This window comes from Dryobates pubescens, chromosome 6 (genome assembly GCF_014839835.1).
Source record: "Dryobates pubescens isolate bDryPub1 chromosome 6, bDryPub1.pri, whole genome shotgun sequence".
Classification (NCBI taxonomy): Eukaryota; Metazoa; Chordata; class Aves; order Piciformes; family Picidae; genus Dryobates; species Dryobates pubescens.
Window position 1 is genome coordinate 24,055,814 of NC_071617.1, and position 72,089 is coordinate 24,127,902.

Consider the following 72,089-nt stretch of genomic DNA (forward strand, 5'->3'; position numbering starts at 1 on the left):
CAATATGACTCACAGACAACTACCTCATGAGTGTATGGGAAGGAGACCTAAAAAAGTAGAAACAAAATGAAACAACAAAGATGGGAAATGTCAAGTTTTGCTACTGTGGTCTTCTAGAGACATGTCTCTGTATATTTCCAAGATTTGTTCTAGATTTTCACATCCTTCAATGTAAATGCAATCAACTCTGTGCCTTTCTGAGAGAAATGGTAAAATGAGAAGACTTCCCAAAATAAAATTGCTAATGTTTCAAATAGTAATTTTACTAATGGTCACTCCTAATTACTTAGTCATGAAGAATCTGGAAATCCCATTTATAATCAGAGATTTTTGCAACCATTGCCCTGGACATGTTGCAGTACCCTCTGCCTCTAGTGCTAATATAATCATACACATTTTTCTACATAATTGAAGCAAAATATACCCAGAAGGTTCTGTATCTATATAATTTGGGTAATAGTGTCTTAAACATAAAAGCTATCTTCTTCCTGAAACAGTTTGCTGAATTCTGTGTGAGTTCTTCTCTTACTTACATGATTAACTCTCCTGTGAGAGTTAATGGGGTGGAATGGGGATAGTTCTGTCCCCTGGAAACCAAATAAACTCTTGTCGTCAGAGCATAGACTTGTAAGAACAGAGAAGTCCAAGCCTGCAGTACTGGTAGTTTTAGGAAGTTCAAGAAAACCACCCAAAAGTCCTATGTGAATATGTATATGCATTATCAGTACCATAAGTCTATTAAAAAGCATGGTAATATTTAAAGACTGGGAAAACAGATTTAAACATGAAAATTAAGAAGTCCTTAAAGGCAGTACTAACAAGGAAGAATGTTCAGCAGTTTGTTTGGTAGGTCATGAGGCCCTGAACTTGTGTAATTGGCAAAAAGTTGTTTCATGTTTGTGGATAAACTAGAAGGACATAAAGTAACATTATAAAACTCTGGGTGGGGTTTGCAAAAATACTCAAACTGGGTCTAACAGAGTTCCTTCTTGTATTGCATTGCACCTTAATGCAGGACAAGTCAGAGCCAAACCTTTGGTAAAGCTCTTCGTCTTTTCTCCAACATTCCATTTCAGTGCTCCCACATAGGAAAATAATACACTTTTGTACCTTCAGACTATAAAATTATGTATTTCAATCATGATGACTGAAAACAAATCTAGTTAGTCTGACAATAAAGGCTGACATGCAACTCCTGCCACAAAAACATATGGCATCTGCATGGAAAAGACTCTCAAACAGGAAGAAAATTACTCAATATTTCACTCCAAACCTTTAGCACAATTTCTGAGACATAGCTTGGTCCCACCCACACTGCAAGACCATGCTGAGTTCACAGTTGCGCTCCTTCAACATCTGCTTGTGGTACTTCAAAGGAACAGAATATCTCTAGTCTTAATAAAGGCTTTTGTCACAAGGTTGTTCAAGGTGCACTGTTGAAAGGGTGTAAATGAGAGGAACTGGGTAAGGTTGACAAAGGAGCTTGACTTGGGGAAAAAAAAGTAAAGATGAGGCATATTCCAAAAGAACAAAAAGTCTGAACATTTTGCCCTCTTCTAAATTAGGTACACCAACCTTCCACTTAATTTGTGTGCTGCAGATCAAGATAATTAATGTGTGGATGGGTGATAGTGCCAATGAAACCTGATTTACTTCAGACTGCTAAGGCTGAACCTTGGAGTTTCCCTGCTCTGATCTCTAGCAAGGGAAAGGCTGAATTCTTTCCTTCATTGGTGGCAGCTCAGCAGCTTCTGTACAGCCATCCTTTTCCCTGAAACATGGAGCATTTTAATAACTTCATGTCTGGCCCTCTGCCCTGTCAAATCTGAAGAATACTGTCTAGATTATTTGTAAGTCATTTGGGATATATATGCTAAGAAGGACACCTATACACTATAACTGCAGAAACCTCAGTTCATTAGGTTAAAGGTATGGCAAATTAGGCTGAAAGTAGAGATGGGTGAAGAATTCTTCAAGAATTTAGTTATTTCTAAAGCTATTATGATTTTATTATGTGCATAAATATTAGCCAAATATTACCTCTTTTTTTTTTCTTCTTTTTTAACAATATTTACTGCAAGGCAGTGGTGAATAATCATGTAAATACGTTATCATCAACGAGCACTGTGCTACAGCTTGCTCCTGTACACACTGGGAAGTGGCTGAAAAAAGACATGTAATACCATAGGACTTTGGCTAACTAATCATGTAGCTCCAATATTGGGTCTCAGATATGTGAACAAATAGTTGTGGTGAACAGCTTGTGAGCCAGTCACAGACAGATGTTTACTTATGGAAAATATTCAGCAAAAGTATTTGTGGAGAAGTCATAATCTGTTTACAGCAATTTCTGGCATGAAGGGACTACATTCATCAATTAAAATGTTTATTCTGAATTATTTCCAACTCTAATTGAAACTAAATGAAGAACTAATTTATCTGGGTGGGAGCACTTTTCTTTTAAAAAGCTCCAACACATAATTCATGATGTATTGGTAACTATTCATGAGTTTATTCAACTTCATCTTTTCTCAAGGGTGTGGTAAGCATGCTGCTTTTCTTGACCTCCTGTGCTGGTTGACAGCTTCTTGGTGAAGTCTCTCTTAAAAGGTAAGAATGAAGGAGCAATACATTGTAATATGTCAAATATTGCTAATGATATCACATAGGTCTCACGAACCCTGGCAACTCATAGCAAAGTAGGTACTCAGTTTAAGAAGGCACATCTTCACCTTGTGTCTTTCCACAGAAGCTGTGCTCTGACAGGAGCCTGGCTAGTACTTGTCAACAGGATGTACCACTTGCTCTGATGGTAGTAGCAGTCATCCAGCCAGGGGACACTCTATTCTCCCTGGAACACTTTTCCAGTCTCCGTTGCTATGTTATGTTGGGAAGGAGAAACCTCATGACCCACTGCAGCTATGTTACAGTAATAAACTATTGTAGATGGCAGGATGATGGCTGGCTGGCTGCAAAACTACTGTAAGCCCCAAACCATTGCTGACAGGAGCCTTGGGGTATTAGGGCAGGACTCTGTAGTTCATGCACGCTGCCAAAATTCATGGCAATCTGGGAAATGAGAAGCTGTTTGAAAGGTTTGTCCCAAAAGAGAAAAGGTATTTGGGTTATGGGTTAAACCTCAAATTTGGATTAGAAGTGAAAACATCAGTTATTGTTGTTGCAGTTTGGGGTATGCCTTGAAAACAGTGTGCATTGTAAACTCTGCTGATCCTTCCCCAGTGAACCTAGGATCATAACAGCACACAATGAATGCCTCCATGGACCTCAGGGGTCACCCAAAATCTCAAACGACCACATGGTGTTCTCCACTAGGAAAATCCAGAAGCACATCTCAAGGGGAGCTGTCCATAGGCAAATGCCTATGGCTAGAGCAAAATTAATTGGTTCCCATTTGTCTCTGGCCTTGTTTTCAAGAGAAACCCAGGTGAGGTGGGAGATAAACCGTGTGCTCTCAAGAGAGTTTAGGCCACGGCTACTCAGTTCCCTGCTATAGAATAGAATTAACCAGGTTGGAAAAGACCTTCAAGATCATCAAGTCCAACCTATCACCCAACACCATCTAATCAACTAAACCATGGCACCAAGTGCCCCATCCAGTCTCCTCTTAAACACCTCCAGGGACAGTGACTCCACCACTTCCCTGGGCAATGGCAAATCACTCTTTCTGTGAAGAACTTCTTCCTAACATCCAACCTAAATCTCCCCTGGTGCAGCTTGAGACTGTCCTCTTGTTCTGTTGGTGGTTACCTGGGAGAAGAGACCAACCCCCACTTGGCTATAACCTCCCTTCAGGTAGTTGTAGACAGCAATAAGGTCTTCTCTGAGCCTCCTCCTCTCCAGGCTAAGCAACCCCAACTCTCTCAGCCTCTCCTCATAGAACTACCCAAAGTTCATACAGGCTAGTTCTGGTAGCCAAATGTACTAACTGTTGTGGCTGCTCACCCTTGTAATTTTCCAGGCATTTGAGAAGAGCTGGATCTGTCTCTAAGGGAAATGTGACACACTGTCTCTTAGTTTTATTGTTGTTTTAGGCAATGTGGAGTTATCTTCAGTATGTTCCCTTGCCAATACCAGAAGACACACAGCCTTCTCATAGAGAATAGAGTTTCAGCTTCTATCTTAAAGAGGACACAGTCTCAGGCTGCGCCAGGGGAGGTTCAGGCTGGATGTTAGGAAAAAGTTCTATACAGAGAGAGTGATTGCCCATTGGAATGGGCTGCCTGGGGAGGTGGTGGAGTTGCCATCACTGGAGGTTTTCAGGAGGAGACTTGATGGGGTGCTTGGTGCCGTGGGTTAGATGTTTGGGTGGTGTTGGATTGGTTGATGGGTTGGACGCGATGATCTTGAAGGTCTCTTCCAACCTGGTTTATTCTATGTATTCTATGTATTCTATGTAATGAGCAAGTCATGTTTGAAAAATATTACATTTAATGGCAGTTTAAATATATACATATAGAGAGAGAGTCTTTGGAAAGTATCAACAGCTAAAGAGAAAACCAGTATTTGTACTCAAATATCTCTAAACCCACAGAGCCTGTTACAGGAGCCAAGAAATAAGGCCAGTATTCCCACTCTATGAGTATTAAAACAAGACTGATTCGGGAACCAGGGGTGCTGACCAGGCTGCACAAACTGTTGGAACGACAAGATGTGCTGGAATAGTCACAGACAAGCTAATGCCTCATAAAGTGAAAACTAGTTGGTGGCTTTTGGATAGATTTGTTACTGAAATGTTGGAAACATCTTTGTCTTTTGTTTAGTAGAAAAGCCAGAAGCAGTAAATTAGGTAGGCTTTCTGGACACAGATCTCAGAAAAGGGATTTTCCAATTTGTCAACCACTCAGGGTTTCTGCTATGGTAATGATGACAAGTATCAGAGATCTCAGGTGACTAGAAGAGTGTGACTAACCTTTCACAAATGTGTCCCTTGACTCCACAGTGGAAAATGAATGGAGGAAGCAGAAAGAGCAGTCACTACTTTAGTGCAGTATCCAACATAATTTCTTCATTGTTCCATGACAGTGAGGGAATGTTGGTCTTTATTTTAATTTAAAATTGATCCAGAACAACTCAGGCCAGCAAAACAGTGCCTTGAAGTCTCAAAAACCTGGAAGAAAAAAACCCAAACCATCACATGTATTATTCTCAAAATCCTATGACTTCCTGACTTATGATTTCTGGGCACAGGGGCTTGGCTGCACAGCCAACTTGGACAAGCCATGACAGCAGGAGAAAGAGGAGAGGAATGGGTGGCAGCGAGTGGCTCAGTTTTTTCATTGCAGTTGCATTAGTGGTGGCTCTGCTGGTAACACAGAGAGCAAACAACACACTGAGTCTTTGCCGGTAAACGGTGTTGACTTATGACAGTGGGAAGAGTGGTCTTAAGCTCAGTGAGCATTTATGGATGGAGACAAAAGGCAAAAGCTTTCCAGGTAGAACTAGTAAATGAAGGAAAGTCCAAGAGGAAATTCCTGTGAAAGCGCTGTCAACACTGCCATGATGGATGCTGGTTGTGATCCTGGGCGCAGGCCCATGTAGACTGGACTGAAATGTCCTTCATCCAAATACTGTCCAAGCTGCCCTCCACCCCTAGAGAGTCCCTGTGGCTGTCCATACAGGGCTTTGGCTCCATTGATGTCCAGGTCAAACGTCTCCTTATCTATGGGTTTGTGTGGCCACCAAAACACTGATGTAACCCCAAATTGGCCAAGGGTCTGTATAATTTGGAAGCTGGCTTTCAAGGGCTAGAAGAGATGAGAGAAACATCTCTTGGAAATCTGATCAGCACTTTTTAGCAGCTCTTTGAGAAAAACTCTAATTTCAGTCTCCATATCTTCTAAATTATATAAAATAATTGTGAAATTGGATAGCCAGGCTAAAACCATAGCTGCACAGAGGTTTTCTCCCAGACAGTTGGAAATGTGTGTGCATGCATGTTAAAGACTTTCATTCCCTTCACCACCCCACCACATTCTTCCTGCCTGGAGTCAGCAGGAGAAGAGGAGCAGGGCTAAACTCAGCTCAGGTACAGCCTGTCCTTTGAAGATATCTGCACACTGTGCATGTCAGAGGCGTGCTGCAAACCTTGTGCTTCCACTGTGTTTTCATGTCTGGCACGAAACTTCCTCATTAGTTTGAGTGACAGATGCTGTGCTGCCAAAAGGAGATAGTTTAATTACTGTTTTCCTCCCTCCTTCTTACAAAGTAGCTGTAAAACTGCTCACTGCTGAACTTCAGCCATCCCAAGAAATGCAGTAAGTGAAGTATTTAAGAGGGCTATTTATTTAGGCATCAGACCCACAGGCTTCCTTTGTAACTGTCTGTACAACTTTGAAGCCACAAAATATTTCCACAGCAAATACTGAAATGTATTAGGACTGTCCTAGGTTCTTATGCACAAACTCTCTCAACCTTCTCCACAGACAGACAAGCGGTACAACATGGAATCAAGTACCAGAGAAGCTGGTTCAAATCAAGGGACATCAACATGAATCCACAGCAGAGGGGAAGGCCTTCACTCTAGGGTTTCTGGACTACCCCATTCTTGAACACAATTGCTTGTGTGAAATCTTCAAGAGTGGGACTAGACAAGATTAATTTACTAGGGAAAAAAGGAAGTCACCCTGCATGTACTTGCTCAGAGTGCTAGCTTGATCACAGCATCTCTAGAAATTTTTCCTCTCAGCAAAAAGTATGTTTAGGTGTTGCAAGATGCAATTTCTTTGCGCTGCCAGTACACAGTAAATGGAATATATACAGTACATGGTCAGCTCCACAACAAGGAAGTGGGCGATTACAGACAACCAAAGAGGCAGATGGAAAGCTGGTTGTCCAGATAAAAACAAATTCTGAAGCAAGAACATAATGAAAACAAGACTTCAATCTACTTACTGAACTTACTTGGGGGACCTTGTATAGAAAATGGAAGAAAATCACTTTTCTATCTCTTATGTGAGGTGAGTGAGGCAGGGAAGTGAATGAAGCATTGATGCTTGCAGAAATGCTTGAAACACCTTGAAAGAGGAGAGAGAAACTAGACTTGAAACAGAATTCAGAGATGCAATATGAGAATATTCTAAGTAATTTGGGGGGGGTGGAGGGGGAAGACATAAGAAACAGACGGGAATTAAGAGCTCAGAAATCATCATTATACTTTGGCTATCATCTCCATTCATATTTTGAGGTATTAAAGCAGGATCATATATGGGAGTGGGATTCCAAACTCCAAGGTAAAAGAAAATAAAACTAGCCCCACAGACAGGCTACCAAATGCCAAGAAGATTCATAAGAGCAATGGCCATACTGTGCATAAGGCCACAGACTTAACCTGGAGCAACCTAGGAAGCAAGACTAAACTAACAGAGAAGTATGTAGAAGACTTGAGAATTACACAAGATTTTGAGCTGCCAGAATCAATGATATCAGATTGCTGCAGGGGAAACAAAAAAAGGGGGAAAAAAAAAAAGGGCATTTTTCTGGGATGTGTAAGCAGAATTGTTGCAAGGTATGCAAAGTTAGGCAAGGCTGAAAGAAACGTGAGCATTGCCAGAGGATTGAAAGGAGTTGCTCTAGCATTATTTAGATATGTAAAACTTCACAGAGGAAGAGAAATGGCTCTATTCTCTACCCTAAGTACCATAGTACTGGTGGAAACTGAAGGACAGGAGGTTTGAGATTAGTTAGTTAGTGAATATTTTCTAAAAACAAGGCCAGTAGCCACAGAAAGAAGTTCCCTAGCAGAGCTGTAAAATCACCACCCAGACGAAAGGACAGAAAGTTGATCCTGCTTTGAGCAAAGGTGATGGATACAAGGTTTTATGAAAATGCCTTTTAGCTTTATTTTATGTTCTTTTGGGGGCAAATAAACAATGACCCAAACCAATGACAAAATCAATTATCTAAGCTGAAGTGAGGTGCGAGACAATTGCAGGGTCAGGACTGTGAAACTTATGAAACAGTGCCACACAACAGTGATGGCTCACATGCCTGGGAGGGTGAGATTATGGGCGGCACTGGTGGGACTCAAAGGCTTGTGGGCGGTGGTGCAGCACAATGCTCTGGTGCAGCAAGCACACCCTGCCCATCTCCCCTCTTGGCACCCAGTGAGGGTAGGGGTATGCCCTAGTCTTGCCACCCATGGGATGTTTGGAGGAAACCTGGGCCTGCTAGCAGGGGGGCAACTGGTATGTGGGATGGCAGAGGCTTGAAACTGTGGAAAACAGCAGGGAGTAGGGCATGCTCATTCCTTGAGGTGGTGGCAGATCTCTCACTTGCTTTGACAGCTTGGGCTGTCTAAAGAGATTGTGTTTTGTGACCTATATATTTCTCAAGTTATAATCTAAGAGAAAAACATCACAGAGCTCCGATAAGAGGCAATTCTCAATGACTCTAAATATTGAGGAGATGAGAACAAAAAGTATTTTCATTACTATGCAAGTTTAATAGTCTGTTTTGAAGCCATGTCAGTCTGTGAGGCAAGCAATAGTTTTGAAATATCTCAGGAAGACAAGGAATAATAGAGATCCTTGAAATTCTACTGATAAATGATACTTAATTGTCATGCTATGAAGCATGGGGTCACTTAGGATTTTAATAGCATTAAGCTAAAAAAAACAAAACAAAACAAAACAAAAAAACACAACAATTCCAGCACCTTAACAAAACAGCGTTTGTGTACAATTGCTCACATCAGCTCTTGAATGGCTCATTACATTTGCTGTCTTGCCCTCTCCAAGCCTGTCACAGTTGACAGAGTGCTTTTGTTCCTGATGAGGGGTCAGTGACATCACAGTCAAGTCTGTGACTGGGATCAACAGAGATTTGAGGTGGCACTGGGGAGCTACAGGGCTTTAAAAAATAAGCCTAGCACAAGATACCAATTAAGTTCACCAGCAGTGCCTTACTCATTTTACCCTGCCTGTGCTTAAACTATAGGGATGGACTCAAGTTTCCTGTTACTTCAGGTTTAGCTACAATTAATCAGTACATTTGCAAATGCCAGGTTTCCTGAAGCTCCTAAAAACTTTAGAAAGGATTAGCACACACCACCAGGGCTTGCTGTCAGACAGCTCTAAGATCAACTTCGCCAATCCACCGCTGCATATAGAGAAAAGTACCTTCTGGTAAAGCAATTGTTGTAGTAAAGAATCTGAGGAGATTTAGGTCTTTGGTATTTTGTTTTGTAAAAGCAGCACAGCAGGACTCGCAAGGGAGAACTCCCAAGAAAAACTGCTAATTTGTGAAAGAAGATTCAGGGGCTGAGGGGAAGAAAACAGTAAGGAATAGTTGTGCCATACTGATTACTGCAAATAGAAGAGGATAAGCACTTTAATGCTCCACTCTCTTATTTCCTGGCCGGGAAGTTCAGAGCAGTGCTGACATGATCAGTGGAACCAAGTGAAAGACTTGGAAGAGATTGAGGGATGTTGAGCCAGACCATGTATATGTTGCAGTGAGTACCCATGTCACATGGAGTTATTAAAACGAGGAATAAGTACAAGTAATTAACGTGTGTGCAGTTTCTCTGATTTCCTTCACGAGATTCAGGAAGGTTTTGGTCTGCATTTTGAAAATTTCTTTTCACGAGGGTCAGACGTTCTTTTCAATGTCCCTCAGATCAAGAAGTTTCTTATGAAAATGATGGTTTCTGTCTTAGACAACCAGTGAGCTGGACAATTCCCTCCCATACAGGATCATCTGGAACAAGGGCATCCAGGTGCCCCTGCCTGGACACCCTGCCACTTCTGTGTGCTGGCATTGCAGGTGATCCATGGTAGTGCACCTCCATGGCCCCGCATGTGGCCACAAATGCCTACTCAGCATCACTTTCCCTCCATTGTGCCACTGCCTGAAGTGGCACAATGCTGTAAGAACTGTGTACAAAGCACCCCTGAAAGAAGAAGGCAGAAATAGTGCAGGGAGGCACAGAAGCCATCTGAGGACTGGGCAGTGATCCTTGCAGTAGAAGATCAGCATATTCAACCATTCTGAGGGGGCATAACAAGGTCCAATAACTGGCAGTTTTAACCAGATTCATGGCATCATAGAACCATTTAGATTGGAGAATACCTTTAAGATCATTGAGTCCAACTGTAAACCTAGCAGCTGAAGAAAGTCCCTACTTTTCCAAGCAGGGAGAGAGCTACAGTACAGAATCATTACTGCCTGGGCTCTTGAAGGAGAGTCTTGGGTGTCTTTCTAAAAGAGACACATTGATGAGGATGGATTTCTTGCTGCCTGTCTACAGTTCAGTTAAGCCGGATAGCTGCACTGACCATTTTTCTAGTGTTGGCATTTTATGCATTATGCATTTGAAGCCTACAGGACTGCTCTGTTACCTTGCTGGCCATCTCATTCTTCAGATAATTTTTTAACCTGATGATTGGAGTTCAAGCATGTGTTTCGCAAGGTGAGTTGATCCTACATTTTTAGGATTCCTTCCTACATATTTAGGAAGGAATGTTTCACCCTACCACTTCTTTCTGCAAAAGCTGACGAAGAAGGTAGCTGGAGGTGATTATTTAGCAGGACATGGGACACAGAAACCTCAGTAGCCAGCAGCAGTCACTCTTGCTGGCACAACCCCTCCTTAGGAGGGGTGGTCTTCCTTCACCATTACTTGCTGCATTGGCCACTTCTTAACTCACAGACCTTTGTCCAGGACTACCGCTGTAGGGTGAGTGCAGAGGTTATGGAGGTGGGGTGGCATGGCCATCAGCAACCAATAGATGGATATATGGATCCTACATGTCCTTCTTGCTACTGGAGGATATTTCTAACCATCATCTCCTCATCTTTCCAGTTTCCCTTGGAAAACAGATAAAGGAGTGAAAGGCAATAGGGCCATGAAACATTCAGAGACAGAGTATGCCCCATCTTCATTCACTGCACTTTGGAGTGCAGATCTGTGTTGTGGACAAGTCCAACATATGATGAGTGCCATCTGCTGGCAAATGTGAATAGGGTACTGGAGATAATGAGAAAACACTTTGGGGCTATAGCATCCTGCACATATCTGGTGTTTGGTGCTATAAGGCTGTGTTTGCATCCCCTGGCTCTGGCTGCACCATGGCCACAGGTATCAGTGACTCTGCAGATGGGCAGCATGTCGCTCAATGTCATCTTTTGCGTTAATGAGTTGGTGCTCCCTATGGTTGTATGTTGACAGAGGCAGACAGCCATGAGAACAGGGGTCTTCATGCGTGGGACAGGACAAACACAGAGCAAGAGGGAGTTGAGGTGGCCTGGCTGATAGGAAGGTGCGTGGAAAGGTGTGGAGAAGAGTGCTGAGTCACCACAGGAAGAAGCAGTCCTGGGCAAATTTTTCTGCCTACATCTTCATTCAAAACACAATCCTTATTTCTGGATAGGTCTACCTATAACTCGTTTGGTAAGAATGGAAGCATCCCTTATGGTATGAATAAATTTGTGACATTTCTGAGTCATTCTGGGTGTTTCTAACCCTGTGACTGCAGCAGCAGGTGGAAGGTGCACAACACACTGCAGTACACTCTCTAACAGCCCATAACATAGGTGCAGTGGATCAAATCTCATTACTTCTTCACAGTGGTCACTGTTCTCTTTTAAGCCTAAGTGGTAGAGAATTTCTGTGCACGTGTGTGTGTGTAGCTTATATTTACTTTATTATGTAGACAAAACCAAAACCAATGTCAAATTGCAATAAATCCATTATATTTGTCATTGTTGCTGAGAACCTCAAAAGAGAAGAAAATTCATATAGGTCTCCCAGTATCATTTGTTTGTGCAAATACAGAGGTATAATAATGCCCTTTGTCAGGCAGAAGTATTTCTGTGCAGGCACCAAATACTATTTGAACAAGAATCCTGTGGGAAGTTATCACTATTGGATGTGAGGGCTAAACAGCACTGCAGAGAGGTCATTTTAGTTCAACAGAATGGTGTAAATCCCAGTGGAAAATAAGATAGTCATGTGTTATCTACAAGATAGTTATACTCAGTTAAGTAAGACAAAGGTCTGATTATATATACCTTATCAGATGAAAGACCTGAGTGATGTTGACTTGGAGGAGGCTAAATTGCAAAATATTTTTTTTCTGCTATGACATGCACATATTACCCTTTAAATCTGGCAAAATAGTTGTTGTTTTTCCTGCCAGTTTTTCAGGCATACTTCGTCTGCCTAAAGATCCTGGAAACTCCCAAGAGAATAAAAACATGTACAATGCCTATGAAAACTTCTGTTCATAGCTTTCAAGGGAGACTAAGTTAGGTGTTGCTTTCTTTTCTGGACAAAGTAATCCATTGTGATGGTGTGTGAATCCACCAGCACCATACAGCTGATAATGAAGTAGATTTTTCTTACATGAACTCTGCAATGAGATGCAGTTTTTTGTGACCAAAGATGTAGAAGTCTGTCAACTCCAAAGACAGATGTGTGGGTGTGACCATGAAAGTCCTGGAGAATGAAAACTATGAACAGTATTTCTGACTGGAATGGTTGTTTCACATTTTCCAAACCAGAACTAGTGAAGTATATGCTTCCTGAGTTAAGACCTGCAATGGACCTGTGAAGTCATAACACAGGCAAAAAGGGAAAAGAGAAATTTGACTGTCTATCAAATGCTGATTTAGTCATCTGCCATGTGAAGATATTACAGACAGTCCCTATAAAAGCAGTGCTGCCACAGCCATATTTGGGTTCATGCCTTTTACAAGATATTATAAAGACAATAAAAACTTGGAGCGGGAAAAGGCAAGAAAAAATTATTTAAATCAACTTCCTGGGCAGGAAGCTAAGGGAGAAAGGGAAAACACATTCCAAAGAGTTATTTTCCCAGTAAAAGCAACTCAATGCATGCAAGCTGGAAGGTATTTATTTGCATTCTCAGAGGAACAAAGGGCTAATCAAAGCTGAAATATGTAAGACTGTCTGTGACTAAACTAGACAGTAAAGAGGAGAAGTAAGAGAGGTCTTCAGAGAGGTTTTGAGGCTTCATTTTGATAAAATAGTAAGCAGGAAAACTCCAGGTCTAACCAGTGAAATAACTGCGCAAGTTGAATGACAAAGGACATCACTGAAGTGCTGCTGAATTGGTATGCTTAACAGACCTATGCTATTTAATATTTTTATCAACAATACAGACAGTGGGATCCAGTGCACCATCAGGAAGTGTGGGAAGAAGTTGCACATGACACCAAACTGAGTGGTGCTGTCAATATACCAGAGGGACAGGATGTCATCCAAAGAGACCTGGACAAGCTGAAGAGGTGGGCCCAGGTGAACCTCATGAGGTTCAACAAGAGCAAGTGCAGGGCTCTGCACCTGGGCTGGAACAATCCTCAATCAATACAGTCTGGGGGATGAGGTGTTAGAAAGCAGCCCTGTGGAAAAGGACATAGGCATGCTGATGGACAAGAAGCTGGACATGAGCAGGCAGTGTGTGCTTGCAGCCCAGAAGGCAAATCATGTCCTGCGTTACATCAAAAGATGTGTGGCCAGCAGATCCAGAGAGGTGATTCTGCCACTTTGCTCTGGTGAGACCTCATCTGGAGTACTGCATCTAGGTCTGGAGCCCTCAATATAGGAAGCACATGGACCTGATGGTCCAGAGGAGGGCCACAAAAATGATCGGGGGGTTGGAGCACCACCGCTATGAGGATAGGCTGAGGAAGCTGGGGTTGTTCAGCCTGGAGAGGAGGAGGCTCCAGGGAGACCTAATAGCAGCCTTCCAGTACCTGAAGGGGGCCTAAAAGAAGGATGGAGAGGGACTGTTTACAAAGGCCTATGGTGATAGGACAAGGGGCAATGGCTTCAAACTAGAGTAGATTTGGATTGAATGTTAGGAACAGGTTCTTTACCATGAGAGTAGTGGAACACTGGAACAGGTTGCCCAGGGAGGTGGCTGGGGCCTCATCCCTGGAGATATTCCAAGTGAGGCTCAACAGGACTCTGGGCAATCTGGTCCAGTTGAGAATGCCCCTGCTTACTGCAGAGGGGGTTGGAATAGATGACCTTCAGAGGTCACTTCCAACCCAGACCATTAGACGACTCTAAAGATACTGAGGGTATCTCAGATTAAGTCTATTTCTGTACAGACCTCTTGTAATTTGTGTCATTAATTGCAGTGAAGAATTCAGCTATCTGCTTTCCTTACCAAATTTCCGTAGGCTCTGTTTTTGTCCAGTCTCTTCCAACCCTATTGGTTTATACTGGGGGGGGGGAGTTAATGTCTTATATTTACTTTTCATTTTTACAGCAGGTGTTTTTGCAAAAACTAATCAATCTCGAAGTGCATTTCATGATTACTCCATTTATGTTCATATGGTTTATGCACATGCAGAAAAGGCAGATGCATTGTGAAGGGGACTAATTTTTTTAAAGATTGATTTGTAAGCAGCTCAAAGAGAGGAACCCGCAGATTCTTTGAGCTGGGAATAACAGAGAGATCCTGCAGAGTCAATTAAACCTCTGCTAAATGGCTTTAAAATTAGTGGTTTAGAGAGCATATATAAATAGAGAGGCCTTGTTTATAAACAAACCTCTCCATTTCAGAGAAAAACACATCTAGTTGTAGACAATAGTGAGATTTCTGCTGTTACTCTTGTGATCTCATGTACTTGAAGTAACACCCACTTTCCTCTTCTTCCATGCTTAGAATTTTAATAATATATAAAATTTGAAGTTGTTTAGAATAAGAATGAGCAAATTATATTGGACTGGGTTGTTGTAACACATTTCCTCCACTTGGAGTCTGTGATGGTTGAAAACAGACAGACTGAATCCAGTGTAACATGGATCAATGTGTGCAAATTCCACGTGGTTTTAGCTGGGCTCCTAGAGTAGGGTTTGTTCCCTGTATCATTAGATGTCCACAGTGCACTTGCACAGAGTGAATCATGTCTGGTATAGGAGGAGCTAAATTGTGCCATTTCTTACTGTGTAAAGACAGTCTAACCTGTTAGTTTGATGAGGTGGATCCTATCCTTACTTTGTAATGCACCGAAGACCTCACCTTCAGAAGCACCAAGCATCCATGCTTGATTGCAGCTATTGACTTTCATCACTAGGAACTGTCTTCATCTTCCCTTCTCCGTATTCCCATGGAGCCTCTCCCCAGAGTTCAAATGTGCTACAGGGCTCCATTGACATCATAGCTATAGGTTTCTATTGCACACCCACCAATTTTGGGGAGCTCCAAGGTTCCTCACATGAAAATGTATTTTAGCAAAGACATAAGCATACTGCTACCCTCTGTGGGGGTTGAAGCTCTGTCCTACAGTATACTTATGATTTGGACAGCCACACCATTGACACTGAGTTTCCTGTAGGTGCCAGTGCAGCTGGGAAATACAGGTGTGTACGTTTGCATGTTTCCTGGATAGATAGCTTTAGTCCAGCTGACTGAAGGTGGTGGATGAGCTGGGGAACAGTGTATGAGGGGTCCCTTGAGAAGGCACAGAGGATCCCAGCAGGCTTGTAGAGCCTGTGCTAAATCCATGCTGCCCTTACAGTCACCATACACTACTACTCCATCAGACAGCCTGGGGAGATGGGGTGTGGGAAGGCAGTCCAGCCCACACATGGAGAACTGTGCTTTGCACTAGCTTCACACTGCAAAAGATCCTTCACAGATGGGAACATACTGCTAGTCTTGGAAAGGGCTCTTTGACATATCTCTCACTAGAAGAGCAACAACATTTCCAGACATATAACCTCAATTTCTTTTCCCACTCCTTCACTCTCATCAGATAACCTCAACATTCCTCTCCCTGTACCTCTAACCCTAATCTTTTTCTTTGTGCAGAACTAAAACCAGAAAAGTAAGATGGTTTGTTTAATTTTGTAATGACAATTTTACAAACATTGTTAGTTGGCTAGCTGAACTTTCTAAAGGGTGTGGAATATTGAAAAGAAAACATTGGGTTTGTTTGAGATAGATTGTTTGGACTTTGTTGCACTTTGTCTTTTCCCTATAACTCTTGGCAAAAAGACTTAAACAAGATGAAGACAAGAATTCCAGATGAATAAACATGTGCTAAAATAACAGATTGTTGGGTTTTCTTTAACAGAGGCTAGTGAATTAGTTTGTTGGAATGGTCTGTTCATGATGGACCAAGTTCTGTTTTCCAGGCACTTGAGTTTAGACACTGGAAAAGACTTTTGTACAGAGGTCCTTGTCCTAAGGACTTCAGTTTTCCTGGGTGATACAAAAACTGGGAATCCTAAGTACATCATAATAATTGTCAATGCAGTTGTGCTTTTCTCAGCAGATGTCTGAGTATTTGTAATGAACATATATGGATGATGCACATAAACATCTTCTAAGTCAGCAGACAAGCTCTGCTATACTGATTAAACCACATTTAAATTATCCTCTTGAATATAACACCCTTTTTTTCATTTAGCTTGAAGAAATGTCATCCAACAAGAAATGTGTATTCTGGACCCAGACATACAAATCAGACTTAGAGTCATAGCAAAGAAAGAAAATGTGGTAGAAGAAGAGAGAAACTCCAGGAATATTTGATAAATGAAGCAAAAATAAAGCCCACATCTTGCTTTGTACTGAAGTTTGAGAAGGTCTGGCAAGCAAAACACTTGTCGGCTCCAAGAGTCAACAAGAAGATAACGTTCACCCTTTTATGCTGACACGTCACATGAGCAAAACTTGCAGCTAAGTTGTCCTTTAGATAGATATAAGAAACAAGAGTGCAGTTCCTAAGTTTGAATAAAACCCTGCATTTCCTTTCCTGATCCAAGCCTGGAATAGAATGGAATGGAATGGAATGGAATGGAATGGAATGGAATGGAATGGAATGGAATGGAATGGAATGGAATAGAATAGACCAGGCTGGAAGAGACTTTCAAGATCATAGCGTCCAACCTATCACCCAATCCAACCCACCTAAACAACTAAACCATGGCACCAAGCACCCCATCAAGTCTCCTCCTGAATACCTCCAATGATGGTGATTCCACCACCTCCCCAGGCAGCACATTCCAATGGGCAATCACTCTCTCTGTATAGAACTTCTTCCTAACATCCAACCTAAACCTCCGCGGCGCAGCCTGAGACTGTGTCCTCTTGTTCTGGTACTGGCTGCCTGGGAGAAGAGACCAACCCCCACCTGGCTACAACCTCCCTTCAGGTTGTTGTAGAGAGCAATAAGGTCACCCCTGAGTCTCCTCTTCTCCAGGCTAAGCAACCCCAGCTCCCTCAGCCTCTCCTCGTAGGGCTTGTGTTCCAAACCCATCACCAACTTTGCTGCCCTTCTCTGGACTCGTTCCAGCAAGTCAACATCCTTCCTAAACTGAGGGGTCCAGAACAGGACACAGTACTCAAGGTGTGGCCTAACCAGTGCAGTGTACAGGGGCAGAATGACCTCCCTGCTCCTGCTGGCCACACTGTTCCTGATGCAGGCCAGGATGCCATTGGCCCTCTTGGCTGCCTGGGCACACTGCAGGCACATGTTCAGCCTACCATCGACCAGTACCCCCAGGTCCCTCTCCACCTGGCTGCTCTCCAGCCACTCTGACCCCAGCCTGTAGCTCTGCATGGGGTTGTTGTGGCCAATGTGCAGAACTTGGATGTGTTAAACCTCATGCCATTGGACTCTGCCCATCTGTTCAGCCTGTCGAGGTCCCTCTGCAGAGCCTCTCTATCCTCCAGCAGATCAACTCCTGCCCCCAGCTTGGTGTCATCAGCAAATTTACTGATGATCGACTCAATGCCCTCATCCAGATCATCAATAAAGATGTTAAAGAGCATGGGGCACAAGTTGAAGGATAACTGGGGAATCACCCTGGATGGGACCCCTTTCCAAGTTTCCATAAGTACTTCTGCTCACACCCACCTAAAATCTCTTGCTTGCCCAGTTAGAACCGAACCTCACCATGGCTCTTGGTGGGAATTTACAAAATGGGTGAAGCAGTCCTTTCTGAGCTACTTCTGAGTTGATGTTGTGTGTGAGTCCATCTTTCCAAGCAAAACCATAAAGAGCACTGTGAGATCAACTGGCAACAAGATGCCGACTGACTTCTTTCTCTACTGCCTCCAGCTCTTAGACTCACTCACAAAGAGCAACAGAGTAGCTCCTACCCACTGGAAGTGTTAACACAAAGTTTAACTGAAGGAGTTCAAAATCTCCTTATACCAAAAGCTGTGAAGGTTCAAGAAGCAGTGTGAAGTCACACAGCATGAAGACAGCAGTGCCACAGTTGGAAAATGTTTATGGTATTTAAGCAGTGTAATATGGAGCTGTTTACTGAACTTGAAAGTCAGGGATTGTGTAATATAAAATTCAGGCCTCCTTTAAGTTAGAGTTCTTGAGTAAGGATGGTAAATTTAACATTACTGGTTGGAGCCTGTTTTAATCTATACCTTCTTCTGTTTGCTCTCATTTTAACTGCTCAACTTTTATGTTAATTTCCTAATTAATCTTAAAAGTCAAATGAATCAAAGAGACATGTGGCTTTACAGTGTTATTAGAGGAGTTAGCAGTGAGCACCTAGAATAAGATCTAGTTTTAGTGGAAATCTGTCCATGTGCACCACATTTATAAGGTCTCATTATAGTCCATAGAGTTGAATGGGTCAGCATCACCTAGCTAGGATGTCAGCTAATCAGCCACTACCAGCAGGGTTCATATGTCAAAACATAAGCTTCTGATGCCATTTGAGACACTGTGGCAATGCCAGCAACGAGCAGTGTGAGCAATCTGGCAGTGCAGGCCTAGAGCCTGACATGGTGGTAGGCCATGCTCAGCCTAAGTGCAGAAACAGCTAGCAGTGTAGCAAAACCAGTGCTGTGCCTGCAGCATGTAACTAAAGCAGGACACTGGTAGCTATAAACACAGAAAGTTACCTTGGCACAACAGGACACACACATGCATCAACAACCTCACATGTCGTTAGTAGTTGGACCAATGATCTATAACAGTGCGATGTGTGGTCACTCATAGGGAACCAATGAAGCTACGCTAACGATGCTCTCCGAGTTTATATAAGTTGTAGAAATTCCCTTGGTACGCACTTTCCCTTCTTCTTCTTTGCTTTACTTTACTGCGCTATACTCACTATGCTCGCATTATAGTCCTACAATACTGGAACAATAAAGGAACAATACTTGATCATATTGGTCGTCTGTATTGACTCCAGTCTCCGTCGTGTTAAGACACCACATGGCACGTGAGTGTTCAGCACAGGGCTGATAGATACAGTGCAAAAACTACAGGAGATCCACACCTTGCTAGAATGGCCATTGGAAACCATAAGATAGATATGAGGGCACACAACGTGGCACAGTTTATAGAATCCTAGATCTTCATTGACTGACTTGTACCCATATCCAGGCAAGAAAATCTCTGTGCACAGTGTGTTTCCATTAAATTAAGCAGACTTTATACAACCATGACCCCATGCTTCCAGCAAGTTTCCTTCATGATGTGCACAAAGCTACTCACAGATGTCTGAATTAATATTATATACCGGTACTTGAAAGCAGAACTAGGATCAAACAGTTTCCCTCTTGGGCTGGCAATTACTGATTTTTAACTTCTCAAAGACAGACTAAATTGAGGATCTCAGTGGGATGAATTCTTTGAGCAATTACCATGAGATGAAAACACTCTCCTCTCACCTTTCTTCTGTGTCCATCCCAGCCACCTCATATTGGACATGGGCACATAATGGTCCGTATGTGTTGGCAGAATTTGGGTCTGACTCAGCACATCTACTGATATTTTTTCTATCACAATTTAGAAAGGGAATTCTCTTGTTAACTTCAGACATTTAAAATTAGAGTTATCCTAGACACTAAATGCACAATCCCCTGTGGTAAAGGCTGCATATGCCCAGAATTATGCCCCAAATATTGCCAAAACATGTCCCTGCATGTTTTGATCAATCCCCTCTTCCCCCTCCTTTCTGGGGTGGGTACTCAGCCAGAGCTGAGAAAACAAAAGGTCGGGTGTCAACAAGCCAGGGCAAACAACCTGACCTTCCTTTTTTGTGGTAAACCAGAGCATGCACCCACTTTCTGGGATGCTTCTGCATATTCCAAATTTGGGCATATTCTGACCATATGATGGTCAGGTGTGTTGACCAAGCATTTGACTATTGGTTCAAGCAAATGATAAATATTACCCAAATTATAAACAACTTGCTCTTTTGCTTTTTCACTCTTTTGCTATTAAGATCTCTTGCTCCTTGCACTTGCTCTGCCCTCGTGCATGTGTACTGCCTTTGCCTGCAGTCCAGAGAGAAGCCTTGCTACCCGGGAAGTGCCATCTTGCCTCAGTTTACCTAGAAACCAACAAATAGTCTTTTGCATAAGCTGCACTGAACTACAGCCAGCTTTGCATCGTACCACAGTCAAGCTGGTAGGAAGAAGATGCCTTACTGTACCCTGAAGGGACAGAGCCCCATTGGCAAAGCCTCACCAACCAGGGAGAATTTGCCCAAATTCCTTTCGGCATTTCTGAGTACATTTGCTGCAAGCATAAAAGCTGTAGACCATAAAAGCTGTGAGCCAAAGCTGATTCGTACACCCGCCACTCACAAAAGCAGAACCACACCCAGCCGTTTCTGTGCTGGACATGTAAGTTGTGGGAGAAGGATCAGCCCTTCGCCCCATGCCTGAGAGCCAGAGTGACCCAGCTGCCAGAGCCCCAAGAATGCCTGGAAAAGGCAGCCGCAGAGAGGACTCAGCAACACTGGCTCATTCCTGAGCTGAGCTGGGAAAAAAATGCCCTGCACCCCCCCACACACACTCTCCAGCCACTCTGGGAGTGGAACTGCTCTTCCCCACCCCCAAGTGTCCTGCTAATTCCACAGGGCCACTAGTGCTGAGGGGATCACCCAAGAGCCTGTTCCAGGTGAAACAGCTTCCAGCACACCCCTGCAGAGCCATGTTGCACCCCCACAGCCACAGAAGAAAGCTGCCTCCACCGCATCCGGGAGCAACCTCTCCAGAGCCATCCAGGGAGCCAGTCACAGCAACCAGCTTAAGCAAGTGAAACTGTATCTTTTCATCGTTCACATGTTTAACACCAGTTTTAGATCAGTTTAAAAATCTTGGTGCTTTAGCCCATGTGATATTGCAACCTGTGGTTTATAATGCAGTGGCTCCTGTTAATGCTTTATCCATATGTACTATAATTCATGAGAACAAATTGGTTTACACCTCTTTGAAAGGTTCCGTTAAATTTTGTGTACTCGATATCTAGCCTCACCGTTGTACTCAGCAGTCATCTGCCTGTCAAGTCGACCCCAGTGGACAAACAGCAGAATGACACCCCTGCTTCTTACTGAATAACTGTTTTGTATTTTTCTAATTTGGTGCAAATTTGTTAAACTGTACCCATGTATGGAGAATATATCCACGATTGTACACTAGAATCTGCATATATATATATATATATATATATACTGTTTTAAAATTAGCATTAACTTTTTGCTATTCATAAATAATTATTGATATTATTAATATATTGTATTTAATAACTGTAACTGTGAGAGCTGCCTCCTATAACTAATGAAATGAAATAGGTATCCAGGTGTCTCAAGGCAAGAAGATTGCACCTGCAGGAGACACCTGTGCTTAGATGACTAATTTTAGGTACAGAAGTGAGGTAATAATACTTCCATTCATCCTGTTCCCAGGAATAGAGATAGTTTGGGGGGAATTTGGAGGAGAGATTTTTCAAGTGCTAACAGCTTCCCCTCAGATCATGAAAGCTCTTGGCACCCAATAAAAAGAATAAAAAGTATGTTTGATTCACAGCCTTTATTTTCCACTCCCATTCACTTGCCTTTTGATTTTTAATTTTCCTGTCAGGTTCTGAATAATAAACAACATACTGACTGGCATGGTTCCCTCCAGCTGAAAGACAGGAAAGAGAAGACTACTTCACCTTGCCAACAGGCTTGCTTTAAACAAAATCGCTTCATCAGTCTGTTCTGGCAACACTCCAGTAAACTGCTGTGTATGTGGACAGGAAAGTATAGGTGGTGTACAGCATCAATGCCAGACATGACATCATTGGATACATCACTAACCAGTGAGTAGCAGTGGTGGTGATGCACTGTTCCCCTACTATCTGCTTGTTCAGCAAGCAGCATACTGCAAACTGTACTGGAGAGTCCAGCTATGTGGGTTTGCACCTAGTTAGCACCTCTCTCTATATATATATGCTAACCACATACAGTGATTGTTCATATGCTTAAAATTAAGCATGTGTTTAAGACTTGACAGCTTGTCCTTACCTAAATGAGGGCCTGGATGCTGGGAGTTGCAGGCAACGAGGGCTGGTGAGAGGCCTTGAGCACAAGCCCTATGAGGAGAGGCTGAGGGAGCTGGGATTGTTTAGCCTGGAGAAGAGGAGGCTCAGGGGAGAACTCCTTGCTGTCTTCAGGTAGTTGCTGTCTACAACTACCTGAAGGGGGATTGTAGCCAGGAGGGAGTTGGTCTCTTCTCTCAGGCAACCAGCACCGGGACGAGAGGACACATTCTCAAGCTGCACCAGGGGAGGTTTAGGCTCGAGGTGAGAAGAAAGTTCTTCACTGAGAGAGTTGTTCGTCATTGGAATGTGCTGCCAAGGGAGGTGGTGGAGTCACCATACCTGGAGGGGTTCAAGAGGGGATTGGATGTGGCACTCGGTGCCATGGTCTAGTCATGAGTTCTGTGGTGACAGGTTGGACTCGATGATCTTTGAGGTCTCTTCCAACCTTGGTGATACTGTGAGTTCACCACTCTGCAAACTGATGGTGCTCAGCTGTCATAGCCACTTTGCTGGAATAAGTGCTCCTGCTTTGAAGCATCTTTGTGTCTCCAGAATTCATAGACAGGATAATCAGCAGTCTGCCCCTTACAGGGTTCAATCTGGATTGTGCCATCAATTCATTTTCCTTGACACCCCAGAAGGGAGAGCTACACTGCAGAAAGATTTTGGCAGGCTGGTTGAGTGAGCAAGAGGAACTGTATGAAGTTTACTGAGGCCGAGTGTAGGGTCTTGCACCTGGGAACACATAACCCAGGAAGGCAGCTCAGGTTGGGAGCCACCTTGATTGAGAGCAGCACTGTAGTGAGGGATCTGGGGATTGTGGAGGATGAAAGGCTCAACATGAGTGAACAGTGTGCAGCAGTGACAAAGCCAACAGGATGCTGAATTGCATTAACAAGGGTATCACAAGCAGGGATAAAGATGTCATTCTCCCACTCTACCCAGTGCTGGTCAGGCCACACCTTGAGTACTGTGTACAGTTTTGATCTCCACTATACAAGAAGAATGTGGACAGGCTGGGAGTGTCCAAAGAATGGCCACAAAAATGATCAGAGGACTGGAAGACCTGTCATATGAAGGGAGGCTGAGAGAATGGGGTTTGTTCAGCCTTGAGAAGAGAAGGCTTAGGGGAGACTGCATAACCATGTACAAGCACTTAAAGGGCAGCTACCATGAGGAGGACGACTGCCTTTTTACAAAAAATCCTATGGTAAAGACAAGGGGTAATATGTACCAGGTGCTACTGGGGAGACTTGGACTGGATGCCAGGAAAAAATTTTCACCATTCAAACTATTAAACATTGGAATAAAATCCCAAGGGAGGTGGTGGATTCCATTACATTAGACAGTTTCAAGGCCCAGCTTGGCAGAGTGCTGGACTAGCTCATTTATTCTATATTCTTACCCTGTGAAAGGTTGGACTAGATGATTCTTGAGGTCCCTTCCAACCTATTATTCTATGAATCTATAAATCTATAACCTGTTGTGATCCTACTGCCAGAGATCACAGCCTCCTAGCAAATCCTTATCACGAAAATGTTCGTGGTAAGGTTGCAAATCCCTATCCTAAAAACAGTACTTGCGAGGTAACCCAGACTTCTGTGGTACATCCTCTTGGGTTTTAATGAAAAGGAACAAAGGGAGGCTCACCAGAACAGGAAGTCACCTCAAGCCTTTTGTCTTTAAGTTATGGAGTACTGAAGAAGGCATGAACCTCTTAATCTTCTTGTCACAGGTTGAGTTTTAGTCCACTGCTAGTTACAGCACCCTGCCTCATATCAGCTTCAAAACCAAAAAAGTGCTGGCTGGAGCAAAGCTTTATGGGGCTTGAAGTTCAGATTGTAACATGGGAGGCTTCCTGTTCTGGTCACTATTTCTGGGTTCCAGTTTGGTATTTTGGGGGGTTGGAGTTTGGGGTTTTTTTGGGGGTGTTTCTTCTCTTATGCTGGGATAGCAGCAAGATGGAGAGGGATGGGAGGTGGGAAGGGGGGTGTAGTTTATTGGCTTGGGCTTTTAGCTTGCTTTCTTCTGCTTGCTACTGCTTTTTGATGTGCTTTTTCTGTACATAGGCTAACGTAATTATGCAGTTTGTACTGTGATTATCTGATTTTGTTCAGCAAACTCTTATCTCACTCTTTGTCTCAACTCATGTGCTGTTTTTCCCAAATTCTGTGTTAGGGAAAACAGACTAACCCACTGGTTCCATTTAGCCTCTTTCTGTTGATTTAAACCTTTACACTTCTACAGACAGATGTTTTGCATAACTATATAGAAGGAAAAAGCTATTATCATCATAATAGCTACTATTGTTTCTGGTTAGACTTCTGCTATCCCACAGAACCACACAGCAATTCATCATGTCTATTGAAGTCCTAACAAGTCTGGAGCAACTGCTCTTGACAGTGTCCTAAATAGACAACAACTAGAAATGGCCAAAAAAACCCTGTATGTAATCTTAGGTCAACCCCAATGATTTCCAGGCTACTCTTCTCTGAAAGGAGATTCTATGGGGCATACTGGCCTTTGTCCCTGCAGATCCAGGCAGACAGCCTTCCTACAGAAGCAAGGGAACCTCTCTGATCAGATCCAGCAATGTAATTTTTCATCAAATGGGGAGAAACACACTTACAGATGTTAGGGAATTTCAGATTCTCAAAGTTTTGTCTGATGTGAGACAGACATTAAAATACAAGCACAAACAGTTTAGCTTTTCTTTTATAGTATAAAAGGCCCTACATCCTTTGCTGGTGTAACATGCTATAGCTCAAATCAAAGCTATATAGATACTTGGGGTTACATCATTTGATGGTCTGATAGTCTAGGTCAGCCATTGTAAAACAGAAAACAGTTTGTTCAGTACAGGTTGAGGAGGTGACTGATGGCAGCCAACACGGTTTCACTAAGGGCAAATCATGCCTTACAAACTTGGTAACCTTCTATGATGGGGTAACAGCGTAGATGGACAAGGGAAGAACTGACATTGTCTACTTGGGCATGTACAAAGTGTTTGATGCTTGTAATAAAATGTATACTTTTATATATTTTATCACTTAATATCTTGGGCAGTGATATCTTCACACCACTAACTTATTTACAAAGTATATTTACAGGTTTTATTATTTGGTTGTGGGTATTACATTCCACATATATAGACAGTGAAATGATTCAAGCACAGATCTAAGAATTTCCAATACGACAATTCAAATTGGAAATAAAAGCTCTGTGATCTGCGGTTTCCCACAGAGGGGATTCTGTGGCAGATAAGCCAGGGACTCACAACTTGCTCCTCTGTCTGGTATCTTCCCAGATGTTGTCCTTGGCTCAGAGAGGGCTAGGGCCCTCTCTCTTGTGTGCTCTGTAATTGGGCTGTAGTCTTTCCATGACTCTTCCAGGAATCAGTTCTCTTGGCACTTTCCCCTTTCTGCCTTTGTCCAGGTGCAAGGCCTGGGTATAGTTGTTACCTGTTAGGCAGGCCTTTCAGCTGCTACTCTGGCAGCATTTGGCCCTTGTTGCTGTCTGGGTGAGAACAAGGCAAGTTGCCTACCTTCTCGGCTGGTTTAAATACTGTCCCAAGACAATTATTGCCATTTTGTAACACAGAAACCCGGTAACTAGACCTATAGGATGGGGCATATCTAAACATAGTCAGGGACACACACCATTCACAGCTGTGTTACAAAGTTAATCACACATGCCACACGTTTATCTGGACCTCAGCAACTGTCGAGGTTAGCACATTCACAGGTGCTTAGCCCATTGTCTGGGCTAGGGCATATTTTGGGGCTTGACCCTTCAGGACAATGCTGTCCCCCAGGACACCCTTCTCTCTAAACTGGAAAGACATGGATTTGATGAATGGACTATTTGGTGGATAACGAATTAGCTTGATGATCACAATCAAAGAGTTATAGTCAATGGTTCAATCTCAAAGTGAAGAATGGTAACAAGTGGTGCTCCTTAGGGGGTCAGTACTGGGCCTGGTGCTATTCAACATTTTTATTGGTGACATAGGCAATGGGATTGAGTGCACCCTTGACAAGTTTGCTGATGATGTCAAAATGTATGGTGCAGTCAATATGCTGGAGGGAAGAGATACCCCCTAGAGGGACCTTAACAGGCTTGAGAGATGGGCCACCATCAACCTCATGAAGTTCAACAAAATCAAGAACAAGGTCCTGTATCTGGGTCGGGCTGATTCCAAGCACAAACACATTCTGGATGGAAAATGGATAGAGAGCAGTCCTGAGGAGATGGGCTTAGCTGTGCTGACTGATGAGAAGTTCACCATGAGCCAGCAACATATGCTTGAAGCCCAGAAAACCAACTGTATCCTCAGTGGCATCAAAAGTCTCATGACCAGCATCTCAAGAGAGGTGATTTTCCCACTCTGCTCTGCTCTCATGATACCCCACCTGGAATACTGTGTCCAGCTCAAGTCCAACAAAGAAGGACATGCAACTGTTAGTGTAGGCCCAGAGACGGGCCACAAGGATGACCAGAAGGCTGGAACACCTTCCTATGATGACAGCCTAAGTGAGTTGTGGTTGTTCAGCCTGGTGAAGAGAAGGCTCTGGGAAGACCTTATTACAACTTTCTGGTGTTTGAAGGGGGCCTACAGGAAAGCTAGGGAGAGTTTTACAAAGACATGTAGTGACAGGATGAGGGGTAATGGCTTCAAACTGGAAAGAACTAGATTTAGATTAGACATTAGGAGGGAATTCTTCATCTTGTGAATAGTAAGGCTGCCCAGAGAAGTTGGGAGGCTCTAACTTTGGGAGTTTTCAAAGCCAGGTTGGATGGGGTCTTGGTCTATTGGAAGTGTCACTGCCCATGGCAAGGGGGTCAGAACTAAATGATCTTTAAGGCTCCTTCCAACCCATACAATTCTGTGATTATTCTGACGATGCTGTAAAACGCTGTTCAGTAGCTAAGATAGAGTTGGCTTCAGTATGAAGTCAAAAGATTGTTTCTTGTCTACAAGACTAAAGGCATAAGACTATTTTTCTGTGTAAAAATATTAATTAAAAAATCAATGTCTCTCACTGATCAGCATTTCTTAGGTGCATTGCAAGAAAATGTGCTTAGCTTCAAATAAGAGCAAGATAAAATCTGAGGTGTGAGACTGTATGAAATATTCATAAAGACATTTCTTTAAACAGCTGCCTTCCCAGACTTCTGCACAATTCTGATTAAAAGGATGAAGAGAGAAAGGGGAAAATGAGCTACCCATAAATAATTTTTAAATGCAATTTTTTAATATTTCATGTATTTAAAAATATTAGGAAATAACAAAGCTTTCTTTTTTAGATATCACTGCCAATATTTAAACATTCTATTTACCTAGAAATGTCACCTACCATGTATATTTTGGTTCAGGGAAAGGATTTAAATATAGATGACCTACATACCTTTGCTTTCTTTTCCACATGTGATAAGGGTGCCAGTTGAATTTTAAACTGTGGAGTGTGAGCAGACAAAGAGCATCCACAGGAATAATCTGACTAGCATACTCAATCCATCTGGATCATGTCAGCTTTTCCCTCATTCACATAAGGACATAAGAGAGAAGCAAAGGAAAAAAGCCTGTTTAGTTCCCTCAGACTAGCTGGCCACTTACATTTTATAAAATATGGCCCAAATACTCTTCTAATCTCCCCATACTTAAAGATTTTCACCTCAACTCACTCAAAAGCTTATTATTTATCATCTAGGATGCTTAAACAAGCATGTGAGAAAAATGCCCCTGAGGATCTTATCACAAAGTGCATTCTAGCAATTTTTAATTAATTAAAACTTACTCACTTAGCTCAGTTACTTTAAAGTTATGTTTTACAGTCATATAAATTATCCTCTTGATTATTCAGGGCCTTTTCAGGGATGAGATCATTGATGAGATCAACACATGAAATATCTGTCCTAATTGTTTCTGGCCAAACGTGTTCCTCCTGCAGAAATGGATCAGAATGGCTGTCCACTCCATTCCCCTACCCTTGGGTTGGAAGAACTAAGTAATTGCTGCCTGGATCTTGCCTAATGTCTTCCTACAGGCATGCCATGTGGAAAAGGTATTGGCTTCACAGAAAACCTGTTCCAAACCTTCCCTGTCCATACTGCTGCAAAGATCCTCCTAATGTCTTTTCCTAGGTAAGTACTGAACAGCTCAGTCACAGCATAGACTACATTTCTTTCAAATAATTTCAAGAATCCTTAAAGTGTCCTTTTTGGGGCAGATCAGTCAAATGTCTTCTAACAGTAAGCAATGTGTGACTAAGTTTTGCAGAGGTTTGAAAGAACAAGTAAATACAGATAAAAGTACAAAACTTTGAAACCAAATTACAAGGACAAGCTGAATCCCTAATGGGTTTAGCAGCTCTGCCTGCAATTAATATAGTGTTGCATTGCTTCTCTGACCCTTTCTGATTAAAGCATATTATCTAACCATGGGCAATGTTTCCTTGATCTGCAATAGCAGTGAAAACTCTTCACTCATCAAAAGTCCTATTTATAAAATGACAGCTGTAGCAGTCCTCCTTTGTTTTAATGTTTTGGACTCTATTCTATCAGACTCCTGAGACATAAGCTCCCTTTTCTCAAATGTTTCCCAAGAAGGGATTAGAAAGCTCTTGTCTTAAACCATGAGAACTAATTTCTGGTCATCTTAAAACATCACCATATGATGGGAATACACCAGGTGTCTCAGCTTTGGACATAGTCACTTAAACAGATCTTACTTTACTAATGTAATACTGCAATATCCGGCTTGCAGTCCCAGAAATGGGTACAGTCATCCATTTCCTATGGCTGTCACAGTAGTCCTGTGCTTTGTCACCTCAACAGAATTGTATAGGTGGGGATTATTGTGACTCTTTTTGCTCATGTGAAAAAAATAAAAATTCTGTTTTCTTATTACAACAGGTAAGGCCACAATTCCCAGGGGCTCTAGCACCAGCATTTTCTTATATGGGATCTCTTCACTGGCTAGTTGTTGGTTGCTTCCATCCCCTTCCCATAGTGCAGAACAATTATGACTGTTATGTCTGACCTCTGCTCTTTCTCTACAGAGCTGAGAAGAACAAACAAGATCAGCTGTAGGTCTTGGCTTTCTTTAAGGAGCAAAACACATCTAACTTTCAGTCTCATGAAACCAAAAGAGCTGATAAACTCCATCACACAATACCCCAGGAATGGAGATGGTGTCAGCCCCTATAAGGAGGCCCAGCCAGCATGCATGAGTGATATTGGAGGGGCCACCAATTCTCTTCCTACCTGGTGGCCCCCTGGCCTTTGTCCCCATCCCAGTCACCTAGTGTGCACCAAGGGGACTCACCTGTGATGAGAAGAGGATCCCTCAGCACAGATGGACTCAGCTTAGGCCTTCTGCCTTTCCTGGGGGGCATTAAAAGGCAGAGTGGGCAGGGAGGGCAAAGTGGCCACACTTGGGGTGGGAGGAGACTCCAAAAGAACACAGATGCTCTGGAATTTTAGGGGAAAAAGGGGGGAAATAGGGTGGGTGAGGTGGAAAAGGGGCAGACTGTGAAATCAATATTGTTGACAAAGACTGGATATTAGAATAATATTCAAATAGGAATTATTGAATTTTAGTGATTGCTGGATGCTTAATATGGCTACTTTCAGTATGTTCCACTACTCTTGGATATTAGACGATTTGTTGACAAACACAAACATGTTTTTGATAGGCCAGTATTAAGTTCAATAAACAAACAAACAAGCATGAATAAACAAAACCACCTTCTGGTAAGGTAATTGTATAGCGTTACCATCTCAGCAAATTCTTTATCTCAGCCCAGAGGGGTTTTTTTGGGGTTGTTTTCCCACCCATCTAAGTGGGTTGGGGGGCTTGCTTCTGAGAGCAGGCTGTGTGAAGCCAGGACACTGCTGGGCTGAAGAGGAGCCAATGGGTTTAGCTTTCCTACAGCTGAACAGGAACAGTCCATGCTACAATGAACCCTGTGGTCTCTCCTGTGTGAGTATGGAGATGTGACCATTTGAGGCTGTGCCTTTAACAAAGGGACAGTGCTGGCTAAATGTTTTGTAAATATATTGTATTCTAAATGAATTTCATTGGTAGATAGGTGGGAGTACAATCTTAAGTTTCAGTGCAGCCGGAACTTTAGGCAGTTCGGTTCCTCTTTGCTCACCCCTTCCAGCTATCTGCTTCTGGGCTTCTAGCCAAATAACAGATAAGCATTAATCCTCCTGCTCTAGGCCTCTGCCTCATTAACTCCCCTTTTCTCTTTCTAACCCTCTTTGGGGAAAAAGGGAGGTAGGGGGGTGAAGGGAGGTACAGGGGGAAACCCCCTCCGCCGGGGGTCTTGTTCCTGTTTTTGTTTCTTTGCTGTATATTTCTGTATATTGTAAATTTTGTATATTTGTGTACATAAATTCCCTGCGTTCCAAATTGCTTTTGTAAATACAGCATTCCCTTTTGCTTCACAGACTGAATTAGTTGTGGCTATTCCTTTTTAGTGGGGGAGGGAAAGCTGGGCCTTCTCTCTCAGCCCACCACAGGAGACAATATGAGTATAAGATGAACACCCTTTGTTACTCAGGCACAAGTGCGTGAGTTACAAAGAAAAAGAACAGTAAAGAGAAGAGAGAGTTCTTCCAGAAGGAGAGCTGCACTGTTCTACCATGAGCAGTTCTATGGTCCTAGTACACGTGCAGCAGACCCAAACTTGAGTAGGGGAAGATCTGGACGAGGAGCTTGGTGCCATGGTTCAGTTGAGTAGATGGTGTTGGGTGATAGGTTGGACTTGATGATCTCAAATGTCTTTTCCAACCTGGTTGATTCTGTGATTATGTGTAAATTGAAGATGTCTGGTCCAACATTTTTCCAAGAAGGAAGAATGAAAACTGGCCTGTGCAAATGTTTTTACAAGAGTTAATAAAGCTGTACATTTCTTGTACTTGCTAACTAATAATAAGTCCTCAACAGCAAAGGATCAAAGCTCACTCTTAGGGAGATGCGAATCTTCAATATGCCTGCTGATCTATCAGTTTCTCCTCTTTTGGGGAAAATAGATGCCTCCACAAGCCACTTGCTCTTCTACTATTTCCTCCACTCTTTCACTGCTTCCTTTCACATGCTCTGTGATGTAACAGTCAGAGATATATGCCCACCATTCCAGCTGTCCTTTCTTCCACTCCTTGCAGAGTTTCTTTTTGTGTGCCAGTGTGTCCGGGAGCTCCTTGCTCATCCAGGCAGGTCTCCTAGCATTCTTTCCTGCTTTCCTCTTTGTGGGTATACTTTGCTCCTGGGCATGGAGAATACTGACCAGCTGTCCTGGGCCCCTCTTTGCTCTAGGGCTTTGTCCCATGATACTTTGGCCAGCAGATCCCTGAAGAAATCAGAGTCTGTTCAAAACACTTTTTTTTCAGAACTTTGTCTGAAGAATGCAGAGTATCTGAACACTAGAAAAGCACTTGTAAATATAGACATTTGGATTTAGTGCAAAAGCACCTGACCCAAGGAAATACTTTTCAAAGAAACCTTTTTTGGTCAAAAATGCTGTTGTTGAAAACCGAACAGCTTCACAAAAGCATGTGGGTATTAACCAATCTTGTCATGAGCCCAAGATGGGATTTTTGTTAGAGAAAAGCTGTAACCCCCAAATAGTCTGGTAATTATTATTACATATTCTTCTGCCTCAGCCAGAGCAGATGAGAACTCAGAGAAGACAAGATTCCACTTCTTGGGGCGCTAGTAAGGACAGCAATCACTTAAGAAAATGTCTTTGGCTCTCTTGTGGATTTTTTTTTTCTAAGAATTTCAAACAGACTTGTGCTTTATTAATGCAAAACCAATTTTAAAACCTTGTGTTTCCCCAGAATGCAGTTATTTTCACTGCAGTACATGAGCCATTGTCTCAAGATGAGGTCCCGGTTTGCAACCACAGTCAATGGCTGGGACAGCAAAGACCCAGCATGTTCACACTTGCTCACAACAGCTTTTTGAAACATCTTGAGACAAGTAAGACACATGCAATTTCCTTAGCAAACATACACTTGGTTGCCACTGCTGGAGGCATGTTTCCAGTTGCAGCATGACTGTGTCATCTTCATTTATCTCATATGCCTTAATCAAGTTATTACTCTTTGATAGCCTGTAGGGAAAATGGGGCCTGTTGACAGCAAAACAAGATCTGCTTCCTTTGGCTTGTGGTGTTTTGGTTGGGTTCTTCTTAACTTTCACACATCAGTCAAAGAGCTAGCCTCAAACGTGACATTCCAGCAATTTAGTGCAATAAATTAAACATCTGCTGGTGGAGATGGCCTCACATTGAGGTTGAAATTGGACACACAGGTCTGGGACGGATCCTGTAGCTTGTTTCTCTACTGCCAAAACAACAAAAAAAGAATCTTTTGGGGGACTTTAGTCAAAGTTTTGAAATCTTGCCTGCCATTTGGATTTGTATTGGAGAAATTATTTTGAAAAGAAAACACTGGTTCCCCTGTTAGTTTAGTGTTATTAAAAAATGCTACAATCTGGACTTCTGAGGGGGCTCTGCCATTGTGGCACACAGAGGTGTCCTGGGTGGATAATGACACTTCACTCTGCTCTGAGCCTGTGATGAATTGTCAGTGTGAGAAGAGTAAACTTGAGCATTGTACACACAGTGATATTACTGCAGCTCAACCAACAGGCCTGTTTGCATGGGCTAAGCAGTGACACTTGCCCTAGACATATCTGCAAGAATTGCAAGTGATGACAATTGTCCTAGACATTTTCCACTCCAAATGCCTTACTTAGTCTGCCATGCTCTAAGAGCATATGCACGAACAGTTACCATGACACAGCTGACAGGAGAGATCCTTAGTCTTCTGCGTATGTTTTAAGTGGACTGACAGTTCATAAGAGACTCATCTCTTTCCAAGGTAATGAATGTCAATTTTAGTGTGAGAACGTGTAGAAGCCTCTCTTCCAATACAAACAAAACTCATTGAACTGAAATCTGTCAAATGATAGTGTCAGGGCAGATAAACCTAAACACTTTGTATAAAAGAAGTACATAACTACAAATAAAACTAGAACATTTCGTATCCTTGTGTGTCACTTATTCCTCATTTATCAGGCACTGCTGAGGCACTGTGTTAGAGAAATTACTGGGAGCATCTGGAAAGAGCATCTGCTTGCATTTACAAGCTGGTTCTTTTGTTCGGGCTCATCATCACTGATCCTTCACAAAGAAATGGTGTTTCAAAAATACTTCTGTGTTGCAAACCTCAGCATTTCCTCATGGCTTGGCTTCATGGCATTCAGCTCTGCATGTTCCCTTCCTGTCTCTGCTGGGATAAGCTTGGTGACAGTCACTCAAGGCTTGGGCTCTCAATTAGCATTTTTTCATAGAGATACAAGAATGGGATCCTTCCAGAAGGAGTTCTTCAATACCAAAAGAAGGCAGTTATATCTCTGCTCTTCCTTCCACTACCCTGTGCTTGACTTCTGTAAACCCAAATATGAGCACAGCCTATCATAAGCTCAGAGGCTTGCCTAGTGACGGGAAGCACAATCACTCAGCAAAACATCAAGAGAAGATTGTAAATTATTTCAGCTGGCCCATTAGAAACTTTGCTGAAGTTCATGAGATTCTTTCCATAGAGGCTGTTTGCCATTTGATTGAGCCCAAGTAGGAAAGGGAATGGTCACACAGACAATTAATTTTCCTGTACATGGCAAGAGGCAGAGAAGAGAAGGTGTTATGCTACTGTACTTCTTTAATCCTATTTCCTTACCATGTCCGGAGTTCAAGACTATTTTTCTCTCCATCAGTTCAAGTGCTTAAGGCAATGCCTAGAAATGAAAAGTTAAAGGGTATGAAGGAAAGAGAGATCAGCTTTACATTTCTGTAATTCCCCCTGGGTAGAGAGCTTATTTATGTAGGAGAAGAGCTGCTTTTGCCTAGTTTCCCATATGACAATTTTCTGCTCAGTCTTATCTTAGAGTGATTCATAGGATGGGTCTAAAGGTCAAGTGAAACTTTATGGTAACCTCTTCATAACCTTCTTGTAAGGTCTGTTTTCTTTGGACTCTCCATTTGTATTTGTAATCAGTGGGCAATTTCCCCTCATTTCTCCATTTTCCACCCTTCTTCTTTTTAATGGAAAATTTGGTAAAGTTAAGACTCCTCCTTGATATGTTAAGCCTTTTCTCTTCCTGCCTTGCATGTAATATGCATTCATCCCATTCCACTCAGGTCATATGCTCAGCTACAGAAAAATGGCAAATTTCACTTTCTTTGTAGGGGATGTCCATTGGTTCTCTAGAGGGGCTGCTGCCTAGCCCCAGGGAAGAGCCGTGGTGTGGCTGGTGATATGCTGAATGGAGTCCTTGGGACAACCTGTGGCAGTTAAGCACCATGCAGGTGCTCAATCACTCCTTCTGCAGTGAGAGAGGGGAGAGAATCTAAAAAAGAAAAAAAAAAAAAGAAAAGTAAAATTCCTGGGTTAGATAAAAAGTTTAATGGAACAGAAAAGGATGGGAAAAATAACAACAACAACAGAATACACAAACCAAGTGATGCACAATATAATTTGCTCACCACCTGCTGGATGATGCCTAGTCAGTCCTCAATCTATAGCTACCCCTGAACAGCTCTTCCCAGTTTATATACTGGGCATGATTTCATACAGTAACTAACACCCCTTTGACTCATTTGCGTCAGTTGTCCTGGCTGTGTCCCCTCCCAACTCTTTGTGCTCGCCCACCCTCCGCTGCCAGGGCAGCACAAGAAGCTGAGAAGTTCTTGACTTAGTATAAACACAGCTTTTTGAGAACTAAAACATCAGTATGTTAGCAACGTTGTTCTCATCCTAACTTCAAAACACAACACTATACCATCTACTAGGAAGAAAGTTAACTTTATTCCAGACCAAACCAGGACACTCCAAACACAAAATCACTCCTGTTTGAGATAGCATATTCTGATACCCTAAAATACTTCTCAGCCTGGCTGTCATTGCTGATGATAAAGACTGACTAGTCTAAACCACTGACAAATGGGTCAGGACTTCAGGACTTCATTCAGTGTGTATCTGTTTCTCAATGTGGGTTTATGGACCATTAAACCTAACGGAAATGAGCATGTGGGTGTCATTAAACTTACACTTCAGTGCTACACTGATGGATTTAAACAGGCATATCAGTATTTTGTTGAACAGAGATTTGTGAACACCAGCCTAGCAGGATGTTATTATTTGTTGTTCAAATACTAAGAACTTATCTTGCACTTTACACAGAAGTGTACCTATCTGCTGCAATGGACACATACAAAATGAAAGACAGGGCAGGGACAGTATATTTTCTAGCTTTTGTTCATTTATCAGTGACCAAGCATGTGCAGATGCCTGAAGGATGAGTCTGGAAAGTGCAGGCAAAACAAATATACAGAGCAAAATGGAAACAGTTTCCAGTCCTTGTTTTTACAGTTATGTAGAGCAGTATCACCTCAGCGTTAGCAGCAGCAAACTTTTCCCTTCCCCATCTGCTAGCATCCATTTTAATCCCTGCAGTAGTGTGCTATGGAAAATAGGGAGTTCAGGGAGTCCTTGCTTTTTCTTAACTAATTTGTTTCTTTTTTACCTATAGACAAATTAGTTTTGTTTCTATAGTGTATCCATTTTCATTGGCTGGTTTTTCAACACCAAAGTGGGGGGGAGGGGAAAGCAGGGGGGTGGGGAAGGCAGTGGATATTTTTCTGCAGACCTAATACGTGAGTGACAGTCAGGAAGAGTATAAAGTTCCTTGCTCCAAATGGCATCAGTGTTGTGTCTTTCCAGACAGGCTGTTTTCTTGTAACCCGTTACAGGAAAAGCAGGATGTCCATTAAAGATAAGCAGTTCTTATGCTCTCAGTTCAAATTCAATTCAAGCTACAGACATACACAGTTGCCCCTCTGAACAGTTTCTGGTAAACTGGGCAGGCCTCCATCCTTTTCGGCCTTGATTTGAGAAATACAGCAGATTACAACTTCAAAAAACTGTATTTCAAGAACATACTTTTAGTTTTTCAGGAATGAAACCTAGGTTGATTTCTAGCCAGAAAATATTTATGAACAGAAACTGATTTGGAAGACTTCTAAGCTGGCAGAGGGGAGATTTAGACTGAATATTAGGAAGAAATTCTTTACAGTGAGGGTGGTGAGGTTGCCAAGGGAGGTTGTGGATGTCTTCTCCCTGTCTCAGTCCAGAGAGGGAAAGAGACTCAGTTCTTTTGAATATTCCTGTGTTATGAAATTAGAGGCACAAACAAGGCCAAGATATCAACAGCTAGACTATTTATTACACAAATGAAGTGGATGGATCAGAAGGGGAGAGAGAGAAAATGGAGAGAGAGAAGGGAGAGAGAGAGAGAGAAGAGGAAAGGAATTATATTACCACACTCCTCACCCCCCAAACAGGTTGAGTCTGTGGAGGAAAGGTGCTGTAGCTTGGATGTAGAGGAGATGTTGGGTCTGTAGAGGAAGGGTACTGCAACTTTGGCTGTAAAAGAAGGGTGCTGCAGCTTTGGCTGTAGAAGAAGGGTGCTGCAGCTTTGGCTGTGCTGTCCTCTGAGCAACTTCTTCAGCTCCATGAGTTGCAGCATGCAGAACTTAGGACATGGAAAGAGGGTTCCTCTTGGTCTGCTCCTTCCAAGCTGCATGGTGATGTCTCTGTCCTGGTATTCTCTCCATTTTTCCTTCTCAGTGACATTGTCTGCGTCTTTTTCTCCTGTGTTTTCCTTCTGTGTTTTTCTTCTGCTGAGTCAGTAGTTGCTCAGATCTTTTATACAGTTTTTAGGTCAATTGGTCTCTGCCCATTTCCAGGACAGCTGCAGTCTGAGCAATCCTTATCTATGCACCTTCCCGAGAATAGTGCCAGTGGCTCTCCCCAATACACATCCGCTATTGTCTGGGCAAGCAGCAAAGGTGATTTTATCTTTGTTGAGTCATATCAGGAGAGACAAGCTTTAGTCTCTCACATAGTGTTCAAGGCCAAGTTGAACGAGGCCTTGAACAACCTGGTCTAGTAGAAGGTGTCCTGCCCATGGCAGGGGGTTTGGAACTAGATTATCTTTAAGGTCCCTTCCAACCCAAACCATCCTTTGAGTCTCTGATGCTATGATTCTGTCTCAAATGTTTACCTCTTAAGAATTCTCTCCCTTTGTATTACCTTTTCAGGAAGAATATCCTTCACTACTGTGCACTTCTCAGGTGCTGGATGACATCAGAGGAAACTTTTCTCAGAAGTACAAAACCAAACAGTTGTTCAAAGTCTGCAAAACAGATTAAGTTAAAGACCATGAGATATCATCAAATGAAAAACAATAGTATATTTCTTGCAATCATCAACACTGCCTTTGCCTTATTATTTCCATCAGGAGTAATATGAGATGTTACAGAGGTCTGGTATCTGAGTGCCAAAACCTTTGCTGCTCCTTACAAAGATGACCTGAACAAATGGTTAGAGATGTCTTACAAAAAAATAAGCAAAAGATTGAAGCAGCTCAATTAGGGAAGCTCTTGGTATTAACAAATCAAATTAACAGATCCTGTTATTTTGGATCATATGGTCTACAGAGGCTGTCCTGACTATACAGTTCACTGTTGTCAAAGGCTAATGCCAAAAACTAAGCTGTAGATTGGAGAATCTCCACCAGACCTCCTGGCTTTCTGACAGTTAGCAGGTCCCACAGGATTTCTTTTATTTCAGTTTTGAAATAAACTGTTTTCTCTTTCAAGGCAGATAGGCAGGTTGAAAAGCAGGTAAGAGACATATAAAGCTCAGTGGCGTGGGGTTTTTTGCTTTGGTTTTGTTGGTTTTTTTCCAATCAATTAGGGTTCAGAAACTTGTACATTGTGAATAATGAAAGAAAGCACATTAAAATAAAACCAGCTAATGCCTTTATTCCTAACTACCCTGGTTATTTTGAGCTGAATATGCCTACACTGCAGTTCATAAGGAAAGAGCCAGGTGTAAGTGGCCAGCAGGTACAAAAGCACCTATCTCTAAACTTGTTTTTCTGCAACTTACCCCCTTCTGACACACTGTATTCCCGTAGTGTGCAATACATTAAAAGGAAAACAGAGACAGAAATTAGCATGAATAGATGGTTTAGTCATGGGGTCTCTGGTGACAGGTTGGACTTGATGATCTTTGAGGTCTCTTCCAACCTTGGTGATTCTGTGATTTTTCATTTAGCAGGTGATTGTATTTCGGGCAGCACACAGCAAAACCAAGGTGTATTTGAAAAAGCTGGCTACTGTGCTGGAGAGACAATGACCTCTGATGAGATGGGTTGCAGAACCACATTCCCATCCTGCTCATGTGTCAACAGGCACAGGAGGTACAGTTCTGTCCTTTCCACTCCTCTAACACCTCATATGAGACTTTTACAACTGACATAATGAGCATCCACCATTTGGTTTACGGCATAGCAGTGGGGAGGAGTTCCATGGTGACAGATTTAAGGTTTGACACATTAAGCCCTTCCAGGTGGCCAGTGCCACTGGTTATGTCATCCAAAGGCAGCAAAGAGTTCCTGCATTTATATGCTTGCTGATCTAGATCTCTCTCACAGAGAGAAAGAAATAAGAGCGGAAGCAGGCTGGGGGGGTTGTGTTACATGCAGGAATAATGTGCATGTCCAGGCTGAAATGGGATTTGTCTCATAAGGTGGCAGGGAGACAATCACTGTAAGGAAAATCTTGAGGCTGAGGGGCTAGATGCCATTTTTAACACCATTGCTGTCCTGGACAGTAGAAGGTCCTTTTAACCATATAATACTCCTGTTGCTCACCTGTGACTCTGGTGTACTCATGTTCCCAGCCTGTTGTCCTTCTTCTTGTCTGTTGAAAGGGCAAAGGTGGATGACAGGATGGTGCGTCTGCATGCTGGAGCCTGTCCTAGTGCTATGTCTGCTGGGGAGTGTGGTGGGTTGGAGTTTCCTCCCAGCATTAACTTGCCAGACCAACTCAGTTAGAAGCAAATGAAGCTGTATTTACAAGCAAAATCTACACTCTACAATGGAATGTAATGAATATGTACAAAATATACAGTATTTACAATGCTATACAGATATTTACAATTAGCAAACAACACAAAAATCCCCCTAGTCAGAGACCAGGGAAGCTGTTCCACTGTGCCCCACCACCACCACCTCCTCCCTGTCCCAGGGGTTAGATTTAACTAAACAGCTCAGACAAGGCCAGCTAAAAAGCACATTAATCTCTCCCGAGAGAAGCAAAACCAGACAAGAATCAGAGGAGAAGAGAGAGAATTGTTATGGTACAGCTTGTTGTATTCTAGATATTTATCCAATGAATTTGTTTAGAATACGCTTTTGTTTTCCTTTTTACACCCAGTAGTGATTTATTTATATTTTTCTACTTTTCTGCTCAAAATCTGCAACTAAATTTTAAAGGCATAGCCTAAAACCACCACAGGGAGGAAGTGGCCCAGGCTCACGCATGGGCTGGGGTGACCTGCCTGCTTTTCTTCCCCATTGCTGGTGCTTCCCTGCCTGTTGCAGACCACAACCCATCTCAGGGCTGGGCTGCATCCTGAAGATGGAAAAAGGCTTTAGGTACAGCCAGCTGCAGCCTGTGTGCTGGCTGTCACCCTCCAGTGAGGCTTTTATCCTCTTCCATGAAGATAGTTACTGGTCACAGCACAAGCAGAACCAGAGCAGAGTGCTGGCATTTATCAGCTTCATCTCTGGTGAATGATAGCTGCAGTAAAGAATAGCAGTTAAAAATAAAAGAAATTAAACTTTATCGTTGGTGTGTCTTTCATCCAAAGTACTTGCACGGCATCATATATGTGGTCATGAAAACAATCATCTGAATGCCTACACATTTCCCAAACCACTGTGTAAATTCAGAAATGCTGTATAAACATACTTGGTACAGCACTCATGGGTGACAGACAAATTCTTCTCATAACAACGAGCCTGTTGTTTCCTGAGTAACAAATACATGCCAGAAGGAAGCGAAAGAAAGGAAAGGAAAAGAAAAGAAAGGAAAAGAAAGGAAAAGAAAAGAAAGTAAAAGAAAAAGAAAAGAAAGTAAAAGAAAAAGAAAAGAAAGTAAAAGAAAAGAAAAGAAGAAAAGAAAAGAAAAGAAAAGAAAAGAAAAGAAAAGAAAAGAAAAGAAAAGAAAAGAAAAGAAAAGAAAAGAAAAGAAAAGAGAAAAGAAGAAAAGAAAAGAAAAGAAAAAAGAAAAGAAGAAAAGAAAAGAAAAAAGAAAAGACAAGAAAAGACAAGAAAAGACAAGAAAAGAAAAGAAAAGAAAAGAGAAGAGAAGAAAAGAAAAGAAAAGAAAAGAAAAGAAAAGAAAAGAAAAAAAGAAAAGAAAAGAGAAGAGAAGAGAAGAGAAGAGAAGAGAAGAGAAGAGAAGAGAAGAGAAGAGAAGAGAGAAGAAAAGAAAAGAAAAAAGAAAAGAAAAGAAAAGAAAAGAAAAAAAGAGAAGAAAAGAGAAGAAAAGAGAAAAGGATGTTAGAAAAACCTAAGTGCAAACTTGGGGGGGGTGAAAATATGAAGAATAAATAAAAGAGACCAAAATAACAACTTCAGTCACTCCACTGTGATTCCAGTAGAAGTGAAATTTAGCTCAGCAAGTAGAACCAAAAGACAGTGTCTAGCTGGTTCAGTAATTTATGTGACAGCTGCAACACGTTTCCTTGAACAGCCAATCATGACCACACATTTCCATAAGCCAGGCTGTGGTCCTCCTGCATTGCTCCTGCTCACACACATCCTGATGTTGAGCTTTGACTTAGAATTGTAGGTTGGGAAGAAACTCCCAACTGATACTGGATTTAGCCCAAGAGCTCCAAGAACATCAGTGCTGAAAGGGTTGTAACCTCAGCAAGCTACTACAGAGCCATTTCTGGTTTTCTGAGGCAGAAGAGTTTTTCATGATTTTGATAAAGTTTCATCAATATCAGATAAATCTTTCTGGCAGAACTTACCCAAAACAATCTAAAATCTCTTGCTTTGGCTGCATTGAGCAAAATTGTTTTCAGCTGCTTTAAATAGCTTTTGATCCTCTCTAGAGGATCTATAGGGTGAAGAGAATGTTCTCAGTTCTGCAAGCACTTGTTACCTCGTGTGCTGTACTGTCAAGTCCAATACCATAACGGCCCACAAAACTGTTCATAATCATAAATGTTTACCACACCAACTCCACACCTTTCCTGGGAGGGTGTGGATCATAGCTGGCCTAGGGTAATATGATCCCTTTGAACACATAGGTATGACTGATTTTCAAATCTGGCATAACTGTTCAATAAACAACGGAAATTTCCTGTGACAGAAGTGCTCCAAACTGGGCGGGGAGGAAGGAATAAAAATCTCTATATCTTTTCATTTTCATGCTTGATCAACAAAACTAAGCATGCAAGACTGCCTTGTATTCATTGAGCTTCTCATGTGTGCAGATTAGGTGCACACTTCCCCTGAAATATTGTATTCTGCAGGGTCCAGTTTTCCTGTATGTACTTAGTAATGCTGCTGTTTGTGTACACGTGAGAAAAATGTGGAAGCTCCAAGGAAGGTAAAACCACAGTGCTAAGTTTCCAGGGACCCCAGGAAACTGATGTGGCCCTGAGGACAAATTTGCATGCCAAAGGCTTCCTGAGACTGTACTTCTGCTTGCTTTTCTTGTTCTTGCCTTTCCCCAGGGCACTGAGGGGCTGGGGCAGCCCTGCTTCCCATAAAGGATGGGAGAAGGCTTCAGCCCCGCTTGGGCCATGAGTTGGTTCTCTACAAGCCCTGTGCAGACCCCCTGGCTTCATGGGGTGTTGGACAGCAGGTGTACTTGGCGTGACACCAGAGTGCATGCTGCCACCCGTCTCTGGACTAGTCCAGGTCTGGCACTAGTCCAGGTCTGGCACTGTGAAGTCACAGGATGTCCCCTCTGCTGTGCTGTCAGATGACCCAGCGTCATCTCCAAGAGAATGAGGACAGAGAACACAAATCATGGTGTGCTCTTTCCATGCAGTGCAGAGTGTTTTCTTGTCCAGTGATTTACAAAATGAGTGGAGCAGATGGCATTCCAGTGTGTGCAACACAAATGGCCAAGTGACTCAACAGTTTTCAACTTCCATTTCTGTGTCTGTGATCTCTTCCTCTTAGTTGCAGATATACAACTGTGACACTTGGATCTCTGCCAAGGTTAAAGCTTGACAGACTGCTGACAAAACAACCACAACAAAGCAAGAGTGACAAGTACTTATTTACTGCCACTAAGACACAGTACAGGCTTATTTTTCAGCCTGGTGGACCTACTGAGTTGTTTACTAACAGTTTCACATGCCTGAAAAGTAGGAAACAATTTATTACAGAGAATGGCTTTTGAACCCTGTACTTATTTTTCATAACAATGATAGTGTTGAGTCCCAGATGACTGGTCCAGCTTGAGCTCACATTCCCACACTGGATTCAGATAATGTGTAGGATTCAGGACGTCATGAAATTTACACAGATGCTAGCAATGCAAAACCTCCAGCTGCATCAATTTCCACCCCAGAGAGTCCCTGATAATCAGCTGGGAAGTGATGTGTTGCCCCAGCCAGCTCAGGAAGGCCACATGTGTTTGAGGAGCCCTTTCTCTCACATGAATGTCTCACTGTCCTACTTTCAGAGGTCTTTTCTCAGCTGCAGTAAAAATGCTTGTCTTGTTTTGAAGCCTGAGCTGCACCACTCCCATTGCCCTAGTGAAGGCGTGGAGATTGCCTTTGCAGGGAGTGTCAATGACCTGCACCACACAAAAGGGCTGGGAAGGCCCCTGATAGTCTGGCCAGAGGGGTCAGGTGGAGACAAGGGTCAGTGCACAAATGAGGACAAGAGCTGTAAGCTGGTGAGCAGGCATACGCCCCCAGCCACTGCCCTTCCTCTTGCTCCACACATAGAGGAAGAAATGTGAGGGCACTGGACCCATGGAAACTTTCTTGCTTTTGCCACAAGACGCAGCTGCTCTTGAAAACTTGGATCTTCCCCATATGCTGGGGACATTCCTGGAAGAACCTTGTACTGTTGGTGGTGTTTCCTGGAGTCGAAAGCTTTGTGTCTAGGGAATATGGTATGAACTGAGGGCTGTTGAGCTCTTCAGGTACATTGATTAAAGGTCCAGCTACCAGCCTGGCATGTGCAGCCATGGAGAGGTTCCTGCACTGAGCGTGTCTCACACACCAGTCCAGTCAGGCAGCTCAGGGACAGCAGACAGGGGCGTGCGCTGCACAGCAGCCCTCTCTAACGCAAGAATCCATGGGTAGTTACAGAGCTGAAAGCCTTCTCCTGGTGAGAATGCAGATGCAACAGTGTTAATAGCTTGTTTATTCATGCTGGATCCTCCTAATTTCTCTGTGAGATGACAGATGTCTTAACAAACCATCAGCCATGGAATTAGCCAGGTCTGTGTTTTAGTAACTTGTGTATCCTTGCAACGGACCCTTGGCTGTTTTGACAACCAGCTGCAAACAGACAAAGCAAGTAAGCAAATTTCTGTTCTTTCCCCACTTCTTTCATCCATGATGCAGGTGTCCAGGTACCTTTGCACATTGAAAAGGCTCGTGACAGCAGGGAACTCAAGGCTGTGCTCACAGGTCTGCTCACCAACACTGCAAACCAGCCTTCCTTGATCTGACCTCCAACCCCTGTGAATGTCTTGTCAGTCCTAGATGTTATTTAGGTCACAAAACCTTCATCTACAAAGCTGTACTGCAACTGCTTTCCAGAGGTACACCAGTGTTTGTATCTTCTGACATACTCAGGGACCTGCTCATGTGCATTGCTTACTTCTCAGTCTTCTGCAGGGAGGTCAGAAGCTTGTTTGCCATTTTTCAGTCTGAGCTTGGAAACTAGAAGAGGCAAGAAAATAACTAACTTCAACTATTTTCAGACAGTTCAGATCTGTCTGAAAAGCAAAGATGCAGCCCATACAAAATGGGCTTTCCAACAGCCTGGCACCTCAACATCCATCTAGCTTTAATGAGAGTACCAAATAGAACCCTATCAGGATGTCATTGCTTTGTGCCTTTTGAATACTGTTGAGAATGCTGAAACAGGAGAAATAGAGTTGAGGGGTAGTTTGCAGAAAACAGGTGTGTTTGTCTCCCCTCCTTTCGGTCTCTTCCCTTGCATTTCTGTGAGCAGGACTGAAAATTTGAAGACTGCTCTTCTCATCATTGTGCTAGATTCTCCTCTGTAGCATCTCTCCCAGAGTGAAGGTCACTCACAAGAATAAAGGCAACAGTCACAGATAGATAGGTCTTGTGCTGAAAAGATGAGCTATTCTCCCTTTTTGATTGATTTCTGCTTTACATTACAGGCAGGTATTTGATGACAACACGGCTGAAGTGAGTTATCCTACTTTGGGAAACATGAGCAGATTGAATGCCATAGTCAGTCACTTAACAACACGCGACGTACAGCAGTAAGCATCAGAAAGAGGAACACTTGTTACTCAAAAAGGTAACTGAAATCAAATCACTGGGTTTATCTTGTGCCTAAAGGGAATAACAAAAATAGTAATTCCATTTTTTCACACTGCATATCAGCCACACTGAAACAATCTTATGTTCAGGTTCTGTTTGTAACATTGTTTTAGAGAGTGCAAGGGGAACATAAAACTGACACCCAACCCATCTGTTCGTCAACATTTCATCTCTTTTACTCTAATTTCCTTACACACAGGAAAATTATCCAGCTGTCTGCCTGAATACATGGATATAGGGGATCTCAAACATGCAAGAATTTGTGATAAACTTTGCGCTGCCAAAACATTCCTGTGCACATTACCTGGTTAAACCTTATCCTTCTCTGCAACAGAAAAGCTACTTGTGCTGGCAGAGTCACATAATGGGATTTACACTAATGAATGCTGATCCAACTTACTGTCAAGCAGTTACCTTCTTTAAACTTTTCTGGGTTTCAACAACAAAAAATTCCAACAAAAACAAACAAACAAATCCCAACACAATGAAGCATTTTTAGATTACACTAAGATATTGGTCCTTCAGCCGAAGTTAACAAAAACAAAGATTGCAGGGAAAAAAATGTTGGTTTACTGAGAAAATACATGAAAAGCAAGATACAAAATGGATATCTCTGCTACATCACCAGTAAGACAATAGCCAAACCTGTCCAGATTGTCCAGAATCCTGTCCTGCCTACTTTACAATGGGAAAAGGCTTGTTTTAAAGTGATTTGTTAAGGTCTGAAATTCATTACAGTGAAAAAATATGTCCATCAAGTAAGCTACTCACTACCACAGCTTCTGGAACTCTCTGTAGCTATTGCTACAGCAAGGGAAGAACTGTTCTTTGCCTGTCAGAGGCTCATGCAGTGTTGCCAATGGAAGCAAAGAGTTAAAAACCAGACACTCACGCCTCCACTTAAGAGGCCAAAAATTACTTCACATTCTTGGGAGCAAACTAATTGCCAGATGCTTATGAGAGTAGATCCATGTGTGAAAACAGTACAGAAACATTCCTAATTATTGATGGGATGTATAGTCAAAGCACCCATACTGCCCAAGGTTCCTGCTGGACCTACCAAACATCCAGCCCACCCAGCCCAGCCAGTAAGATTTGCAGTCAGTACAACTCCAATTCTGTTAAGGACAGAGGTTGTAGGGCATGGAGGGCTGTGTCCCACTGCATTTTTCACAGCCCAGTGGTGCCATAGAGTCAAACATGGGGCAAATCTATGCTGGACCCATGGGACAGGCTTCAAGTCATACCTTTGAGGTTAGGTAGTAGGTTCTTAGCTCTGATCAGAGGCAGCAAGAGCTGAACTGCAGAAGGGTACAAGGGGCTGCCAGCTCTATCTCTGTGTTCCACCTCACCGATGGCCATTAGCCTTCCCAAAATGAGAACCAGTCTCCATGTCCTCTCAGGCTTCACCTCCTCACTTTGAGCCATCTAGGTGTATGTTTGATGACCTTCTCCAGTGGAAGGAGATGCTGGTCTCTGTAAGGGGAAGCAGTGAGGACGCAATTTCATGGGTGGAGGACAAATCTGCCTGAGACATTTCTAGACTCAGCACTTCTATCAAGTTGCTGGCCAGGTGCCTATCTCTTCCACCTATGCACCCCTCACCTGCCCAAAGGAGACACATAGCTTCAAGGTGGGAATGGTGAGAACCTCTCCCTACCTTTCCCCTCAGGCTTTGTTTTCTGTTTGAATTCATCTGCCTTCAGTTTCCAATCTTCAGTTCCTGTTATTCAGCAGGATTAAATAACTCTTCACTGTCCTGGATTCTCTCCCTGAGAAGGACCTCATGGGCTACAAAGCAGCTGTTTTCAGATTGTTTTCTGTGTTGTTAAGTTGTGCTAAATTTACCAAGCCTGAAGACACTCACAGTGAGACATCTTTCTTCTGTACTCTACTGGTTTTTATGTCCCTTCCCTCCTGGTATCTGAGCTTTGTCAGAACCTATAGAAAAACTGTATGTATGCCATTTTCTAAGATGTATCTGCTTGTCCAGTGTCCTGAGACAACCTCACCTTCTCTTCATTTGTCATCTAAACATGTTTGAGCAAAGCAAGGGCATGGAGAAACCATCAGATCTGCTTTTATAGCCCTAATTGATTAATGTCATCCATGGGGACACTGAATGTGACCTGGACAGGTATAAAAGGATATATAGTTTAGATTAGCATGAGCCTTTCTTGCCACAGTGTAAACTCTGCAAAATCTGCTGGGGGAGGTGGTACTCTGTAGTCCTGCAATCCTTCTCCACAAATGCCATTTCCAGGCCCCTGCATTAGCTCAACTAAGTCAGTCCCGAGTTAATCCTTCCACAAAATGTAACTACTTTCAGTTCCACCAAAATGTGGAATCATCACACTCTAATGAATGGTAACTGGACATGTGGAAATCCATCCCAGGCATTACTTGCAGCATCAATACCCTTTCTGTCACTTTTTCACCTGTGCTGTTGCTTCCAGTATAGTCCTGAACTAAATCCTGACCTGACATGCAAGCATACTTTTTTTCCCCTGCTGGGTGTTTCACAAATGCCATCATAAACTCATTTGCAGGAGCACAGTTTTAGTTGCACTAACATCATTGTTATTGCTTTGCAATAATTGCATCCTTACACAATGGCAAAGGATGGAAGGCCCCTCTGGAGATCACCTAGTCAATCCCCAGCTCAGAGCACAATCAGCTGGAGCTAGCTGCTCTCAGCCACATCCAGTGTAAGAGTAATAGAAAATGAGGCACAAACCAAAATTATGGAGCTCTGGTTCAGTTATAGGGAAGGGAGCTTGGAGAAGGAGGACAGTAGGATGCATGGATCTTCTGTAGATATTGCAGGTTGTGACCCAGTAAATTACAAGTGAGCAGATCAGTGTGTACCTAAATTTACCCCTGACAGTCTGCCTCTGAAACAATTAACCTGCCACAGTGCTTATGGCAAAGGACAATCCTGAAATAGGTCTGGGCAAGTCCAAACATGACTTCTTGGACTCAATATCTAAAATAAATCTTCTGGGACAAGCTGGCTCCTCACACCTCTTCATGATTCTTGGAGTGCATTACCCTTTCCTGTTTCTTTTAAAATAAAGCCAAATAGGCAGTTCCCAGAGGTGCAGGTCAGGAGTCAAAATGCTGAGCAAATATTAATGCCTGCCAAGGTGTGTGTGCTGCTCTGGTGGGACCCTGGACTAGCATTCCCATTTCTCTTTCTCTCCAGTAGAACTCACTTCAATACAACAGTTAGGATATTCAGTTATTTTGACATGCATGTGCTGCAGTGGCACCCCAAAGCTGCAGTAAGACTCGGGACTTCTCTGAGCCTCTTCAGTGACAAACTTCCCTAACAGATTCAGCACGCAACAGCATGAATCATTGCTCAGTGTACTCTGAGCTCATGTCATTGGTAGCCAACCACATGATTTCTTAATATATTACAATTAAATAATTAAATCAATGGAATAATAGGAAAACCTTTCCTTTTTGACAGCACAAACATCAGCTGATTTCATAGTGTCCTGGCAAGCAGAGATATTATGTCAAAACAAGAGAAAAAGAAACTTGCTAGAGAATATGAAAAAAAAACAGTTTTCTTACACTCTATCCTAACATTCAGGTTGGGTGAAGATGAGTGTTTAAAAATCCTCTTTTTACTTGAAGCTTCTGATGCCTTCCTTTTATTATTCTCTTTCACACATGCACTCATACTCACACATTGTGTTTATGCTCATGACCTCTCTAATCCAAAGAGTGAACATGACACAGAAAAATTGTAAATATAAATCAAAAACGTATTGGAGATGTTAGATGTCCTTTCTCTCAGCTGAGACACAAGCAGTTAGGTAAAAATATTTTTGCTTCCCCTAAATCATTTGTTTTTCTCACCGAAGTGTTTAGGAGAATAGTTTTGGTGGCTATGGCAGAAATGTTCCTGCAAGAAAAAAAATCACTTCTTGAAAAACTGTTCTGAATACTTTATTTTCTGAAACAGAAACAACAAATCATGAAAAGGACATGCCTGTGGGAGGCAACAGACTCTAGATGTCAAGTACAGAGAAGTCCCTGCTGAAAAGGAGAGGGGTCTTTACCAGGCAGAGAAGACAGTATTCCTGATGTTCCCCACTAGCTGCAAAGAAGCAAAATGCCCCTCTGGCATGTTCTGCACTAGGGATGGCACTCCATGCTTCACTCAGGATGACATAGTCTTCCCAAGGATCTGTTGTGGGAAACTGGAAAGAAAATACCAAAGCTCTTTTCTTCTCAGACTTGAGAAGAAAAGGCAGGAAAATAAGAGCACTCATCAGCATTCTTCTTGTAGATCCTTAAAAAGCTTTTAAAAATCCTCTGCCACTGGCAAGGAAACAATAGAAGAGTACAACTTTTAAAGCCTTCCCACCTTGACATTATGGCAGAAGAGCCAAACTCTTCAGCTTAGTTGTTTCCCCAGATTTCTTCTTCACTTATGATTTCAGCCTTCAAATGCATCCCTGAGTCCAGTTCACATCAGCACAGGCATGCTTTGAGCTACAGCATCTCCAAAGGTCCAGGCATGAGCAAGCAATGTCTATGAACCTGATACACATAACTAGATTTGTGGTACTTCACCTCCCAGACACCATAGCAAGGAGATTTCAGTTCAGGGAAGAATCTGGTGCAATGAGGGGAAAAAGGGAACATCCTTCTTCCCTGGGGTCAGAGGGAAGGCTGATGCATCTGCTGCAGATATGTCAGCTGGTAACAACTTTATTTTACCAGCAAGCAAGGGCATTCTTTCCAAAAGAGCAAGAAGTGATTCTCTTGTGCTACAACAGGAATCATCCTGTACTTGCTGACTTATAAGAGGTGACTCTCAGGGGATAGATGAAGTTAATGGACAGAGTGCTTGGCAGTTGACAGGTCTAAGTACAGAGCAGTAGGAGAGCATGATGTGTTGCTGTAGGGATACATGTGAGAGCTGTGCAACACACCTTACATGTGGGATTACTGAAAAGCATCTGGTTAGGATCACAGAGTTCAAGCTGTTCTACAGGACTGGATGTTAGCAATAAATAAGAATTGTCCATCCCCTCAGAGCGATTGCCTCACACATTGCTGTTGAGAGGGAAATGTAAGCATGCTGTATCTGAGCTAGGTTTCTAAGGGTTAGCTGAGTGCTCTGGCACCAGCAGCCCAAAATACATTTGGTGTGCGTGCTTAACTTTCAGCATGGCTGTTCCAGGGTTGTGTATGTTGCTAAATCACTTTCCCATTGTTTCACTGGTTACATTGCTCTAAGTTGTTGGCACGGGTTTTGTTTTATGTCCCAGTCCCTTTAAAGCCTGTCTAGTGGAAAATGCATAACCCTTTCCTAAATCTAATTTAAAAGAGCATTTTTTGTCCATACATCTGTGAACCTCTCACTTCCCTGGTGATCTTACATGTTTTGTCCTACCTATAGAAAAATACTTTTATGGTTTCAAAAAGAAAAGCTTAAGCAGGAGCTGTAAAATGTTAGCATTTTATATATAGAAATAGTCTATATATCAGTCTTGTCTACAGAAACATTTTATGCACAGGAAAAGGAGGTGCTTTGGGCAGGCTGTGCACAGAGCTAGGCGCCTGGCAAGCTGCATGTCATGGCTGATGTGACAGAAGACACATCTGTGGGGGCTGCAAGACCCCAGACATTCCCTCAGGAATTATGTGGGATCCCAGGAATTAACTGTTCTTAGCCCCTCACAGTTGCAAACTGCCTGCCACAGGTGAGAAGTGTCTTGCCCCATGGGGCTTCTATTCTGAGGTCTTAATTTGGCAGTGATGGTGACATGCTGCTCATGCCTGTTGCTGCTGCTGCCACCCAAGCTCAGAGAGACCAGCACCTCTGCCTCAGGCTGAGCCTAAAATTTTCATCTGCCCTAGGCTTTGGGCAGAGCTTAGAGGTTCTATGCTCCCAAATCCAGGGGCTCCAGGAGCCCCAAAATGGACATTCATGTTGTTTGTGTGTCATGCCAGCTGGCACGGGAGCCAAAAATCTGTATTTTTAGGACTTCTGAACCCTGCTCATCCTACCTGGTGATTTTCCATGGAGGTAAAGAAACATGGACTATCCAAGTGACTTAAACAAGTTTAAGTCCAGGTTCTGTGGCTTCAGTCTCCCAGTTTACCACCACCAAGACTGACCAAGAGCTGGGGATTGGGAACCTGGAAGCTCCAGCATTCCCTCTTTAGGGGAGCTGGGAAAGAAGATGGACATTTAGGAGCTTAAGGTCCTGCAACTGCAGGATCTTTGGCTCTCCAGAAACGACTGGGCAGGCTGCCAAGAAATGAGGAGTCCATCCAGCATCCTGGCAAGAGAAGAAATGAACCCATCATCACACCAAAGGCTGTCCTAGTGACTTGCCAGGACTCTGCAGCTGTGGCTTGGTGCAAGTGAGCTGCCTGCATAACACATAGAGGGAAGAAGGATCTATGGGGAAGTGAGAAGACAGACCTCTTGTTCTAAGCATTGGGAAATACAGTCTTGCCACTGAGCAAGGCACAGGAGACACCTACAACATGAAGCCCATAGACTGTCATGGAGACTGTTGCTGAGGTGTGATGTGGGAAAGCCTCCTGTCCACTGGTTCAGCATGCTGCCAAGAGCCTGGTGCCAAGACAAGGCACACGAATCCATGCTGCAGCTGCCTTACTCTACACTCTCTCATAGTCTGTACTTCACTTCTCCATCAGCAGCTCTACATCTTCTGGAACAGACCATCTATTGGAGGTCTGAACCAAAATCCACTGTTTTTCCCTGAACAATGGAAGGTTCCTATCTGTGCTTCCTGCATGGAGGCAATCCCATTTCTTGCAGAGCTATGCCAGGGCTCCTACTCTGTTACCCACCTCTGTCTTTCATGGTCTGAGCACTCTATAGCCTGGGACCTGCTGACACCATTGAGCTGCTATCTGCTGTCCTGAGACTGGAGAAGTAGCTGGGGTTTCTAGGAACCTTAAGGTTACAAGGTTGAGATCAAAAAATATTTGGTTTGCTGACTTTCTCCATTTCTAAAGAGCTGCTCTTCAACATCTCCAGATGGCAGGTCTTAGAGAGAGAGCTCCAGCTGGGAGACTCTTATTCTGCTCAGACTTGTTGAAACTGTAGGAGAAAAAGGGAATCTGCTCAGTGAATGAATCACATTTGCTGATGGTTACTGAAATGCCTCCAGATACAGTAAAACTTTAATTAGACATTGGAGTGGGAGATGACTTTAAAAACAAACAAAAAAATTCTAATCTGCACCCATTACAAGTTGCTTGGGACCATTTTTGGACTCAGAATGTCATAATCTGACATAAAAATGAGGATCTGATTTGAATATAGAACACACAAAGCAAAATGATTTCTGTTAATTCTTACCAGTAGTCCCTGAAAGTTTAGGCAAGAGCAGCCCAAATTTTGTATAGGATGCAGACAGACAACAGTGGCCTGAGTCTCCCATGTTGTGCTGGGTATGGAGTACCTACTCTGATACTTCTACATATCTCTGTTTCCCCAAGATAAATTTTAGTCAGTCCAGTATAATGCAGCAACTAGCAAAGTTTGTTTACTATCAAACATGTCACTACTGAGCCTCGTACTGGTCAGGTCCCAAGGACTGACAATCATGGAGGCATTCCACACATTATAGAGTCCATAGGCCAGGTGTGAGCACTCTCTACAGATTTAACGAGAAGGTGGCTTGTGGAGGAACTTGGTTTGGCATAGTTGGCATTTTGATGGAAAGAAGACTTTCTACAGTTACAAAACTTCACTGACCCTAGCTTGGTGGTGGTGTATGAAGGAGGGGGCAGAAAGAGAGAGGGTCAGAGCACAAAAGCAAACTGCAGTCCCTGAGCCACAGTGGAGCTCCTGCTAGTTGATAAACCACAGGTCCGAAATATTCATGGTGAAGAGTTTGGATTGACCTCCAGTGGCCAAATGGGATTTCAGACCCCTACATGTCAAAAGTAACATCAAGAGAAAAGAAATTTGGAGAAAGAAAAAAACATCTAGAAGAAGCCTGGTGTTTATGTTACAGGATGGTATTGGTATCACCATTATAGAAGCACATCTATTACAAATACTGAACATTTGCCACTTTCTTTTTTAACCTTAACTTCCATACCACCACTTTCTAGTGATCATGAAGACTTTCACAGCTGTAACCAGCTGAGCATGCAACTGCTGGGATCTTCACTGGCAGACCAGGGTGGGAGAGCTCTGTACTTAAGGCCAAGGTCAGCATTCAGTACTGTATCCAGAGAGACACACCAAACAGAATTACAAACAGCGGAAAAACAATCCCCTTGAAAGCCTAAGGCAGGTCTCCAGTAACAACATTCACAGAAAATAAAAAAAGAAAAGAAAAAGAAAACAGAATGCATCTAAGTCAAATCTGGAGTCTTGGGCCCTTCCTCTTCTTTCATCTCTTGACCTTGCTGGCAGCAGTAGGTGGAAACATGAATGTTAATACAGCAATCTTGTTCAGGTTATGTGGCACCATTCATCTTTCTTCCCTCTCTAAGAGTAACCGTGAGACCCCTGCAGGCCAGCTTCACTGGATATGAAAGAAAGAATTTTGGCATGCTCAGAGTTTAGGTTGTTGGGGGGGTGGTGGTGGTTTGTTTTTCTTTTTTTTTTTTCCCTGGGACCACACTTATTCCACGTTCATTTTGGCTGAAGCTTCACATTCTGTCTTTTGGCTATACATCTGATCCCTGAGCACTGTTCTGTCTCTTGAACATCATTCCTGAAGGGTACTTCAACACCAGGCCTTTGGCAAGAACAGTGCAGGGTAGGGTGGGAAGACAAGGGATATTACCTTCTAGTGCATCCTGGGTTTATTTAATTTCTTTGGTAAAACCTTTCCAGAAAGTGCCTGCTCTCTTGCCATGCTGCTACAGGTCAGATTTGGCTGAGTGGCTGATAAGCACTGCAGTAAACTCTGTCAGTTATAGCTCAGATACTTGAGTAACAGCCAGAAAGATAAGTTCTACTTGGAGGAGAGAAAACTGTTTGACGCTTGGACAGCCTAGGAATCTTTCCAGACAAAGACTTTGATGTCTATTAGGTGGTTACATTCTAAGACCTTGGTTTGACAGTCACACAGAAACCATAATTCACAGAAATAAAGGGCTGGAAGGTATAGCACCTTCCCTACCCTATACACAGAAGTAAAAGAACTATACTTTGACCTCTCCTGGCAGATGTTTGTCTGATCTATCCTTCAAAATCTCCAGTCACAAGAGTTAACAAGTCTTTCTAGGTGTTCTCCTCTAGTCATGGAATTTCCTAACAGTAAATGGTGTTTCCTAATGCCTAACCTAAATCACCTTTCCCATAATTTAAACCAGTTCTTCCCATATGTTTATGGGCACAATTCATCATAGTTTTCCACACTAATGTTGTAAGTACTGGCTTTCACTACTTTTTTTCATTTTTTCTAGATTAAAAACCCCCAAACACATCAGTTCCTTGAACCTTTCCTCATCAGTCATGTATTCTAAACTTCTCATCTTCCTTGCTGATCTCTGGCTTTTCTCCAGCTAGTCTCTATCTTTCATCAAGTGCCCAAAGCAAACAGTGCTTCCAGCAAATTCTGTGAAACAGTTCTATGATTCTTACAGATACTACATACATTCACATTTCAATTAATGAGTAGCTCCCTCATCCAACCTTACGTGCACCTGTAAAAGCAAAATCCTAAATCTTCTCCCCATCTTCCACAGGCAGGATTTAGAGCATGTGTTCGGGGATCACTCAGGGGTGTGGATCACAGTATCATAGTATCAGTCAGGGTTGGAAGGGACCACAAGGATCATCCAGTTCCAACCCCCCTGCCATGGGCAGGGACACCCCACACTAGATCAGGCTGGCCAGAACCTCATCCAGCCTGGTCTTAAACACCTCCAGGGATGGCGCCCCAGCCACCTCCCTGGACAACTCATTCCAGGGCTTCACCACTCTCATGGTGAAGAACTTCCTCCTCATGTCCAGCCTGAATCTCTCCACCTCCAGCTTCATTCCATTCCCCCTAGTCCTATCACTACCTGACACCCTAAAAAGTCCCTCCCCAGCCTTCTTGTAGGCCCCCTTCAGATACTGGAAGGCCACAATTAGGTCACCTCAGAGTCTTCTCTTCTCCAGACTGAACAGCCCCAACTCCTTCAGTCTGTCCTCATAGGAGAGGTGCTCCAGCCCTCTGATCATCCTCGTGGCCCTTCTCTGGACACATTCCAGCACGTCCAGATCCCTCTTTTAATAGGGGCACCAGAACAGGATGTGCAGATGATGACAGAAACCTGAGGGAATAGGCACCAAAGTTTTGAAAATATAGTCCCTGGTTTTGACCTACTAAGTTTACAATGTCTCCAAGTCATATCTACTGCAATACATGTTAGATATGCAAAGAGTAGAGATGTTGAATGCTGTGTATTCGAATTGCCTGAGAAGCCTCCTGTCCAATTGAATTCTGGACAAAGCTGCTATCCCTTAACCAGTGAATATTTTCTTATTACTGTTTTATGAAATAATATTTGGCACTCTAGAGATTCAATAAATATTGTCCTGCAACTCCTTTCATCTCAGTCACTTTGATTCAAAATAAGATCTCTATAAATATTGTTAACACAGGGAGTGCCCCCCAAAACAGTTGGGTATTCTTTATTTCCAACAAAATATGTTTTATATGCTACCTAGTGAAAACACCACAAAAGACAGGCAAGACCTTGTAAGAACTACAAAAACCATATAGGAAAAAAAATATCCTCTGTCTTTGTTAACATACTCATATCACTTGTCCCAAAAGAGCAAAAGTAAACACAGACCTGGGAAAGCCTGGAAAGATAAAAGTAGTGAATGCATCTAGACTCTCTAGCCAGACCAAGGATGGAGAAGTTTTGTAAATGTGGCCAAGAGGCGGTCACTGGTGACCCTGAATATTTAGACATATGACTCATATATAAACGGATACTTGAACCATCAAGAAACAGAAGATTAATCATCTGTTTCTCTTTACTTTCTCTTCTCTGCAAAAAAAAGTAAAAGCCTCACAGTGATTTCCCTCCCCACTCCCACCCCCACCCCCCACCCCCCCAAAAAAGCACCAGACTTGGAATGGGAGGAATGGATAGCTTCTAGGGGGGCCTGAGCATTGGCAGAGGGGTATGGGATTCCCTCTTTTTTGCTTCAATATTTAAAACAAATACTGTTACCCTCTGAGAAACTGGGGGAGAGCAGGGACAGAGCAGATCTCAGGTGGAGAAGGTCCCACAGCAGTAATGCCAAGAGGGGAAAAAAAAGGGGGAAAAAAAAAAGAAGATGGAAAAAAAAAAAAAAGAGAAGGAAAAAACAAAAAAAAAGAAGCTTGAGACTAAGGTATTTTAAGTGTTCTCTTCAAAGGCCCAAAGAAAGAGGATCTTTGGGCTCCACTCAATGACCTTGTAGTCAGCCTAGATCCATCAAGCCACAGGACTTCTTGATTTGACACTTTCAAAGATCAGAGGACTGGAAAAGGCTTTTAACAGTATTACTTAAATATGTCTGTGGAGTCAGAGAAGTTGCAGGTTTGAAGTGGACTACAAACTGTTTGCTATTCTCTGTATGGCTGGAGTGATAGCATTGCCTTGACATCAAGGAATGTCAAATACAGTTCATGTCTTCAGCTGAGGTTCTCTCCTCTTATTCCAGCTTTTCACTGCTGTGAAGCTTGACAGGATTTCACAGCAGCGACACCTGTAGATACATATCACTTCTCATCTACCTTCTGTCACAAGAAAGTTTGCTTTGCTATATAAGTCCAAGCTTCTGCTGTCCAAGTTGTGTTATATTAGATTTCTTGCTAAATGAGGTGTGAACAAAAGTAAGTAGATGGTCTGAATCCTATCTTAAACAGATCCCACACACTGACAGTTAAAAACAGAAAGGGATTGGGTTTTCTCTTTTTTATCAGATTTTGGGCTTGGCTTTACAGAGGTCTTTCTTTGCTCAGTCAGCCCTACCAAGCACCTCACCAAACTCAAGTCATGAAATTAATTCTGGAGATCAAATGTGGGTGTACTTCTTCCCATGAAAAGTGTGGATTTGATCTGAAAGTCCATTAAATGATCTCTAAGAAAACACCTCACATCTGTTGCCTGTTAAATTTATTTCACCTGCCACTTGCAAGCTGGAAAGTACAGCACTGTAAATCAGGGACATGCCACATGTATTTGGGAGTTTCTCTGAAACCAAAGCTCTGGTGGAACAGTTCAGCACTACTGACATGACAGTTGTCCCCCAGTCAGTACTGATTAAAGCCATGGCCTTTTGGGAAAAAGAACTTTAAAAATCAGTGTATCATAATCCTGTCCATCAGCTTTTCCCATTACCATAACAGACACTGGCAACTACCTACCAATACTATTGATCTGGTCAGGAGGAAGTGATGAAAGATCTCTTGAAAATAGAGTAACTCAAATGGGGCACACCATTAAAAAAACAAAACAAAACCAAAGGCCAGCACATTAGTCATATTAATTATTTCTGCTGGAAATGCATAGATGCAGTATCTCTGGCAAATAAGTCTGATTTGACACACAACAAAGACAAAGGCTCTCAGGACTCTGGCAGGCTTTGGATAAAGTCCTCATGCTGCTGCACACGCAGCAGGGGAAGAGCTGGAGTCTCTGTTGTGTGCTGCCTGTCTCATTCAATCACTTACAGCTGCCTTCCCTCTAGCCATGGAAAACTTTGACCCCATCAGTCTAAAGATCACATCACAATGTTTCACCGCATCTTGGACGTCATACATTTCCACATTTATTATTGTGACTTAGATTAAAAGCACTGAGTGCCTTGGAACTGCTAGGAGTTTGGCCTTGGTTTCTGTTAAAAATGGATGAAGCATCAGTGTTTCCTCACTTTTTTTTTTTCCTGAAGACATACATCCATCCACTTGTATTTTATTTACTTCTAGTTTGTTTGGGGAGTTTGCTTGTTTCCAGGGGTATATGAAGCAAGAGCATAATAGTCATTTACCAGCCTGCTCACAAGTGCAATCACATCCATCATCTCTGCAAGCACTCTGCCTGTTCCACCACATGACAGTGATCCTAAATGTATGCTATAATTAAATTTGTTGTTATTGATGCTTTCATTGTATCTATGGCAATGAGCTTAATCTGCACAATATTAATGCCACCTTTTGCAACTCAGTTTTCATGTAATTTGCAACATCTGTTCTCATGGCATCCTCACTTCTACCCCATCTTCCTTTTCCCCAAGGCAGGACAGTGCTTTGTGTGTGGCTGCTCAGTTATATTGCTGCACACAAGGTCCCAGGAAGGAAAAGAAGAAAGAGGTAGATACTTTGACTCAATGAGGGAGCTGAAGCCCAGGAGATTAAGGAAGAAGTCTCTTTGCCCCTGGCATTCTCCACAAGCTGTGCCATGTCCATCATGAGATCTGATCTGGGAATTAGGGGTCATTGGAAGACACTGCCCTGCTCTGCCTCTAAGTCAGTGAAGCTGATGAAGGGTCTAGAGAACATGCCTGATGAGGAACAGCTTGGGGAACTGCGGTTGTTTAGCCTGGAGTTGAGGGGGCTGAGGTGAGACCTCACTGTTCTCTACAACTACCTGAAAGGAGGCCTCTTCTCCATAGTATCAAGTGACAGAACAAAAGGAAATGGCCTGAAATTGCACCAGGGGAGGTTTAGATTGGATATTAAGAACATTTTTTTTAGTGAAAGAGTGGTCAAACATTGGGACAGGTTGCCCAAGGTGGTAGTGGATTCACCATCCCTGGAGGTGTTCAAAAAACATGTAGATGTGGTGCTTTGAGATATGATTTAATGGCTATGATGGAGTTAGGCTGACAGTTAGACTTGATGATCTTAGAGGTCTTTTCCAACTGAAAGATTTCAATTCAATGGTCATTTACAAGTTTGACCTAGTCTTCATAGAATGGGTTGACTTGGACGGGACCATAAAGATGATTTAGTTCCAGCCCCCATACAATGGACAGGGACAACTCCCACTAGACCAGGTTGCTCAAAGCTTCATCTAGCCTGCTCTTAAACACTTCCAGGGATGAGGTATGTACAGCTTCTCTGGGCAACCCATTCCCGTGTCTCACCACCCTCATAGAAAAGAATTTCCTCCTAACGGCTAACCTAAATCTACCGTGCTCTAGTTTTTTTTAGTCACACCAGCATGAAAGACTTTCTTTACTCTGCATAATCCATCTTTCCATTTTGTATGATTTATGAAAGGCATATTCCTCTGACTGCATATTTGAAAAGGTGTGCTCACCATAGGTGCTGTGTATTAACATTTCTGCATTTCTGCCAGCTTTTTATCTCCTCCTGCCAATTAAATTGACAATCAAGAAAATCAAAGGGTACTTTAATTTATGAGCTTACTCCAAACAGTAAGTCATAGATTTCCAGAAGAGTAAGATTCAAGTCTGATCCATTTAGCTGTCAATTTACTATTTTCAAACTGCATTTCCCAATACACTTTGTTGCAACTGAAAGACAGCAAAACAACTTTTTGTCTGCTATATACAGTTATTCCATTTCCATGTTTTTCCTAATTATAACGACAGAAAAATAATTTTCACAACACCCATATACATCAAGAAAGTAAAGGTTTTAAGTAAAGGTTAAAAAAAAATGATGCTTGCTTCCCCACTTTCCGATCATCCAGATCAGCTACCATTCCCTGCTGGTCTGCTACTGGTTCTTTCTATTTCTATGCAACAGCCCCCAAAATTTAATCAGTAAGGTGGCTGCTTTCTGACCTTGTCATGAAGGGAGTGTTTGCAATGTGAAACCCCTCTCCTCTGTGAAGACTGTGTCAGCTCACTGCAGACCACCTCAGACATCATGCACTTCTCTCCAACCACTTCTTCAAGAGCCTGAATCCAGTCCCACTGTTCTCCAAGAGTCTCCAAATTCTCTCTTAAGCTCAGTCCTTAACTCAAAAGCATGACCCTAAAACCAGAGCAGACCAAGTCAGACAACAAGGTGAGACAGCAAGGTTAAGATGACTGAAGATTTTACTTTGTTTTAACATTCTAGTACAAAAGAAAACAATACAATGACATCTTCTGTGCCTGGCTGATGCTGTGTGCAGCCTAGTTTATATTACTACTGAAAGCATGAATCGTATAAGTGACATCCTTACACTGAAGTGTTTACCTCAGTACATTTTCTGTATCACACATTAGTTTGGTTTTACAGGGATAGAAATTAACTTTGGCACTGATGCCACCACACTGCTGAAAGAGGTAAGGATGCACTGCAAAAAGATTTAGCAGACAAAAAAACCTCCCCTGAAAACAGTCCCTCCAAACAGAAAAGCAAGTACTGAGTCTGATAGCTCAGATAACTTCTCTCAATATGACTGTAAGATATTTTGTGTTTGCACTTCAGTTGCATGTCCCTCAGTAGAGATCCTGTAGCTTCTTTACTCTTGCAATAAGGCTATAAGGGATCTCATGTAAAGGGTTGTTGGAAAACATCTCACCAACTTTACAAACATCTATGTAGAGTGAGGGACTACTTGATTTGTTTCAGTTTGTTCCCTTGATGGGTCACTGAAAGCTACAAAAATAAGGTCCACAGTAGCTGCTCTTCTGAGACCAGCCCTTTGCCATGGCTTCTTTCAGCATCACACCAGCATGCAAGGAGGCCCAGCATTTGCATAGCCTTTGCATGCTGGCCTTGCACACCAGCATAGCCTTGCAAAGAAGGAAAGTCTCCTACAAAGCCACAGTTTTTCCCAACCTTGTTGAAAACAATGGGTCAGCACAAAAAGCTGCAGCCTGGAGATTCATATTTGGGAGAACCAAGCAGTGCTATGACGGGGCAGTGGAGGAGCACTGCCAAGATTTTTGTTAAACCCAAAGGGGTGTCTGAAATAGTGGGCAAGTTTATGGTATGGTTAAGAAGAGTGGGAAAGAGATCTGTGACAGGCTTTGGGACCTGTGAACAAGAGAGCTATTGCAGCTAGGAAGGTAACTGGAAGCTGGGACAAGGTGTGGCCGAAGACAAATGTCTTTCCTCAGGTAGAGGAATACAAGTCAGTCAAATCCCCATGGACATCTATATGGTTTCACACTGGAATTAATAACTAAAACTGCAAAAATGGAGATCAGTGCAGAAATGGTTAGGAGACAAGGACATTCCTGGGACACAAGATTCTCCTTGATCTGGACAGTTTTCTCAGGAATGAGGCTAAGCATGCTCAATGGCAAAGAAAATGGGAACGCCTGGTAGTGTTTATTGATGCAAAAAAGCTGGAGGCATGATCAGCTTTGAGAAGACTCTTGATGCTGTGTGGGTCAAACACAAAGACCTAGAAGGCCAGGCTAACGAAACAAAACAAAGTTTAAGAATTTGCAGGATCAAATCTCATACAGGCAGGGACAAGTTACCCAAGCTTTTGCAATCATCAGGAATCCTGCTTGCAGAAGACAAGTGTGGAAGAGCACTCGTGTGTACAAGTTGTGCGGTGACCAGAGCTCTGACTGCTAGAGACCCAAACTGGGCATGAGACAAGACAAGGGAGGTGTGGGACCACGCAGGAGAGAGATTTCCCAAAAAGATATAGAGTAGTGCCCACTGGACATGAGCAGCCTTGGAGAGACCTCGCTGGATTGCTGTACATAGCTTTACTTGGTCACATTTGTGGTGAAGATAAGAGGGTTGACCTTCACGACTCAGGAAATCTTTTCCAGGCCCTCTTGAGCTGTGGAGGAAGTTCCAAGAAGTCAACAGACACTAAAAAGATATGGAGGACACATGCTTAATGGATGGAAAATAGAAGACAGAAAAGTGGAAGAAGAAAAGACCATTAAAATACAGAATACAGGGAGGGAGCCCTGGGAAACTACAGTCATCTATAAGCAGCTTGTGAGTGTTCTATGCAGCTACAGACATAGTCAAACCCCACACTCTTTACCTCTCCATTTTAAGATTTCCATTAACTCAAAATAGCTAATAAGGCAAAAATACCATTTCTTTCCTCCTGTTAATGACCTGGGAAAAGAAATAACCTTACATTATGCCAATTTGTACCATGGCAGGTGTGCATCCTCACTGTCCGTTGCATGGTGGTACCAGCTCCTGGCATCATTTCCCTCCTGTAAGCAGCAAGCATCACTCAGCGCAGTCACCTGCAATTCATTATCTCTGAGAAGAGGAAATGGAGCATTTTGCTATGTTGAATTATATCCCTAAGCATATTGTGTAAAGGAGCAGAGAGTGAATATAAATTGAGTACAAAGGAAATAAATCCCAGAGAAAGGGCAAAAGCAACAATACTGAATTTATTAAACTCAGCTTCTTTTTTTTCTTCCTTATTTTTCCTTTTTTGTCAGTTTACAAAAATTTCAAAAATCTCCAAGAAAATGTAATGGGCCAGACTGCATTTGTTCCACTTGGATAACAAGCTTCTGAAAATCCTGTGAAGCTATGAAGTAGCATGGAATGCAGCTTTGGCATCACAAGAAAAAACATCACTAGCTGAAGAAGAAATCACTAAACTATCTGTGCCCAGTGCTTCAGTGTTTTTCCTAAAGTCTGCTTTGTCAAGGAGGAAGGGCAGGAGCAGAGCTGCCTCCAGTTACACATTTCACAAGGTCATAAGAAGGCAGTGATCTGGCAAAGGTCATGGCAGGTGGTGACAACTGAGCAGAGAGGAATCTTCTTCCTGTCAGTCCCAGGACTAGGGGACTCTGGAGGAGAAAAGAGAAAAGCTGATTTAACAGCATGCCAAAACTGGCAGAAAAAAAGAAAGCACCTTCCTGGTGAGTTACAGGGGTGCCTGAAAAACGTAGGCAGGCAGCACAGATTGTGTGGATGCGCGACACCCAGCACCTTAAATCATGTTTGTTTTAAATCGTGAGGAGTCAGGTAGTTCCCTTTCCCTCTGGGGCAAGGTGTATCAAGATGTCTGTACTAGAGAAGCAGTGCACTTCCAGGATGCTGTCCTGCTCCTGCAGAGCTTCCCAGTTCTGCTGTACAGGACAGGTAGCCTGTCAGAGAGGCTGCAGCATCCACAGAGCCAGACAGGGTGTGGTTACTAATCTTTTTGAACTTACAATTTACTCTTTGTTTTATGTTTTCCAGATGTCACTTGCTGGCTTTGGGGGGAAGGGAAAAATTCATGTCAAGAAAATATTTTAGTAATTTGCCTGGGAAGCCAGGTGCCTCTCCAAGCAGCTTGAAGCATTTTAAATTAAAACTTGAGTAGAAAGACAGCTGGAGTTTCACCACGGGCAGCTGTAACACAGCAAGGAACTACCTAGGAGTCTTGAGAGTGACTAGTTCACCTTCAGGTAGAAGCCAAAACCAGTTGCTCCTCTTTCTGCCCATCAAATATATACAAGACCAAACTCACTTTGGCAGGGAGGAGCTCAGCTCTGCCCTCCCTTGTTTGTGGTTACAGGCAGGTATGGGAAGCCAACAAGCTCTTTTCTTTCTGTTCCTGCTTTTGTCTCGTGATTAAATGGGCCCAGTTTCATACTGGGCGGGTGTAATATGGTACAAAATAGTTAGTGTTTGAGGTGACAGGACACTGTCCTTTGCATATGAATCACCTCTGTATTAAGCCCTCTAGAAAAAGCAGTGGCTGGTACTTCATCTCTTCAGGAAGGTGAACTTGGAGATGGCAGTTGTGACTTTTGAGTTCACTTTAATGCAAGAACTTAGAGCCCATCCGTATAATTTCTCTCTTAAATTTGATCTCTGTCTTCTTTTCCCCAAGCCAAATCACTTTTGCTGTTATCTAAGAGCTCCTTGTTAGTGAAACAGAAGGATGAAAATGCAGCATATTTTAGTATACTCTTGGCAAAATAGGTTATAATGAGGAAAAAAACCAGGCAAAAGCCTTCTTGAGCAGAAAGTGGGGAAACAGATCATTAACACTGAATTAAAAAAAAAAAAAGCTTTTAGAGAACATGGGGAAAATGTCTGTGCAACATGAAGTAAAGTTATAAATTCCACATTAACACACACTGAACCAGAGCTGGACGATTGCACCACATCTTGGTAAGTCTGTTTTTATGAAGGTGCTTTTCATGTTGCTTGATGAGAGGTTACTAAGCAGTCTCCTATATTCACTAGTTATGTAAATAAGGATGTAAAATCCTATCCATCTTGCCAGTGCCTCAAGAAACAGAGCTTGGACCCTGGCAACTATAAATCACTCTCGCTGCTTCCTGGAAGTCTGTCAGACTGATGGGATTTTTTTTTTTTTCTTTGAGTGGTGAAATATGCTATTTGGAGAGGAGAAGAATATCCTTGTGTTCTTGGCTCCCTTCTTGGCATGCACAGAGTGCAGAGAATCGAGACAAGTTTAGGAATTTTTGAGTAAATGAGAAAAATATGAAGGAGATATTTTCCTCCTGGGATTGAGGTACACACCAATACTCACTTCCATCCCATCCCCAGGCACTGTCACATTAAACAGTCTTACACTTGTGCATGAATTTTAGAGAGAAGGCATTGTAAATATGGACTAGAAAGCATGTGTTTTTATGTTTCTCTGGCTACCTCTTTGAGAAGTACTTGGTGAACCAACTAAAGTCTTTCAGAAGGAAAAAAGCCCATTCTCTTTTCTCAGTAGAAATTGGTCCTTTTTGCAGGGCTGCCACCTTGTTTCTCACCACAAAGGTGAATCCTTTCTGCCCTCTCAGCACAAGGGTGTCAATAATGAGGGCAGCATCCAGTTGTTTTGTGAGGTGACAGCCTGGAGCCAGGCACCACACAGCTGCTTCCCCATCACTGGTACCTGCACACCGCCTACCATTGGCAACTATTTCCTACTCACTGTAAGCCTCATAGTATAAGAAAGAGCCTGTGTCTCCTCATGAGAAGGAGGTCTGAAACAATTACACTCTTCCCTCATTCATTCCTTTAGTCCTCTCCCAGTTTATGCCATTTCATTATGTCAAACAGCAATGTCCCTACCTGTCCTTCTAGCCTTTGCGAGTACCATGTGTATGGAACCACAGAAGCTGTCAGGGTAAGGCTGGAATATGAGAACTCAATCTTTTATCCAGAGGAAAATCCTGCCAAATTAAGGCTTGATAACATGGAAGAGCCAAGTGCAGTTTTGACTGCACTTCAATAGTCATTTCTCTGTGCAGTTTAGCCACCACAGCCAATTCTTACCTCACTGTTGGATCTGGCCAAGAAAACTACACAATTACTCTGAGCTTAGATTTAAAAATGGTGCCCAGGTCCACAAACTGATTAGCTGACACTAATCCTCTTAAACTCGTTGCATATCTATCTATTTTCAGATCTAGACCGAGACTGTGATCTACTTTGTCCAAAATCCTGCCAGATTTTAGAAATGTGTTTGATAAAACATCCCAGACTCCAAGACTGCAGCAAGGGTAGGGATGAGACAGGACCTGCCTGAGCCATGTGACTCTCATAATTTTTAGCACATATTGAAATACAAAAAAAATTCCACACTACACTTAGAACTCACAGGACTGGGGGGAGTTAACTTAGTCTCATGAAAAATTAATCAACTTAGCCTTACTGCAAGTGTACTCTAAAATTTACACCAAAAGTTAACAGGATAATTATTTAAACTTAGAAGACCTGTGTTTGCTTTGGCTTGTCTGAGTGACACTGGAAAGGGAGGGTGAGGAACATCTAACACAATTTTACTACAGACTTTATAAAATGGTAAAGTAACATCCACAGCCAGGCATTTCACAACAATGCATAATGTTCTGTGATAAGACCTTACAGTAATAATTAAATCACATTTTCTTTCAACACTGCTGATATTGCTTAAAGTGAAATTCATATCAACAAATGGTTTAATGAGCAACATTACACTAGTTGTGCAATGATACATATGAGGGCTGCTACTGGTAGTCCAACAGAGCCTAAGCCATTCCAGCATGTGGAAGGATTAGATGATGCTTGAGTGACAGGCTCAGTCCTTCACACTTAGAGACCAGAGACCTTGCTTTTGGACAGAGTTGGGGGGGCGGGGAGGGGGGGGAAGGGAAGAGGCACTGGTGGCTCTGCCATACTCAGAAGAGGTACAGAATAGCTCCCAAAGAATATGGCATAAATCAGAAATGAAGAAACTAAACTCAACAAAGGACATCCATTTTAAGAGAACCCTCATTCTCTTCAGCAAGTGATGGGAAGCTGGTGGAGAACAGGTGAGAGATCTGTCTGGTGGGAAGGAGAAGAGTGGGTGGGAGGTGTGTGTGGGCTGAGGGCCAGAGGCAGACGGGGTTCTCAAGGCAGCAGGTATGTGCAGGTACATCAGAGACTCAAGAAACAGGAGGTAAAGAGCAGGGGACTATTTGTCCTTGAACTATCATGTCCTGAGGGTTCCCTGTTGCTTGTTTCCTCCCCCAAACTTCTACTGAGGAAACTTAGAGTACCTGGGAAGAACAGAGACAGAAAATCCAGAGGACCCATGTGAGAGACCTCCAAGGTAGACCAGAGATATGCACATGCCTAGAAAGAGATTTCCTGAAGCTGTTGCCAAACAATATCATGCATACAGCATAAAACACTCTTACCTGCATTCTGGGAAGTTTTCAGCCAACAAGTACATGAAATACGATCAGTGCTTTCCTCTGCTAATAAATCAGCAGCAACAAAAAATGCTTGACTAGCTCTGTTTGCTTGATATGTAGTCTTGCAGAATGCCTGCTGCAGAGATACTGAGGCAAAATTCAAATATTTCTCTCTGTGGGGAGCAAGGGACATCACAGATTATGATTCAAAACCCAGGTTTCCCTTTAGGTTTTTGTTCTGTAACCAAAATTTGGGGCAAATGTCTAACCTGCAGTCACATCTTCCATGGTAAGGTCTGGCTCAGGGAGTAGGAAATATGGAAGATTTCAACAAGATTTTCAAAATTATCTTTCTTTTCTAGACCCTGGCTTTGTGCAGGGTTACCCTAAGCCTGATTCACTTCTGAAGACTAGCATCACAGTGCAGAATACACCAGTGAGACACAGCATCTACTCCCTCTGAATATCTCCTTACAGTAAGTTGTGCTAGCAGCCAAAAGATGCCCATTTTTTTATAATAGGTTGTCTGAGTATTTTGCATCCTGTTCCTTGTCACCAAGCTGTTAGCCAGATACGAAAACCTTTTTTTGTCTTTATCTCTGATGCTCCTCTATAACAATTCTAGAAAGTGGTCATTCTGCTGAGCAAAGGAATATCACCCCTACCAGCATTGAGGGTGGTCAAACAAAAACTAATTTCCTTGAGCTGGCATGCCTTTCACAATTAATCTCATGGCAGTTTGGCTAAAGTCAGACTGCACTTAACTTTTTGTTTATTTTCAGCCAGAACTACACATGTGGGACCAAAGTCACTTACATGGATGTCCTAAGTTGTCATGAAATGGGTTTGTATGAAATGCAGATAAGCAAGTGGAAAGTGCATCCCTGAGCCGCTCCCTAGCCTGTTTATTCCTTCTTTAGTATAAAAGGATGGCAAACAACCACGCAAAGAAGTGGTTTACTTAATTGGGAAGGGTAAGATTATAACCATGATTACTAGATGTTGCCTAAAGAGCCAACCTGTCCAATGCTTTTTTTAACACCTTCTTGGCTGACATATAATGCTTGAATCCAGGATTTCCAGTTATCTAGGAATCCAGAAGTGGCACTCAGAGTTGTTCCAAATAAAACTCTTACTGCAATATTTTAAAGTTACCTGGTCAGCTTCTGAGCAGCCAAACTCCCTCATCCTGGAGGGTAGGCTATGGCACAGCATGATGACAACACAGTGTGTGCCATTTCCCGTTTGTGACTTCAGCTGAAAAATTTGCAGCATTACACATCCAATGGCATGTTCCTAAAACAGTGCTGTGCCAGCAAGAGATAACAGCCTGGAAAGAAGCTCTACCTCATGATAAACACAGACCTGTTGCTCTGACACCTTATTCATGGATTCATAGAATGTTTTAGGCTTGAAGTGACCTTGAAGGTCATCTAGTTCCAAACTCACCACCACTGGCAAGGACATCCTCTAGCAGACCAGGCTGCACAAGGCCCAATCCAACCTGGCCTTGAACATCTCCAGGGAGGGGGCACCCATGACCTTCTTGGGCAACCTGTTCCAGTGTCTCACCACCCTTACTATAAAGAATTTCTTCTTAAAATCAGGTCTAAATTTGCCCTCCTCAAGTTTCTATGCATTTCTTCTCATCCTATCACTACAAGCCCTTGTAAAAACACCCTTCCCAGCTTTCCTATAGACACCCTTCAGGTACTGTAAGGCTGCCATAAGGTCTCCCTGAAGCCTTCTTTTCTCCAGGCTAAACAGCCCCAGCTCTCTCAGCCTGTCCCCATAAGGGAGGTGCTCCAGCTCTCTGATCATCTCTGTGGCTGTGCTCCAGTTCAATGTTCTGCCTGTGCTGGGGGCACCAGAACTGGATGCAGTTCTGGTGAATGCAGGATATGAATTCATATCCTCAGAAGGGAATAAATGAAACCATCAAATTAAATAAGGAATGCCTCCACTTTTCTGAGAATCTCATTCATAGCCTGCTGTAAGTCTTTATGTTGAGTTATTGCAGACTAAGCCAGTAGCTGTGCTGTACACATAGGATAGCTCCTTATCAGTCTTCATTCTAAGACCCTCTTGCAGCTTAATCAGAACCTTACTGATTTTTAAACCCTTTGACCAATATTTGCATACTGTGAAGATGGTTGATTTAATCTGAAATTTAGGTAATTAATTAAGGAGACAGAGAAAAGGCCACAAGCAGAATCAGGGGCTGCAGTTGAAAGCACAGTATGATAGTTTTTTAACCTTGGACACTCCTCTCCTTGTAAGGAAAATGGTTTTGTATAGTGTATTTTTCACTTTTTGGCAACTTTTGTATCACTCCAATAAAAATTGTAAGCATAAAAAAAAATTTAACAAATGTTGAGTCTGTGATTTGAGTAGTCATCAATCACTGCCCTACCTAGCCGGGGGGCCACCAGGCCCCCCGGCCTTTGTTGTCACCACCACCATCACCCAGTGTGCACAACAGGCACTCACCAGTGATGCAAGGAGGATCCTCCAGCCCAGATGGGCTCAGCTTGGGGCTTCTGTCGTTCCTGGAGGGGATTAAATAGGGGAGTTGGTGGGCGGAGCAAAGTGGCCACACCTGGGGTGGCAGGAGACTCCAACAGAGCCCAGGTGCTCTGGGATCTGGGGGGAAAAAGGGGGTGGGTGGGGTGGAAAAGGGGCAGACTGTGAAACTGGTGTTATTGAGAAAGAATGGAGATTAAAATAATATTCAAATATGAGTTATTGACTTTTAGTGATTGCTAGATGCTTAATATGGCTAGTTTCAGGATGTGCCAAAACTCTTGGATATTAGATAATTCATTGACAAGGTGGTGGGGGTCAACATCCCTGGAGGTGTTTAAGAAAAGCCTGAATGAGGTCTAGTTGATTAGTTAGGGTTGGGTGATAAGTTGGACTTGACGATCTCCCAACCTGGGTGATTCTGTATTCTGTGATTCTGTGAAATTTTCCTTTGAGAAGAGGGACCTGCTTCTAACAGAAGCAGCACACCCCAAATCATGTGCTGTGCCACCCAGTCACACAGGAGAGGGTTGAGCTGTGATGACTTTTTAATTACTTTTTAACGACAAAGATACTGGCCTTCCAGTATCTAATGGGGACCTACAAGAAAGCTGGGGAGGGACTTTTTAGGGTGCCAGGTAAGGATAGGACTAGAAGGAATGGAGCAAAACTAGAAATGGGTAGATTCAGATTGGATGTTAGGAAGAAGTTCCTCACCATGAGGGTGGTGAGACACTGAAACAGGTTGCCCAGGGAGGTGGTAGAAGCCCCATCCCTGGAGGGTTTTAAGGCCAGGCTGGATGTGGCTCTTAGCAACCTGATGTAGTGTGAGGTGTCCCTGCCTTTTGCAGAGGGGTTGGAACTAGATGATCTTTGAGGTCCCTTCCAACCCTAACAATTCTATGATTCTAAGTCAGCTCTTGTGTAATGGAGGGAAGCAGGACTGTCTGAAAGACTGAAGAGCCCCACTCAGAGACAGCTGTCAATAAGCTGGGGCCCAGTGTCACCGTTTCAAGTCTGAGGTGAAGGTACAGGACCTGCTGCTGTTCCTGGGTGCTAATGGCTGCAGGGAGGCTCCAGCAAGATGTAGTTTTAGAGGTCCCCCAGGATGGGGAGGGACTGACATGCAAAGACTAGGAACACATTCCCATGGTGTGAATGCAAATATGGGGAAACGCTAAAAAGATTAGATTGTGAAAAGGAGCTGAGGAGTAACTGAACATGCGGGACTGATGACCTCAATCAGGAGATAGGTTTGAGGGAGAGAAGCGAGGAAAGGGGAGAGGTGTCTATATCTTTGTGGTTTGCTGCTGCCTGTGACTGAACAGGCAGCCTTGTGGCATGCCTTCTTATTGCCATCCTAGGTGATGCTTCTGTGGATCAGGATTTCAGGGCACCCTCCTCAGAAACTTGTTGGTAGGCCCAGCTAGAAAGACCAAGTGTCTAACTTTTCCTATTAGTTATATAAACCAAATTTGTCAGTGCCATGTGTGAGTTTATCCCTCTTTTAACCAGAGACATACTACCAGAAAGTCAGCATAAGGTAAACACCCCCAGCCCCACACATTGCTGCTGTTTTAGTAGTCTCTAAAAGATCCTTCCACAAAAGCAATGACTTTGCTGCAGCTGGAGACATCGCCCTGGAGGTGGCTGGCTGAGGCAGCTGCTCTCTGGGCAGTATGCCCCACAGGGCAGAGCTAGTGAGAGGATCTGATTCACGCATGTGTTGCCTGTCAAGAAACAGCTGGAGGCACTCAACAGTGCTGGGGTGCTGGATACAGAGCCTCCTCAAAGCTGTGAAAGGCATACTCTGGGGGTTTGTACTGGGCCATGTCCTTCAGAGCCAAAAGTCATAGGGTTCATAGCCAAACAGATGGACTTCACTGGAAGGAGGAGGAGGCCATTTGAGGAAGGGTAGCAGGAGCCAACACCAAAGATGTGTAGGATTCCTTAGCAACATGAGATTAGCCTAGATTTGCCACCATGTTGCAGACCTCTGAATATCCACATGCTTTCCCTTACCTACACTAACACCCTCTGTGGACTCCAGCATCCTCAGTGACCTCCTTCCAGCAGCCTCTTTGTGCTGTTGCATCCTGCTCAACGGAGGCAGTGAGCCAAAGTCCTGACATCCATTGCTGCCTTTCCTCGCCCAGTAACATATCAAATATCCCTCGATTTGCTCCTCTTTTGCAGTTGGGATATTACAGACTCTTCCACATCACTGATCTCTGAAAAGAAGAATGGAGTAAGATCAGGGATCTCTAAATGGATGCAAGTACCACTAGCAATGCACAAACTGTGTCACAGTGCCAATGTCATATGGACACCCAGATATGGCCACAGTCAGCAATTCCTGTCATAACTACTGCTGGTGCTCTGCCCCTGGTACCAACTCTGTGGGTTTTTCTCCAGTTAGAGTGATTTTCCAGACCTTACACATGCTGCTCAGCATTACTGCATGTATCCACTGGCTGCCTGCCGCCTCTCCCACCCGGGAGGCCCGTGGTAGAAACATAGCAAGGAGCAAGTCAGGGAGCTTTTTCCTGGAAAATATAACCATGCTTAGCATTTGCATCCTTCCCATAGGTAAAAGCTTAATCATGCTGGGCCTGTCTCACAAAACACCAGGCTCCCTGTCTTCCCCTCAAAGATTTCTCCTTGATTTATTGCCTTCAATTGCAAAGCCTCAGGATTTCTTTCACTGCGCACGCAAAGTTGTCCTCTTGCTGCTACCTTCCCCACCCATGCTAACGTCCATGGCAGTCTAATACATGTGTAAATGTGTAAAATGAAAGATGGCTGGTGAAAAAGCTCCCTCTCCCTATCTCTATCGTGTCCAAAACCAAGAGTCTCAAGGCATCTCTGTGTGTCTCTGCGTCCTGTCATCAGCAACATGTGTTCTTATCAGGACATAACTTGACCAGTTTTGTTCCTGCTACTTGCTTCTTGCTGTTGTAACATGACTTGAGGAGAGGAAAGAGCTAGACAGAAGAAAGAACAGAAAGCAAAGAAAGAAGTGGGGGAAAAGGCAGTGGAAGACAAAACGAATTAAAACCAAACACTTACAATATTGGAAAACAAGCAAAAAAGAGGAGAAAAGAAAAGGTGATGAGGAAATAGAGAAAAGAAGGAAAGAGAAAATAGAGAGGTTACAAACCATAAAGCAACAGAAATCTGAGAAAAAATTAAATGGAGTGAATTTTAAAAAATAGCAGAGATAGTCCCCACGTTTAAGATACATACTACAAGAGCAAGC